This window comes from Daucus carota, chromosome 5 (genome assembly GCF_001625215.2).
Source record: "Daucus carota subsp. sativus chromosome 5, DH1 v3.0, whole genome shotgun sequence".
Classification (NCBI taxonomy): Eukaryota; Viridiplantae; Streptophyta; class Magnoliopsida; order Apiales; family Apiaceae; genus Daucus; species Daucus carota.
In genome coordinates this window covers 4,105,444-4,177,532 of record NC_030385.2, presented here as the reverse complement: position 1 = coordinate 4,177,532, position 72,089 = coordinate 4,105,444, and the positions used below count along the sequence as shown (strand labels likewise).

At 35.7% G+C, this 72,089-nt stretch overlaps 7 protein-coding genes and 1 pseudogene across 7 annotated transcripts; 1 reads left to right on the top strand and 7 right to left on the bottom strand.

Annotated features, from left to right (window-relative positions):
* The first annotated feature begins 16,584 nt into the window (after nt 1–16,584).
* Nucleotides 16,585–23,016, top strand: LOC135152592 (uncharacterized mitochondrial protein AtMg00810-like; annotated as a pseudogene).
* A 4,220-nt stretch (nt 23,017–27,236) lies between these two features.
* LOC135152644 (DUF724 domain-containing protein 2-like) lies at nt 27,237–28,323 on the bottom strand. The gene is made up of 3 exons (XM_064093155.1): nt 27,950–28,323; nt 27,557–27,636; nt 27,237–27,442 (listed from the first exon to the last, which is right to left on the bottom strand). Exons 1-3 carry the CDS (start codon nt 27,961–27,963, stop codon nt 27,237–27,239), a joined length of 300 nt encoding a protein of 99 aa, XP_063949225.1. The 5' UTR covers nt 27,964–28,323.
* Nucleotides 28,324–33,949: 5,626 nt separating this feature from the next.
* LOC108221204 (uncharacterized) lies at nt 33,950–35,871 on the bottom strand. The gene is made up of 3 exons (XM_017395100.1): nt 35,857–35,871; nt 35,414–35,575; nt 33,950–34,861 (listed from the first exon to the last, which is right to left on the bottom strand). Exons 1-3 carry the CDS (start codon nt 35,869–35,871, stop codon nt 33,950–33,952), a joined length of 1,089 nt encoding a protein of 362 aa, XP_017250589.1.
* A 6,785-nt stretch (nt 35,872–42,656) lies between these two features.
* LOC135152676 (uncharacterized) lies at nt 42,657–44,586 on the bottom strand. The gene is made up of 4 exons (XM_064093282.1): nt 44,572–44,586; nt 44,116–44,292; nt 43,646–43,732; nt 42,657–43,568 (listed from the first exon to the last, which is right to left on the bottom strand). The coding sequence occupies exons 1-4, from the start codon at nt 44,584–44,586 to the stop codon at nt 42,657–42,659; spliced, it is 1,191 nt and encodes a 396-aa protein (XP_063949352.1).
* Nucleotides 44,587–47,255: 2,669 nt separating this feature from the next.
* LOC135152675 (uncharacterized) lies at nt 47,256–49,169 on the bottom strand. Its single transcript, XM_064093240.1, has 4 exons — nt 49,155–49,169; nt 48,715–48,891; nt 48,245–48,331; nt 47,256–48,167 (listed from the first exon to the last, which is right to left on the bottom strand). The coding sequence occupies exons 1-4, from the start codon at nt 49,167–49,169 to the stop codon at nt 47,256–47,258; spliced, it is 1,191 nt and encodes a 396-aa protein (XP_063949310.1).
* A 2,670-nt stretch (nt 49,170–51,839) lies between these two features.
* Nucleotides 51,840–53,753, bottom strand: LOC108221202 (uncharacterized). The gene is made up of 4 exons (XM_064093239.1): nt 53,739–53,753; nt 53,299–53,475; nt 52,829–52,915; nt 51,840–52,751 (listed from the first exon to the last, which is right to left on the bottom strand). The coding sequence occupies exons 1-4, from the start codon at nt 53,751–53,753 to the stop codon at nt 51,840–51,842; spliced, it is 1,191 nt and encodes a 396-aa protein (XP_063949309.1).
* Nucleotides 53,754–56,096: 2,343 nt separating this feature from the next.
* On the bottom strand, nt 56,097–58,010 carry LOC108221203 (uncharacterized). Its single transcript, XM_017395099.2, has 4 exons — nt 57,996–58,010; nt 57,556–57,732; nt 57,086–57,172; nt 56,097–57,008 (listed from the first exon to the last, which is right to left on the bottom strand). Exons 1-4 carry the CDS (start codon nt 58,008–58,010, stop codon nt 56,097–56,099), a joined length of 1,191 nt encoding a protein of 396 aa, XP_017250588.2.
* A 7,090-nt stretch (nt 58,011–65,100) lies between these two features.
* Nucleotides 65,101–71,295, bottom strand: LOC108204059 (uncharacterized). The gene is made up of 4 exons (XM_064093237.1): nt 71,209–71,295; nt 66,560–66,736; nt 66,090–66,176; nt 65,101–66,012 (listed from the first exon to the last, which is right to left on the bottom strand). The coding sequence occupies exons 1-4, from the start codon at nt 71,293–71,295 to the stop codon at nt 65,101–65,103; spliced, it is 1,263 nt and encodes a 420-aa protein (XP_063949307.1).
* Between the last annotated feature and the right edge of the window lie 794 nt (nt 71,296–72,089).

Sequence of the window (72,089 nt, the reverse complement as noted above, 5' to 3'; positions counted from 1 at the left end):
AGACAAATGTCATACTTTCTTGGAGTCGAGGTGAAGCAAATCAAAGATGGAATTTTTATGTATCAGAACAAATATGCGGAGCAGATTTTAAAGAAATTCAAAATAGAAGAATGCAAGCCATTGAGCACGCCAGCAGAAGCAAGCATAAAGCTCAGAATTGATTCAACCAGGGAGTCGGTACATCCGAGATTGTTCAAAAGTTTGGTTGGAAGTTTGAGGTACCTAACGTTTACTCTTCCAGATATCATGTATGCGGTTGGACTGGTTAGTAGGTACATGGAGAAGCCGAAGCAAGATCATTTCATGGCGGCTAAAAGAATTTTGATATATATTAAGGGTACACTTAATAATGGTTTGTTTTACACGCATTCTCAGGATTCAAAATTAGTTAGCTACTCAAACTGTGATTATGGTGGAGACTTGGATGACTAAAAAAGCACATCAGGATATGCTATTTCACTAGCGAAAAATCTGGTGTCACACAGTCGAAGCAAGCACATCAATATTAAATATCATTTTCTTCGTGAACAAGTAAACGAAAAAATTGTGGAGTTAGTGCACTGCATGACGGAAGAAAATTTAGCAAATATTTTTACGAAGCCATTGAAGCCGGATGTATTTCATAAAATGAAAATGAAGCTCGGGATGGAAAGTCGAGTTTGAAGGGGAGTGTTAGAAATTAAACTCTCTCAAGACAGTAAATGAAACAGCTACAACATCCTGAAAATATGGTGGGCCGTATAAATGCTACATTATCTGCAGGCATGCAAGGAGAAAGTCAAAGACGTGTGTGTAAAAGAATATATGGGGAAAGCAATAATCTGGAAAGGTTAGAAGCAGGTGATAAGATGGTGATGCAGCAGCTTGTTTAATTTGTGGGTTGTCAACATGCAAGTCAGATTTGTATTAATAAAACCGTGTAGATGGAATGAAGAAGAGTTGCTGTCCCCGTGAATTAAGGTGGCTACATTAATTTATACAGCTGGGTAATGATGTAAGGAATGAGATAAGTTAGCATGTATGTGTGGCCTATAAATAGAGGTTCTGCTTGTGGCTTGTGTTCAATATATAGTACTGAGTTTGAAAACCAGAAAAAGAAAACAAAAGAGCCGAAGCTCTTATAATCAAGCTGTAGCTTTGAGTTTATGAAATAAAATTTCTGTTGTTTGTTTTATTATACAGGCGTGTGTATTTTGAATTTACAAAGTTGATAAAGCCTAAACCCATCACGTTTCCAACACTACTGCCAAGCCTTCACGTTCTTCTTCTATATGTTCGTACAGTGGGGCGAAGTGTGGCTTCTGTGTCATTTTCTTATAGGTTTCCATAGAATGGATATCTTCACAAAGTAGATGATTCTTAACAAATGGCAAACTCTGTTCGTTCTCCATAGCATCAATGCCTACAATGGCAGGGGTTCCAACTCCACCACCTATATCAATTGATGCAGCATGTTGATTGAGATTTTTAACAGGTAAATTTCATGGATAACATAACAAGATTCCAGATCATAATATCACAATTATAGTTCAGTCAATGAGCTTACCCGGACCATCCTTTTTCTGAAGTGGAGCGGACTCCATTGCATTCTCTTGATTAAATGGAGGAGTTTCGGAATCATCTTGTCTGTTTACAGACAGAACTACTTCAAAAAATAACAAAACTTTCTGTTACCAATACAATAGCAGTAGTAGAATTTTCATAGCCGTAAAATACAAATAGAAAAGCTGAAAATCATGAAATGAATTATTGATAATGGTTAATCTAACTGCCACAAAATAAACTGGAGCAAATAGACTATTATAGTAGTTACAGATATATTTTTCCTCAACATCTTCCAGCAATTAAAAAGCGCATAAAAAATCACATGCAAAGAATGGTCTTCAGCTAAATAATTACTTGACATATCTAATATGAAATAAGTTCCAGCACATACCTTGATAGTGTCATTCACTGTCATGAGTTTTGACTTGCACACCATTCTGCTGATGAACTTTACTTCTCTTATACACATGTCTCCCAGGTTCCTTGCTAGGTATAGTAGGCTGAAAATCACCTTTTTTGGGTATTTCAGCAACAGTTGTTACAAAGTTGTTCTCTGCACTGGATTTCACTTTCATATCCACATTACCTCTTGTGCTTCTCTTACCTACGTACAGAAAAATATTTCGTCTAAAATATCTTTAATTCTATATGTGTGTGTGCTGGTAAAATATCTTTCACCGAACCAATCTGTTTCTTGTACTTCTTAATTTGGTCTTCCCATTTTCCTTCTAACAATATTAATTGTATCCTTCAGTTGCTACTATAACAGTGATGCTTATAAATTGTTCGTCCTTCAGGGTTTTGCAATCTACCCAAAAAATGTATCCTACGAGTACACATAAACTAGACATGACCCCAAAAGTAAATTCTACATACGGTCCAGAGTTAAACAGAAAGCAAAACTATCTATACGATAAGAAATAAAGACATCATCTTCTACCAAAGGGTAGTACATTATAACACGTTACTACCAAGTTCAACCTGGGGTTAAAACTTAAATGTACCTAGAAGACAAAACTAAAGAACAATTTCTAATAAAAAGTAAGTCACTGCCGTAAAAATTCCTTTTTAATTATATGACATACTAAGAACAATATTTTTCCGCTAAAGAAGATCACTGAAAAGGTGGCAAGAAGAAACTTCATTCGCACCTCTTATATTCTTAACATGGTTAAAACCTCAAAACCTAGTTCAGGAAAGAAGTGAATGTTTAAGAGAAGATTCTCCGTAAGTGAGCTCGAATCTTAAAATGCAATTAGGAGCATTTTCTTTTGATAAAATTTCTCAGGATTCAGGCTTCAAATCCTGATCTATCAGGATAGTCTCATTCCGTAACACCTTCATAAACAAGACAACAATACCTGTTTAAGCTGTCTAGCTTTGTTGCAAGTGCTCAGATTTTAATTTCTGTTGAACTTAGATTACCTTTTGAATTACCTATGTAAAATATTTTCTAATCATCTCCAAGTCCTGTCATTGCTTAATTAGAAAGTTTCATTCAGATTTAATTATAACCTTATTAAATTTTTATATCTTCAAAGTTGAGTAGTTGTGTTATCTTAATCCTATGAATTTACTGTTTAGTTAACTTCTCCAAGCCACATATACGGTGTACCTAACTATAATATCTTAATAAATCTACACAACAAAGTATGAATACTATTAATTAAGGTACAAAGAAATATATTATTATTGTAATGTTATAACTAAAAGTTTATGTTATACTACCTGGAGAATATAATTAATTTAGAGAATACTGGAGCATTTTCTTCATTGTTTATCATCACCTATATGTGGAGAGTTGCTGCAAAAAAATAATTAGCCACGTGTATATTAAAATGTTGAAGGTGCAATATTCAAATGTAATAGCACAAAGATTCAACACAATAAAAATAAGTGAAAAATTATTAAATACACTATATATATAACACATTCATAGACTCCTTATTCACTTATGTGATCTATTTTGCTTGCATAGTGGACATAAAAATAAAAAGTTTTCACTACTATTGCAGTTTTGGATAGTGTATAATGATGCAAAGAATCATTATTCATATTCTTTTACTGATTTTTTTCATTTAAATAAGAATCAAACAAATATTTCATAATAAATTCATCAATTTATGAATATAATACATTAAAATTAAAAATCAATTAAATGAAGGTCTTATATGAAATATATGAGGAATAGAGATCACAACAAATTCATCATATATGTATAGCCTAAATATACAATCATTAATTAAGCAAAAGATACACCAAAGCTCAAATCTAGCTACTGAAATGAAAAACCACTAACAGACATGTTTACCAAGCCTGCCACCCATGAGATCAGAAGAGATCCACATCCACAGAGGGCTCACCAAAGAGATCTGGAGTAACCCATGAGATCAGAAGAGATCCAGAGAGGGCTCAGCAAAGAGATCTGGAGAGGAGAGGGCTCAGCAAAGAGATCTGGAGAGGACTCAGTGATACCTAGATTAGGGTGAGATGGAACCAAGATGATGGGAAGGGATGTGGAGAGGCGGGCTGCTACTTAGATTAGGGTTTTACTATGCACAAATCGGATACTAATGTGTTCAAGGTAATTATAAGTTCCTCACATGATGGGCTGGGCCTAGTGGCAAAAACGTTTGTACTTAGTTATATCTTTTTAGAATAAAACCCTTAATAATGTCCAATTAGATTAATTAAGTGTTGATGCAAACAACTAGCAATTTTTTTGCTTTATAAACCACCTATTTTATATAAGTGTCAAAGTACACAAACACTTCTAGATTAATTTTGATTAAATAGAGAAAAATAAAAATATTTGTTCATTATGAATAATTAATTTTTTAAAAATTAAAGATAACCTTATAGGTTAAGTTAGTTGTGGTTACTAATATTATGTTACTATTTTTGAGATACAAATAAATTATATTGTAGAAAGTTTATCATTTAAATTATAATTTATTCAATTTTTGAAAACTTTCATTTTAGAAATTAAGTTCTTATAAAATATAATAACAAGTTTCTCAATAATTACTAATACATAATGTTCACTACATAAAAAAAGTCTTTTACTAATTAAATTAAAGTATATATATGTGTGTGTGTGTGTGTGTTTGTAATACTTAACTATAAACCTTCATAAAATAAAAAACTAGAAGTTATATAAAAAAAAATTCTAAATCATATCCAAATATAGCACATATGGTATGCACATTAAAGGTTGGGAGAAGAAAAAAATAGAATAAAATCATATTTCAAAAATAAAAAATCACTGAGGGAAGGATCAAATTTGAAACACGGGGGATTATGTGTGATTTCTTAAGACATGATGGTGACTTCTAGGGATTATTATATATGTAATTTTCACTTTAATATTGGTTTGTACTTGGGCAATGCATCAATCCATCCATATATCTATCCCTATATATATATATATATATATATATATATATATATATATATATATATATAGTCAGTCTTGTTCCACTACAAACCATCTATTCTACAAACTGCAAACTGCAGCCCAACCCAAACAAATTACAACCCGACCCACTAATTTTTGAACAGCCGCCCACCTTTTCTAATTACACCCTAATATACACATCCTATACACACAAAACAAATAAACACGCACTATAGTTCATCTTCTTCATCTTCAAGGTGCCATGACATCCTGTACATCGTCACTTTCCATTCATCTCACATCACAATTAGATTATTAACATATCCGAGCTATCTCCAATAATCATCAGTAACACTAGATACAAATCTCTAACTTATTAAAAGGAATCACTAATTTTTGTAACACAAATCACAACTTTCCAAACCAAATATCACTAATTTTAACAATGTATATCATTATTTTCTAAAGCGAATATCACTAATTTGTACGGAAGAAATCATCGATTTTTATAAATATATTAACAGCTATATCAGAATTTTAACAACGTTAAAATCCATGACTGAGCTCTAATCATTCTTGAGAGAAAGATTGTTCGAAAAAGATCGAGGAAGGGGGACATAGATGAGAGAGATAGTCATGATGGGAAAAGGAAGAAGATGGTGATGGCAGGGAAAGGATGAAGATGGTGATGGCGAAGCAAGGATGAAGATGGTGATGGTGGGGAGAGGTTGGGCAGAGGTAATAATGGTGATGGTGAAGTCAGGAGCAGTAGTGAGGCAGTGGATAGTGATGGCGGATGTGCGGAGTTGAAAGAAGAGAGAGAAAAAATGGGGTTGGTGAGAGACATATGGGTAAAGTAGTGGCGACATGGAATGAGGGGAAAGATCTTAGCAGATTTGGGTGGGGGTTTGCTATGCTGGGTTGTAATTAGTGTAGATGAGTGCCTTTAGTAATTTAAGGAGTTTTAATAATGGTTTTTAGTTTTTATTTTAAGATTGGTTTGTATTTTATCATGAGCTTATATATATATATATATAAATATATATATACACACACGTATGTATGTATCTATGTATATAGGCAATTGCTCAAATAGAACCCACTAAAATAAAAACTAAAATGGAAACCAAGAGAAACTATACCTAAATGACCTCACCCAACCCTATATGTCAACACCCACCCCTATATGTCATCACCCACCTAGGCCCACCCTCACTCTAACTCAATCCACCGCGGGCCCGTTGGGGCCTCGCCAAGGATCCTCACATGCCCTGGACAAGCTCCGGGCAGTCTTAAAGAGCCAAATCTTGTCTCCACCACGGTCCCACTAGGCCCCGACCTAGCCCTATTAGGCTCCACTTAGACCCTGTTTAGGCCCATCTCGGGGTCCATCCTCATTCCGAAAACCCGCATCATTCTAGTTAATCGTATTGGTTTCTATTTAGTTTATATTTTGGTAGTTTCTTTTGGAGTAGGACCCTATGTGTGTGTGTGTGTGTGTTTTATATATAGGTCTTTCCAGTGTGTGCCCATGGGTACACACTAACAACTACTTTTTGTTGAGGTGGAGGATTTTTACTGGTCATGATTTTTGTGCATATGCAGGGGGCCATGATTATTAATGAGTTTTAGCCAATAGAAATGCTCCACCTACTTAAAAAGTGGTTGTTAGTGTGTGCCCATGGGCACACACTAGATAATCCGTGTGTGTGTGTCTATATATATATATATATATATTGTGGTGCTCAATGGAGAATAGTTTTTAGCGTAACAACAGTGAAAATCTATTGTTCTGTTGTAGAATAATAAACCATTCAAGAAGTGAAAATTTTCCAAAAGAATTATTCTGCACTTTATAAGAAGTGTTGAACAATTGTTGTCACAGTTGTCACAAACGATATATGGAGATGATCAAATACAAACCACACTTAGCATAAAAACCTAAAAACTGGTTTCAAAATTAACAAATATCTCCTCAAACTTTTAAAAACTAACAATATCCCCCCTAGTTTTGCCATCAACGTTCCAAAACTTACACTTTCTACCCCTGCCACGTCAGCACTGGAGTCCACCTCACCCTGCCATGTCAGCAGCGAGGGCCACCCCCCGCCTGCCACGTCATCTGCCACGTCAGCAAGTGCTGACGTGGCACCTGCCACGTCAACGTGTGTTCCCCCAGAAAATAAAAAAAATAAAATAAAATGAAGTGCTCATAGCAAAAATTGGAGTGGAATTATAGTGGTTTTTAGGTTTGTATGCTAACTTGGTTTGTAGTGGAATAAGCCCATATATATATATATATATATATATATATATATATATATATATATATATATATAGGGTCTTGCTCAAATGAGAACTCTTCTTATGGTGAGATATGAGATCTAATCTCAGCCACTCATTTAAATACATTATATTCATCTCTCACCATTCATTTAATATTTTAATATTTTATCATCTTCTAATTCAACTACCTATCACCTTCAACCACCGTTGACCACCACCACCACCTCCGGCGACCACCAGAAAATCACCACCGACAAAAATAAAATCATCACCGTAAAATATAAAATCACCACCGGAATACTAAAAATCACCGTCAGAAAACCAAAAATCAACACCAGAAAATTAAAATCACCACACTGCCACCATCTAAAAACCACCACCGCTACCCACAAATCTGAAAAATCACCAAATACAAAATAAAATCACCACCGTAAAAAGAAAAATCACCACATAAGCAGCCGAATACACAATCACACCGCCACTCATCACACCACCAAGAGCAGCATCTCCGGCGAACACACCACTAGTCACTAGTGGTTGGTTCACGATCTCCTTCCAAACCTCAGATCTATCCTCCTCCGTATTCTCTTCTTGCGGCTTGAGACGACGGCGAAGGAAGCCGAGCCGCGATTGGCGACGTGCGGAGACGTCGGCTGCAGCGTGATGTGACAGAGATGTCGGCGGCGACCGCCATGGCAGAGGTCGGCGGAAGGCCGCGCTACTGCAGCGCTAGAGAGAGATATGAGTAGATCTAATGTTCGGATTGGAGCTGGTGTGTGGTGTTGGTGCGTCGTGGTGGTGATGGTGGTGGGTGGTGGGTGGTGGTGGTGGTTGGGTGTGGGTGTGGTGGATGGTGGTTGGGGGTGGGTAGAGAGGTGGATGAAAGAGATGAAAGATAAAATAGAAATTTAAAATATGTGGTTCTCATTTGAGCAAGAGCCTATATATATATATATACACACACACACACACTATATATAGAGAGAGACAGTCAATGTACAGAGAATCACAATATATAGAGTCTAATGAAGAACACTTATATATACACATAAAATTCATGTATCAATCTCATTATTCATCAAATATATAGTTAGTATATGAAAAAATAACTGAAGTTTCATAATTTTTCCTCCAAAAAAATGTTGAAATTTAATCATAATATTGAAACTAGTTATTCATCCAAAGTGCCTATACAGTATAACCAAATTTAAAATCAATTATTTTACTTAGATTGTATGTGTTAAATTATTTGTGTCTGTTATTATGATTAGTATTCTAGATTAAAATTAAAATTTATGCATCTGTATGAATAATTTCAAAATTTGTGTCTGTTATTATATATATACATATATATATATATATATATATATATATATATATATATATATATATATATATATATATGGCACTGTTTTATATAGAGAACTATCTTATAAAGAGTCATGTCATTTGATTCTAATTTAGAATTTCATATATATATATATATATATATATATATATATATATATATATATATATATATATATATATATATATATATATATATATATATATATAGAAAGAGAGAGAGACTTGCTCCAATGAAAACCAATAGTAACATGAGATATGAGATCTAATCCTAATAACCACTCATTCAAAAATACCATCTACATCCATCACCTCTCATTATTGTTACCCACATCATCATCACCTACCATCATCATCTTCTTATTCCGACCATCACCTCCATCAATCGGCAACCTCCACCTCCGGCCACCAGAAGTCAAAAATCACCACTATGAGCAGAAAATCACCAGAAGAAAACCACAGCACCACCTCCTCCTTTGGTCACCACACTTCCCAACGTCACCAACCACCACTTAAAAATCACCATCTCCATGCAGAAATCACCAGATCTCAGTAGAAATCACCACAACCAAACAAAATCCCCCACAACCACCATTAATCGTCGCACCCGCCTCCCCCGCCACCACCATATTCACACAACCACCGCCACATAATCACCAGGAAGAAGTCAAACTCAACAAAAATCAATACGAATCAACAAAAAACAATAGAAAATCACCTGTTGTGTAATAAAAAATCACCACTGGCGAATTTTGCATATCTGAGCCGATATTAGAGTAATTTACAGTGGGTTGTGCGTGTGTGGGGATTAGTGCAGCGACGGTTGGTGGTGGAGTCCGCTCAAGCAGCGACACCGCATAGGGAGAGAATCAAGGGGGTTTCGATTGGAATTGAATTTAAGAAGAAAGATGGTAGGAGAATGGTGATTGGAAAAGTCAGTCATTAAAAATGACTCGTGGTTGTGGCATTTGAGATATGGCCATCTTGGATTTTTTGGCTTGAAATTATTGTCAAAGACAAAAATGGTGGACGGTTTGCCAGAAATCAACAAACCAGAAAATTTGTGTGAAGCGTGTGTAAAAGGGAAGCAACATCGGCAAAGTTTTCCCGTTGGAAAATCATGGAGGCCAGGAGGCCATTGGAGATAGTTCACACAGATATTGCTGGTCCATTTGATATCTCATCACTTGGAGGTAATAGGTATTACCTAACATTTATTGATGATTTTAGCAGGAAAAGTTGGGTGTATATCATCAAAGAAAAGTCGGAGGCTCTTCATAAATTCAAGGAGTTCAAAGCACTGGCAGAAAAGCAAAGTGGTCATTATTTGAAGGTACTCAGATCAGACAGAGGAGGCGAGTATACTTCTAATCTGTTCAGAAGTATTTGCAGAGCACATGGAATCAATCATCAGTTGACAATAGCCTATATTCCTCAACAAAATGGTGTTGCAGAAAGAAAGAATCGCACTATTCTTGACATGGCAAGGAGCATGGTGAAAGCAAAGCACTTGCCGAGAACCTTTTGGGCTGAAGCTGTTTTATGTGTAGTTTATTTGTTGAATCGCTGTCCAACAAAAAGTGTCAGAAACAAAACTCCAAATGAAGCATGGAGTGGAAGCAAACCATCTGTGGGACATCTCAGAATTTTTGGGTGTATTGCATATGCCCATGTTCCTGAACAGAAAAGAAAAAAGTTGGATGATAAAGGCGAGAAGTGCATATTTACCGGATATGAGAAAAGGAGCAAGGCGTACAGGCTCTATAATCCCCTCACGAAGAAATTAATAATTTCTCGAGATGTTGAGTTCGATGAATCAAATTATTAGAAATGGAGCGAGGAGGAAAGAAAAGTTGCTGGGTTATTTTTCAATGATGATGATGATGGCAATGACAACCCCAACATAGAAGGTGACGATGATGATGATCAAACTCCTCCACAAAGTCCGAGTCAACAAACTCCCGCATCAACACCATCGGATTCAAGTGGAAGCAGAAGTTAAGGGGGAACACCAAGAAAAATGCGGAGTCTGGATAATATCTATGAAGCAATGAGTCCGGTACGAACAACCTTTGATTATTCCTTATTTTGTCTAATGGCTGAATGTGATCCAGTTACATTTGAGGAAGCTTCTGAAGAAAGCATATGGAACAAAGCCATGGACGAAGAAATTGGTGCAATCAAGAAGAATGATACTTGGGAGCTCACAGATCTTCTAGACGGACACAGAGCAATTGGTGTCAAATGGGTCTACAAGACCAAGACGAATCAGGATGGAGAAGTAGAAAAATACAAGGCGAGGCTAGTGGCTAAAGGCTACAAGCAGCAATATGGCATTGACTATGATGAGGTGTTTGCTCCAGTTGCACGAGTTGACACCATTAGACTTCTTACATCAATTGCCGCTCAAAATGAATGGAAGATTTTTCAAATGGATGTGAAGTCAACATTTTTAAATGGTTATCTCGAAGAAGAAATTTACATCGAGCAACCTTTAGGGTATGTTCAGAAAGGCGAGGAAGATAAAGTCTACTGGCTAAAGAAGGCATTGTACGGCCTAAAACAGGCACCGAGAGCATGGAACACAAGGGTTGATGAGTATTTTCAGAAGAATGGTTTTGTGAAGAGTCCATACGAGCATGCTCTCTACACGAAAACTATTTCAAGGGGAGATATTATGATAGTTTGCTTATATGTGGACGACATGATATTTACCGGAAACAACGACCCTGGTATGTTTGATGATTTTAAGAAAGTTATGACTAGCGAATTTGAGATGACAGATATTGGACAAATGTCATACTTTCTTGGAGTCGAGGTGAAGCAAAGCAAAGATGGAATTTTTATGTCTCAGAAAAAATATGCGGAGCAGATTTTAAAGAAATTCAAAATGGAAGAATGCAAGCCATTGAGCACGCCAGCGGAAGCAAGCATAAAGCTCAGAATTGATTCAACCAGGGAGTCGGTACATCCGACATTGTTCAAAAGTTTGGTTGAAAGTTTGAGGTACCTAACTTTTACTCTTCCAGATATCATGTATGCGATTGGACTGGTTAGTAGGTACATGGAGATCCCGAAGCAAGATCATTTCATGGCGGCTAAAAGAATTTTGATATATATTAAAGGTACACTTAATAATGGTTTGTTTTACACGCATTCTCAAGATTCAAAATTAGTTGGCTACTCAAACTGTGATTATGGTGGAGACTTGGATGACTAAAAAAGCACATCAGGATATGCTTTTCATATTGGCTCGACAATATTCTCATGGTCATCAAAGAAGCAACAGACAGTCGCTCTCTCCACATGTGAGGCGGAATACATCACAGCAGCAGCAGCATGCGCGTGTAGAGCTATGTGGCTAGGCTATATTTTGGGCGAGTTAAATCTTGTCAAGAAAGAACCTGTTACAATTTACGTGGATAATAATTCTGCTATTTCACTAGGGAAAAATTTGGTGTCACACAGTCGAAGCAAGCACATCAATATTAAATATCATTTTCTTCGTGAACAAGTAAACGAAAAAATTGTGGAGTTAGTGCACTACATGACGGAAGAAAATTTAGCAAATATTTTTACGAAGCCATTGAAGCCGAATGTATTTCATAAAATGAAAAAGAAGCTCGGGATAGAAAGTCGAGTTTGAAGGGGAGTGTTAGAAATTAAACTCTCTCAAGACAGTAAATGAAACAGCTACAACATCCTGAAAATATGGTGGGCCGTATAAATGCTACATTATCTGCATGCATGCAAGGAGAAAGTCAAAGACGTGTGTGTAAAAGAATATACGGGGAAAGCAATAATCTGGAAAGGTTAGAAGCATGTGATAAGATGGTGATGCAGCAGCTTGTTTAATTTGTGGGTTGTCAACATGCAAGTCTGATTTGTATTAATAAAACCGCGTAGATGGAATGAAGAAGAGTTGCTGTCCCCGTGAATTAAGGTGGCTACATTAATTTATACAGCTGGGTAATGATGTAAGGAATGAGATCAGTTAGCATGTATGTGTGGCCTATAAATAGAGGTTCTGCTTGTGTTCAATATATAGTACTGAGTTTGAAAACCAGAAAAAAAAAAAAAAAAACAAAAGAGCCGAAGCTCTAATCAAGCTGTAGCTTTAAGTTTATGAAATAAAATTTGTGTTGTTTGTTTTATTATACAGGCGTGTGTATTTTGAATTTACAAAGTTGATAAAGCCTAAACCCATCACGTTTCCAACACTACTGCCAAGCCTTCACGTTCTTCTTCTATATGTTCGTACAGTGGAGCGAAGTGTGGCTTCTGTGTCATTTTCTTATAGGTTTCCATAGAATGGATATCTTCACAAAGTAGATGATTCTTAACAAATGGCAAACTCTGTTCGTTCTCCATAGCATCAATGCCTACAATGGCAGGGGTTCCAACTCCACCACCTATATCAATTGATGCAGCATGTTGATTGAGATTTTTAACAGGTAAATTTCATGGATAACATAACAAGATTCCAGATCATAATATCACAATTATAGTTCAGTCAATGAGCTTACCCGGACCATCCTTTTTCTGAAGTGGAGCGGACTCCATTGCATTCTCTTGATTAAATGGAGGAGTTTCGGAATCATCTTGTCTGTTTACAGACAGAACTACTTCAAAAAATAACAAAACTTTCTGTTACCAATACAATAGCAGTAGTAGAATTTTCATAGCCGTAAAATACAAATAGAAAAGCTGAAAATCATGAAATGAATTATTGATAATGGTTAATCTAACTGCCACAAAATAAACTGGAGCAAATAGACTATTATAGTAGTTACAGATATATTTTTCCTCAACATCTTCCAGCAATTAAAAAGCGCATAAAAAATCACATGCAAAGAATGGTCTTCAGCTAAATAATTACTTGACATATCTAATATGAAATAAGTTCCAGCACATACCTTGATAGTGTCATTCACTGTCATGAGTTTTGACTTGCACACCATTCTGCTGATGAACTTTACTTCTCTTATACACATGTCTCCCAGGTTCCTTGCTAGGTATAGTAGGCTGAAAATCACCTTTTTTGGGTATTTCAGCAACAGTTGTTACAAAGTTGTTCTCTGCACTGGATTTCACTTTCATATCCACATTACCTCTTGTGCTTCTCTTACCTACGTACAGAAAAATATTTCGTCTAAAATATCTTTAATTCTATATGTGTGTGTGCTGGTAAAATATCTTTCACCGAACCAATCTGTTTCTTGTACTTCTTAATTTGGTCTTCCCATTTTCCTTCTAACAATATTAATTGTATCCTTCAGTTGCTACTATAACAGTGATGCTTATAAATTGTTCGTCCTTCAGGGTTTTGCAATCTACCCAAAAAATGTATCCTACGAGTACACATAAACTAGACATGACCCCAAAAGTAAATTCTACATACGGTCCAGAGTTAAACAGAAAGCAAAACTATCTATACGATAAGAAATAAAGACATCATCTTCTACCAAAGGGTAGTACATTATAACACGTTACTACCAAGTTCAACCTGGGGTTAAAACTTAAATGTACCTAGAAGACAAAACTAAAGAACAATTTCTAATAAAAAGTAAGTCACTGCCGTAAAAATTCCTTTTTAATTATATGACATACTAAGAACAATATTTTTCCACTAAAGAAGATCACTGAACAGGTGGCATGAAGAAACTTCATTCGCACCTCTTATATTATGTCTTAACTGCATGGTTTAAACCTCAAAACCTAGTTCAGGAAAGAAGTGAATGTTTAAGAGAAGATTCTCCGTAAGTGAGCTCGAATCTTAAAATGCAACTAGGAGCATTTTCTTTTGATAAAATTTTTCAGGATTCAGGCTTCAAATCCTGATCTATCAGGATAGTCTCATTCCGTAACACCTTCATAAACAAGACAACAATACCTGTTTAAGCTGTCTAGCTTTGTTGCAAGTGCTCAGATTTTAATTTATGTTCGAACTTAGATTACCTTTTGAATTACCTATGTAAAATATTTTCTAATCATCTCCAAGTCCTGTCATTGCTTAATTAGATAGTTTCATTCAGATTTAATTATAACCTTACTAAACTTTTATATCTTCAAAGTTGAGTAGTTGTGTTATCTTAATCCTATATATTTACTGTTTAGTTAACTTCTCCGAGCCACATATACGGTGTACCTAACTATAATATCTTAATAAATCTACACAACAAAGTATGAATACTATTAATTAAGGTACGAAAAATATATTACTGTTGTAATGTTATAACTAAAAGTTTATGTTATACTACCTGGAGAATATAATTAATTTAGAGAATACTGGAGCATTTTCTTCATTGTTTATCATCACCTATATGAGGAGAGTTGCTGCAAAAAAATAATTAGCCACGTGTATATTAAAATGTTGAAGGTGCAATATTCAAATGTAATAGCACAAAGATTCAACACAATAAAAATAAGTGAAAAATTATTAAATACACTATATATATAACACATTCATAGACTACTTATTCACTTATGTGATCTATTTTGCTTGCATAGTGGACATAAAAATAAAAAGTTTTCACAACTATTGCAGTTTTGGATAGTGTATAATGATGCAAAGAATCATTATTCATATTCTTTTACTGATTTTTTTCATTTAAATGAGAATCAAACAAATATTTCATAATAAATTCATCAATTTATGAATACAATACATTAAAATCAAAATTCAATAAATTGAAGGTCTTATATGAAATATATGAGGAATAGAGATCACAAAAATTCATCATATATGTATAGCCTAAATATACAATCATTAAGCAAAAGATGCACCAAAGGTCAAATCTAGCTACCGAAATGAAAAACCACTAACAGACATGTTTACCAAGCGTGCCACCCATGAGATCAGAAGAGATCCACATCCACAGAGGGCTTACCAAAGAGATCTGGAGTAATCCATGAGATCAGAAGAGATCCAAAGAGGGCTCAGCACCAGAGAGGGCTCAACAAAGAGATCTGGAGAGGACTCAGTGATACCTAGAATAGGGTGAGATGGAACCAAGATGATGGGAAGGGATGTGGAGAGGCGGGCTGCTACTTAGATTAGGGTTTTACTATGCTCAAACCGGATACTAATGTGTTCTAGGTAATTATAAGTTCCTCGCATGATGGGTTGGGCCTAGTGGCAAAAAAGTTTGTACTTAGTTATATCTTTTTAGAATAAAACCTTTAATAATGTCCAATTAGATTAATTAAGTGTTGATGCAAACAACTAGCAATTTTTTTGCTTTATAAACCACCTATTTTATATGAGTGTCAAAGTACACAAACACTTCTAGATTAATTTTGATTAAATAGAGAAAAATAAAAATAGTTGTTCATTATGAATAATTAATTTTTTAAAAATTAAAGATGACCTTATAGGTTAAGTTATTTGTGGTTACAAATATTATGTTTCTATTTTTGAGATACAAATAAATTATATTGTAGAAAGTTTATCATTTAAATTATAATATATTCAATTTACGAAAAATTTAATTTTAAAAATTAAGTTCTTATAAAATATAATAACAAGTTTCTCAATAATTACTAATACATAATGTTCATTACATAAAAAAAGTCTTTTACTAATTAAATTAAAGTGTATGTGTGTGTGTGTGTTTGTAATACTTAACTATAATAAACCTTCATAAAATAAAAAACTAAAAGTTAAATAAAAAAAATTCTAAATCATATCCAAATATAGCACATATGGTATGCACATTAAAGGTTGGGAGAAGAAAAAAATAGAATAGAGTCATATTTCAAAAATAAAAAATCACTGATTGAGGGAAAGATCAAATTTGAAACAGGGGGATTATGTGTGATTTCTTAAGACATGATGGTGACTTCTAGGGATTATTATATATGTAATTTTAACTTTAATATTGGTTTGTACTTGTGCAATCCATCAATCCACCCATATATATATATATATATATATATATATATATATATATATATATATATATATATATATATATATAGTCTTGTAGCACTACAAACCATCTTATTCTACAAACTACAAACTGCAGCCCAACCCAAACAAATTACAACCCAGCCCACTAATTTTTGAACAGCCGCCCACCTTTTCTAATTACACCCTAATATACACATCCTATACACACAAAACAAATAAATAGTTCATCTTCTTCATCTTCAAGGTGCGATGACATCCTATACATCGTCACTTTCCATTCATCTCACATTACAATTAGATTATTAACATATTCGAGCTATCTCCAATCATCAGAAACACTAGATACAAATCTCTAACTTATTAGAAGGAATCACTAATTTTTGTAACACAAATCACTATTTTAATATCATCAAAATTGGGTATGACGAGCCCGAGGATGAAGCCATTTTTTCTGATGCGGAGAAAACAGCGTTAAAAGATCCCAAGAAAAAAGACAAAAGGGCGTTATATACAATTATTCAAGGAGTTGATGAATCAACCTTTGAAAAAATTTCAAATGCAAAAACGGCGAAAGACGCGTGGGAGATTCTGCAGAAATCATTCCAGGGTGTCGAGAAAGTCAAGAAGGTTCGGCTCCAAGTTCTATGTGGGGAGTTCGAAAATTTGAAGATGAAGAGTTCCGAAAATATTGATGAATTTGTTACGCGTTTGAAAACGGTGAAAAATGAGATGAATGGAAATGGAGAAAGTCTCGATGATGTTCGGGTCATGGAAAAATTGCTCCGTTCATTAACAAGAAAATTTGATTATGTTGTTACTTCTATCGAGGAGTCATCAAAAGACCTGTCCACAATTTCGACTGATGAGCTCATAGGTTCTCTTTAAGCCCACGAGCAGCGAATGAACCAGTATGATGATGCAAGCCATTTGGAAAAGGCGTTGCAAAGTTAGGTGTCCATTGGTGACAGTTCTAGCAGTAGTAGTTCTGCACGTGGAAGAGGTGGCTTTAGAGGTGGCTACCGTGGTGGTGGATGAGGACGAGGAAGGCAGTCCTCCAATAGAGGCCAGAATTCGGAAGGGTATCAGTGATCTGGTCGTGGTCAAAATTTCAGGGGCCGAGGAAGAGGCGGATATCAACAACGAGGTGATAAGTGTCAATATCAGTGCTATAACTGTAATAAATATGGCCATTTCAGTTATGAGTGTAGAACACCGAAGGTGAAAGAAAGAAGTCATTTTGCAGCAGCAAAAGAAGACAAAGATGTTGGCACTGCTATGTTCCTCACTTACAAAGGAGACGAGGAAAGCAAGAAGAATGTTTGGTATCTTGACTCAGGGGCCAGTAATCACATGACTGGTCACAAGGAGTTATTCACGGAGATAGATGACTCCATCACTGGAGAAGTTACTTTTGGTGACTCGTCAAAGATTCCGGTCAAAGGAAAAGGTACCGTCACGATCATGTCGGAGAAAGGCGAAAAGAAATATATAAATGATGTTTATTATATTCCTGCTTTGAAAAATAATATTATTACTCTTGGCCAACTTGTGGAGAAAGGATATAATATACATATGCAGGACAATTCCCTGATTATCAGAAATCAAGCTCGGGAATTGATTGCAAATGTGGAGATGTCAAAGAATCGTTTGTTTACGCTTGATATGACAACGAAGGTGCAAAAGTGCTTAAAGTCAATCATTAAAAATGTCATGATTGTGGCATTTGAGATATGGTCATCTTGGATTTTCTGGCTTGAAATTATTGTCAAAGACAAAAATGGTGGTCGGTTTGCCAGAAATCAACAAACTAGAAAATTTTTGTGAAGCGTGTGTAAAAGGGAAGCAACATCGGCAAAGTTTTCCGGTTGGAAAATCATGGAGAGCCAGGAGGCCATTGGAGATAGTTCACACAGATGTTGCTGGTCCATTTGATATCTCATCACTTGGAGGTAATAGGTATTACCTAACATTTATTGATGATTTTAGCATGAAAAGTTGGGTGTATATCATCAAAGAAAAGTCGGAGGCTCTTGATAAATTCAAGGAGTTCAAAGCACTAGCAAAAAAGCAAAGTGGTCATCATTTGAAGGTACTCAGATCAGACAGAGGAGGCGAGTATACTTCTAATCTGTTCAGAATTTTTGCAGAGCACATTGAATCAGTCATTAGTTGACAACAGCCTATACTCCTCAACAAAATGGTGTTGCAGAAAGAAAGAATCGCACTATTTTTGACATGGCAAGGAGCATGGTGAAAGCAAAGCACTTTCCGAGAACTTTTTGGGCTGAAGCTGTTTTATGTGCAGTTTATTTGTTGAATCGCTGTCCAACAAAAAGTGTCAGAAACAAAACTCCAAATGAAGCATGGAGTGGAAGCAAACCATCTGTGGGACATCTCAGAATTTTTGGGTGTATTGCATATGCCCATGTTCCTGAACAGAAAAGAAAGAAGTTGGATGATAAAGGCGAGAAGTCCATATTTACCGGATATGAGAAAAGGAGCAAGGCGTACAGGCTCTATAATTCCCTCACGAAGAAATTAATAATTTCTCGAGATGTTGAGTTCGATGAATCAAATTATTAAAATGGAGCGAGGAGTAAAGAAAAGTTGCTGGGTTATTTTTCAATGATGATGGTGATGGCAATGACGACCCCAACATAGAAGGTGACGATGATGATGATCAAACTCCTCCACAAAGTCCGAGTCAACAAACTCCCGCATCAACACCATCGGATTCAAGTGGAAGCAGAAGTTCAGGGGGAGCACCAAGAAAAATGCGGAGTCTGGATAATATCTATGAAGCAACGAGTCCGGTACGAACAACCTTTGATTATTCCTTATTTTGTCTGATGGCTGAATGTGATCCAGTTACATTTGAGGAAGCTTCTGAAGAAAGCATATGGAACAAAGCCATGGACGAAGAATTTGGTGCAATCAAGAAGAATGATACTTGGGAGCTCACAGATCTTCCAGAAGGACACAAAGCAATTGGTGTCAAATGGGTCTACAAGACCAAGACGAATCAGGTTGGAGAAGTAGAAAAATACAAGGCGAGGCTAGTGGCTAAAGGCTACAAGCAGCAATATGGCATTGACTATGATGAGGTGTTTGCTCCAGTTGCACGAGTTGACACCATCAGACTTCTTACAACAATTGCCGCTCAAAATGAATGGAAGATTTTTCAAATGGATTCACTACATTTTTAAATGGTTATCTCAAAGAAGAAGTTTACATCGAGCAACCTCTAGGGTATGTTCAGAAAGGCGCGGAAGATAAAGTCTACCGGCTAAAGAAGGCATTGTACGGCCTAAAACAGGCACCGAGAGCATAGAACACAAGGGTTGATGAGTATTTTCAGAAGAATGGTTTTGTGAAGAGTCCATACGAGCATGCTCTCTACACGAAAACTATTTCAGGGGGAGATATTATGATCGTTTGCTTATATGTGGACGACATGATATTTATCGGAAACAACCCTGGTATGTTTGATGATTTTAAGAAAGTTATGACTAGCGAATTTGAGATGACAGATATTGGACAAATGTCATACTTTTTTGGAGTCGAGGTGAAGCAAAGCAAAGATGGAATTTTTATGTCTCAGAAAAAATATGCGGAGCAGATTTTAAAGAAATTCAGAATGGAAGAATGCAAGCCAGAGAGCACGCCAGCAGAAGCAAGCATAAAGCTCAGAATTGATTCAACCAGGGAGTCGGTAAATCCGACATTGTTCAAAAGTTTGGTTGGAAGTTTGAGATACCTAACTTTTACTCGTCCAGATATCATGTATGCGGTTGGACTGGTTAGTAGGTACAAAGAGAAGCCGAAGCAAGATCATTTCATGGCGGCTAAAAGAATTTTGAGATATATTAAAGGTACACTTAATAATGGTTTGTTTTACACGCAATCTCAAGATTCAAAATTAGTTGGCTACTCAAACAGTGATTATGGTGGAGACTTGGATGACGAAAAAAGCACATCAAAATATGCTTTTCATATTGGCTCGGCGATCTCATGGTCATCAAAGAAGCAACTGACAGTCGCTCTCTCAACATGTGAGGCGGAATACATCGCAGCAGCAGCATGCGCGTGCCAAGCTATGTGGCTAGGCTATATTTTGGGCGAGTTAAATCTTGTCAAGGAAGAACCTGTTACAATTTACGTGGATAATAAATCTGCTATTTCACTGTACTATCGAAAAATCTGGTGTCACACAGTCGAAGCAAGCACATCAATATTAAATATCATTTTCTTCGTGAACAAGTGAACGAAAAAATTATGGAGTTAGTGCACTGCATGACGGAAGAAAATTTAGCAAATATTTTTACGAAGCCATTGAAGCCGGATGTATTTCATAAAGTGAAAAAGAAGCTCGGGATGGAAAGTCGAGTTTGAGGGGGAGTGTTAGAAATTAAACTCTCTCAAGAAAGTAAATGAAACAGCTACAACATCCTGAAAATATGGTGGGCTGTATAAATGCTATATTATCTGCATGCATGCAAGGAGAAAGTCAAAGACGTGTGTGTAAAAGAATATACGGGGAAAGCAATAATCTGGAAAGGTTAGAAGCAGGTGATAAGATGGTGATGCAGCAGCTTGTTTAATTTGTGGGTTGTCAACATGCAAGTCAGATTTGTATTAATAAAACCGCGTAGATGGAATGAAGAAGAGTTGCTGTCCCCGTGAATTAAGGTGGCTACATTAATTTATACAGCTGGGTAATGATGTAAGGAATGAGATAAGTTAGCATGTATGTGTGGCCTATAAATAGAGGTTCTGCTTGTGGCTTGTGTTCAATATATAGTACTGAGTTTGAAAACCAGAAAAAGAAAACAAATTAAAGAGCCGAAGTTCTAATCAAGCTGTAGCTTTGAGTTTATGAAATAAAATTTCTGTTGTTTGTTTTATTATACAGGCGTGTGTATTTTGAATTTACAAAGTTGATAAAGCCTAAACCCATCACGTTTCCAACACTACTGCCAAGCCTTCACGTTCTTCTTCTATATGTTCGTACAGTGGAGCGAAGTGTGGCTTCTGTGTCATTTTCTTATAGGTTTCCATAGAATGGATATCTTCCCAAAGTAGAGGATTCTTAACAAATGGCAAACTCTGTTCGTTCTCCATAGCATCAATGCCTACAATGGCAGGGGTTCCAACTCCACCACCTATATCAATTGATGCAGCATGTTGATTGAGATTTTTAACAGGTAAATTTCATGGATAACATAACAAGATTCCAGATCATAATATCACAATTATAGTTCAGTCAATGAGCTTACCCGGACCATCCTTTTTCTGAAGTGGAGCGGACTCCATTGCATTCTCTTGATTAAATGGAGGAGTTTCGGGATCATCTTGTCTGTTTACAGACAGAACTACTTCAAAAAATAACAAAACTTTCTGTTACCAATACAATAGCAGTAGTAGAATTTTCATAGCCGTAAAATACAAATAGAAAAGCTGAAAATCATGAAATGAATTATTGATAATGGTTAATCTAACTGCCACAAAATAAACTGGACCAAATAGACTATTATAGTAGTTACAGATATATTTTTCCTCAACATCTTCCAGCAATTAAAAAGCGCATAAAAAATCACATGCAAAGAATGGTCTTCAGCTAAATAATTACTTGCATGTATCTAATATGAAATAAGTTCCAGCACATACCTTGATAGTGTCATTCACTGTCAAGAATTTTGACTTGCACACCATTCTGCTGATGAACTTTACTTCTCTTATACACATGTTTCCCAGGTTCCTTGCTAGGTATAGTAGGCTGAAAATCACCTTTTTTGGGTATTTCAACAACAGTTGTTACAAAGTTGTTCTCTGCACTGGATTTCACTTTCATATCCACATTACCTCCTGTGCTTCTCTTACCTACGTACAGAAAAATATTGTTAGAATTTCAAACTCTCCAGCTAGCAATACATTAATTATAACAAATTGGTTTGAATAGTAAGCATGCAGCAGAGGTAAATGCAGCACAATAGATTCCAGGTCTTCTGGGATATAAATGGAAGCAAGCAGCAATCTAGTCAAATACAGCTAGCAGGATTAAAACAACAGATGTACATGCATGGGAAAGTTAAACCATAATATATATATACAGCTAGATAAGAATGAAGCAGGATAATATTAATAGTCTAAGCTTGTGGAAGTCAAAAAACGGCAACAAGGTCAGGTGTATATGCATTGATGCAACCCAGAAATAAGGTAGGCTGAAGTTAATATCTTTCTTGGATCTGCAGGGTGTTTATTATGTTGATGTAAGGAATTAGGTCAGCTGTGTGTATTGTATCCTATAAATACAACCTCATGCATGTACGTTAAATAGACGCAAGTAGCTTGTTGTAACAAGATAGAAAAAGAGAGCAGAAGCTCTGTGTTTGTGAAACAAGAAAGGCTGTAGCCTAAGAAGAAGCTCTGTGTTTGTGAAACAAGAAAGGCTGTAGCCTAAGTACTCTGTGTAAGGCAAAATTAAGCCATAACCTTATTTCATATATATATAATAGTGTGCTTGTGTTTAGATTTCTGTTTTATATTTCCCACCATACAGTAAACACATATTAGTTTCCAACAAATATTTCGTCTAAAATATCTTTAATTCTATATGTGTGTGTGCTGGTAGAATATCTTTCACCGAACCTATCTGTAGAGCTGTTTAACGAACCGAGTTGTTCGCGAACAAGCTCGAGCTCGGCTCGTTAAGAGCTCGTTCGGCTCGGCTCGTTAAGTTAACGAGCTCGAGCTCGAACACAAAAAATTGTTCGTTAAGAAAACGAGCTCGAGCCGAGCTTTTAGTATGTTCGGCTCGAGCTCGGCTCGAGCTCGGCTCGAACTCGTTCGGCTCGAGCTCGGCTCGTTAAAGCTCGAAAAAAAAGAATATTTTCATAATAATTTCGTAATATATATATGTTATTGAACGCCGAATTCAACATATAATATATCAAATCGATCATGAGAATATCAACTATAATATGGTACCATCAAAACATACTAAAAATTTTATTTGGCTTGTTATTTTAAGAGTAAAGTAGCGGTTTGGCCTTATTTTTCTCTAGCTCGGCTCGGCTCGACTCGACTCGACTCGGCTCGTATTTGTTCGTGAACAAGCTCGTGTTCGGCTCGTTAGTTATCGAGCTCGAGCTCGAACACACTTTTTTGTTCGATAAGAAAGCTCGACTCGGCTCGGTTCGATAAGAAAAAATTTAAAGCTCGGCTCGACTCGGTCAAAACTCGGCTCGGCTCGGTTCGTGAACAGCCCTACCTATCTGTTTCTTGGACTTCTTACTTTGGTCTTCCCCTTTTCCTTCTAACAATATTAGTTGTATCCTTCAGTTGCTACTATAACAGTGATGCTTATAATTGGTTTGTGCTTCAGGGTTTTGCAATCTACCCAAAAAATGTATCGTACGAGTACACATAAACTAGACATGACCCCAAAAGTAAATTTTACATACAGTCTAGAGTTAAACAGAAAGCACAACTATCTATACGATAAGAAATAAAGACATCATCTTCTACCAAAGGGTAGTACATTATAACACGTTACTACCAAGTTCAACCTGGGGTTAAAACTTAAATGTACCTAGAAGACAAAACTAAAGAACAATTTCTAATAAAAAGTAAGTCACTGCGTTAAAAATTCCTTTTTAATTATATGACATACTAAGAACAATATTTTTCCGCTAAAGAAGATCACTGAAAAGGTGGAAAGAAGAAACATAATTTGCACCTCTTATATTATGTCTTAACATGGTTTAAACCTCAAAACCTAGTTCAGGAAAGAAGTGAATGTTTAAGAGAAGATTCTCGGTAAGTGAGCTCGAATCTTAAAATGCAATTAGGAGCATTTTCTTTTGATAAAATTTCTCTGGATTCAGGCTTCAAATCCCGATCTATCAGGATAGTCTCATTCCGTAACACCTTCAAAAACAAGACAACAATACCTGTTTAAGCCGTCTAGCTTTGTTGCAAGTGCTCAGATTTTAATTTGGGTTGAACTTAGATTACCTTTTAAATTACCTATGTAAAATATTTTCTAATCATCTCCAAGTCCTGTAATTGCTTAATTAGATAGTTTCATTCAAATTTAATTATAAACTTACTAAATTTTTATATCTTCAAAGTTGAGTAGTTGTGTTATCTTAATCCTATGAATTTACTGTTTAGTTAACTTCTCCAAGCCACATGTACGGTGTACCTAACTATAATATCTTAATAAATCTACACAACAAAGTATGAATACTATTAATTAAGGTACAAAAAATATATTACTGTTGTAATGTTATAACAAAAAGTTTATGTTATACTACCTGGAGAATATAATTAATTTAGAGAATACTGGAGCATTTTCTTCATTGTTTATCATCACCTATATGAGGAGAGTTGCTGCAAAAAAATAATTAGCCACGTGTATATTAAAATGTTGAAGGTGCAATATTCAAATGTAATAGCACAAAAATTCAACACAATAAAAATAAGTGAAAAATTATTAAATACACTATATATATAACACATTCATAGACTCCTTATTCACTTATGTGATCTATTTTGCTTGCATAGTGGACATAAAAATAAAAAGTTTTCACTACTATTGCAGTTTTGGATAGTGTATAATGATGCAAAGAATCATTATTCATATTCTTTTAGTATTTTTTTCATTTAAATAAAAGTCTAACAAATATTTCATAATAAATTCATCAATTTATGAATATAATATATTAAAATTAAAATTCAATTAAATGAAGGTCTTATATGAAATATATGAGGAATAGAGATCACAACAAATTCATCATATATGTTTAGCCTAAATATACAATCATTAAGCAAAAGATACACCAAAGGTCAAATCTAGCTACTGAAATGAAAAACCACTAACAGACATGTTTACCACCACCCATGAGATCAGAAGAGATCCACATCCACATAGGGCTCACCAAAGAGATCTGGAGTAACCAATGAGATCAGAAGAGATCCAGAGAGGGTTCAACAAAGAGATCGGGAGAGGACTCAGTGATACCTTGATTAGGGTGAGATGGAACCAAGATGATGAGAAGGGATGTGGGGAGGCGGGCTGCTACTTAGATTAGGGTTTTACTATGCACAAACCAGATACTAATATAAGTTCCTCACATGATGGGTTGGGCCTAGTGGCAAAAAAGTTTGTTCTTAGTTATATCTTTTTGGAATAAAACCCTTAATAATGTCCAATTAGATTAATTAAGTGTTGAAGCAAACAACTAGCAATTTTTTTGCTTTATAAACCACCTATTTTATATAAGTGTCAAAGTATACAAACACTTCTAGATTAATTTTGATTAAATAGAGAAAAATAAAAAAATTTGTTCATGATGAATAATTAATTTTTTAAAAATTAAAGATAACCTTATAGGTTAAGTTAGTTGTGGTTACTAATATTATGTTACTATTTTTGAGATACAAATAAATTATATTGTAGAAAGTTTATCATTTAAATTATAATATATTCAATTTAAGAAAAATTTAATTTTAAAAATTAAGTTCTTATTAAATATAATAACAAGTTTCTCAATAATTACTAATACATAATGTTCATTACATAAAAAAAGTCTATTACTAATTAAATTAAAGTATATATGTGTGTGTGTGTTTGTAATACTTAACTATGAACCTTCATAAAATTAAAAACTAAAAGTTAAATAAAAAATAAATTCTACATCATATCCAAATATATCACATATGGTATGCACATTAAATGTTGGGAGAAGAAAAAAATAGAATAAAGTCATATTTCAAAAATAAGAAATCACTGATTGAGGGAAAGATCAAATTTGAAACACGGGGGATTATGTGTGATTTCTTAAGACATGATGGTGACTTCTGGGGATCATTATATATGTAATTTTCACTTTAATATTGGTTTGTACTTGGGCAATCCATCAATCCATCCATATATCTATCCCCAGAGTAAAGTTCTATGTAGACCATTTTATTGGAAACCGTGGAGACCACTTATGTTCTACCAGTGAAATATTGCATAAAAACATTGCAAAACGTATAGTTTTGCACATCATGTTGTACAAAATCATTATTTCACTTTAAAATCTTGAATATCATATAAGTTTCGCATGTAAAACATTACAAAATGTTATATTCTACGAAATATATTTAGTTTGCAGAACATACATTATATACTTATGAAACATAGATGATCTTCAACAATTTTAATGAATACATGATATTTGTTAAACATACTTCACAAAATAATGTATTTTATAGTGTTTTGATTGCAGAACATAATAAGTGGTCTCCACCGTCTCCAATAAAATGGTCTCCATTGAACTTTACTCATATACCCATATATATATATATATATATGTATGTATATATATATACAGTCTTCTTCCACTACAAACCATCTTATTTTATGTGTGGCCTATATATATAGAAAGAGAGAGAGAGAAAGTTTGAGAGACTTCTCCAATGAAAAGCAATAGTAACATGAGATATGAGATCTAATCCTAATAACCACTCATTCAAAAATACCATCTACATCCATCACCACTCATTAATGTTACCCACATCATTTTGCTTGTGTTCAATATATAGTACTGAGTTTGAAAACCAGAAAAAAAAAAAAAAAAAAAAGAGCCGAAGCTCTAATCAAGCTGTAGCTTTAAGTTTATGAAATAAAATTTGTGTTGTTTGTTTTATTATACAGGCGTGTGTATTTTGAATTTACAAAGTTGATAAAGCCTAAACCCATCACGTTTCCAACACTACTGCCAAGCCTTCACGTTCTTCTTCTATATGTTCGTACAGTGGAGCGAAGTGTGGCTTCTGTGTCATTTTCTTATAGGTTTCCATAGAATGGATATCTTCCCAAAGTAGAGGATTCTTAACAAATGGCAAACTCTGTTCGTTCTCCATAGCATCAATGCCTACAATGGCAGGGGTTCCAACTCCACCACCTATATCAATTGATGCAGCATGTTGATTGAGATTTTTAACAGGTAAATTTCCTGGATAACATAACAAGATTCCAGATCATAATATCACAATTATAGTTCAAACAATGAGCTTACCCGGACCATCCTTTTTCTGAAGTGGAGCGGACTCCATTGCATTCTCTTGATTAAATGGAGGAGTTTCGGAATCATCTTGCCTGTTTACAGACAGAACTACTTCAAAAAATAACAAAACTTTCTGCTACCAATACAATAGCAGTAGTAGAATTTTCATAGCCGTAAAATAAAAATAGAAAAGCTGAAAATCATGAAATGAATTATTGATAATGGTTAATCTAACTGCCACAAAATAAACTGGACCAAATATAGACTATTATAGTAGTTACAGATATATTTTTCCTCAACATCTTCCAGCAATTAAAAAGCGCATAAAAAATAACATGCAAAGAATGGTCTTCAGCTAAATAATTACTTGCATGTATCTAATATGAAATAAGTTCCAGCACATACCTTGATAGTGTCATTCACTGTCAAGAGTTTTGACTTGCACACCACTCTGCTGATGAACTTTACTTCTCTTATACACATGTTTCCCAGGTTCCTTGCTAGGTATAGTAGGCTGAAAATCACCTTTTTTGGGTATTTCAGCAACAGTTGTTACAAAGTTGTTCTCTGCACTGGATTTCACTTTCATATCCACATTACCTCCTGTACAGAAAAATATTGTTAGAATTTCAAACTCTCCAGCTAGCAATATATTAATTATAACAAATTGGTTTGAATAGTAAGCATGCAGCAGAGGTAAATGCAGCACAATAGATTCCAGGTCTTCTGGGATATAAATGGAAGCAAGCAGCAATCTAGTCAAATACAGCTAGCAGGATTAAAATAACAGATGTACGTGCATGGGAAAGTTAAACCATAATATATATATACAGCTAGATAAGAATGAAGCAGGATAATATTAATAGTCTAAGCTTGTGGAAGTCAAAAAACGGCAACAAGGTCAGGTGTATATGCATTGATGCAACCCAGAAATAAGGTAGGCTGAAGTTAATTAATATCTTTTTGATACATGAACTCCAACAAACATGCCTTATATGTGTGCCCTTATTATTAAACTAATAATTTATTTGAATTAGAATTGGAGGGAAGTGAAAAAGTAAGAGGAGAGAGATGCATTGAAATGGTGGGAAGTTAATATTTTAATGAGAAAATTAGTTTAGGACATGCTTAGAAGTGCCCCAAAAATGAGGCACTTGTTGGATGTCCTAGTGGTTTAAGGCACCACTAGAACATTGTTGGAGCTCACATTTCATCCAATTGCCTTATATTTTAACTTGGGACATCAATTTAGGACATTGTTGGACTCGCTCTAACACCTTCATAAACAAGACAACAATACCTGTTTAAGCGGTCTACCTTTGTTGCAAGTGCTCAGATTTTAATTTCTGTTGAACTTAGATTACCTTTTAAGTTACCTATGTAAAATATTTTCTAATCATCTCCAAGTCCTGTCATTGCTTAATTAGATAGTTTCATTCACATTTAATCATAACCTTACTAAATTTTTATATCTTCAAAGTTGAGTAGTTGTGTTATCTTAATCCTATGAATTTACTGTTTAGTTAACTTCTCCAAGCCACATATACGGTGTACCTGACTATAATATCTTAATAAATCTACACAGCAAAGTATGAATACTATTAATTAAGGTACAAAAAATATATTACTGTTGTAATGTTATAACTAAAAGTTTATGTTATACTACCTGGAGAATATAATTAATTTAGAGAATACTGGAGCATTTTCTTTATTGTTTATCATCACCTATATGAGGAGAGTTGCTGCAAAAAAATAATTAGCCACGTGTATATTAAAATGTTGAAGGTGCAATATTCAAATGTAATAGCACAAAGATTCAACACAATAAAAATAAGTAAAAAATTATTAAATACAATATATATATATATAACACATTCATAGACTCCTTATTCACTTATGTGATCTATTTTGCTTGCATAGTGGTCATAAAAATAAAAAGTTTTCACTACTCTTGCAGTTTTGGATAGTGTATAATGATGCAAAGAATCATTATTCATATTCTTTTACTATTTTTTTCATTTAAATAAAAGTCAAACAAATATTTCATAATAAATTCATCAATTTATGAATATAATATATTAAAATTAAAATTCAATTAAATGAAGGTCTTATATGATATATATGAGGAATAGAGATCACAACAAATTCATCATATATGTATAGCCTAAATATACAATCATTAAGCAAAAGATACACCAAAGGTCAAATCTAGCTACTGAAATGAAAAACCACTAACAGACATGTTTACCAAGCGTGCCACCCATGAGATCAGAAGAGATCCACATCCACAGAGGGCTCACCAAAGAGATCTGGAGTAACCAATGAGATCAGAAAAGATCCATAGAGGGTTCAGCAAAGAGATCGGAGAGGACTAAGTGAGATCCAGAGAGGGTTCAGCAAAGAGATCGGGAGAGGACTAAGTGATACCTAGATTAGGTTGAGATGGAACCAAGATGATGAGAAGGGATGTGGAGAGGCGGGCTGCTACTTAGATTAGGGTTTTACTATGCACAAACCGGATACTAATATAAGTTCCTCACATAATGGGTTGGGCCTAGTGGCAAAAAGGTTTGTTCATAGTTATATCTTTTTGGAATAAAACCCTGAATAATGTCCAATTAGAAAAGTGTTGATGCAAACAACTAGCAATTTTTTTGCTTTATAAACCACCTATTTTATATAAGTGTCAAAGTATACAAACACTTCTAGATTAATTTTGATTAAATAGAGAAAAATAAAAAAAAATTGTTCATGATGAATAATTAATTTTTTAAAAATTAAAGATAACCTTATAGGTTAAGTTAGTTGTGGTTACTAATATTATGTTACTATTTTTGAGATACAAATAAATTATATTGTAGAAAGCTTATCATTTAAATTATAATATATTCAATTTACAAAAAATTTAATTTTAAAAATTAAGTTCTTATAAAATATAATAACAAGTTTCTCAATAATTACTAATACATAATGTTCATTACATAAAAAAAGTCTATTACTCATTAAATTAAAGTATATGTGTGTGTGTGTGTGTGTGTTTGTAATACTTAACTATAATTAAACCTTCATAAAATTAAAAACTAAAAGTTAAATAAAAAATAAATTCTAAATCATATGGAGAAGAAAAAAATAGAATAAAGTCATATTTCAAAAATAAAAAATCACTGATTGAGGGATAGATCAAATTTGAAACACGGGGGATTATGTGTGATTTCTTAAGACATGATGGTGACTTCCAGGGATCATTATATATGTAATTTTCACTTTAATATTGGTTTGTACTTGGGCAATCCATCAATCCATCCATATATCTATCCCCATATATATATTCATGTAGAATGTGTATATATATATATATATATATATATATATATATATATATGTGTGTATATATATATATATATATTCTTTTTCAAACCTTCTTATTCTACAAACTACAAATGCAGCCCAACCCAAACAAATTACAACCCAGCCCACTAATTTTTGAACAGCCGCCCACCTTTTTCTAATTACACCCTAATATACACATCTTATACACACAAAACAAATAAACACGCAATGTAGTTCATCTTCTTCATCTTCACGATGACATCCTGTACATCGTCACTTTCCATTCATCTCACATTACAATTAGATTATTAATATATCCCAGCTATCGCCAATCATCAGTAACACTAGATACAATTCTCTAACTTATTAGAAGGAATCACTAATTTTTGTAACACAAATCACTATTTTCCAAACCAAATATCACTAATTTTTACAATGTATATCAATATTTTGTAAAGCGAATATCACTAATTTGTATGGAAGAAATCATCGATTTTTATAAATATATTAACAGCTATATTAGAATTTTAACAACGTTAAAATCCATGACTGAGCTCTAATCATTCTTGAGAGAAAGATTGTTCGAAAAAGATAGAGGAAGGGGAACATAGATGAGAGAGATAGTCATGACGGGAAAAGGAAAAAGATGGTGATGGCAGAGAAAGGCTAAGATGGTGATAGCGAAGCAAGGATGAAGATGCTGATGGTGGGGAGAGGTTGGGCAGAGGTAATAATGGTGATGGTGAAGTCAGGAGTAGTGAGGCAGTGGATAGTGACGGCGGATGTGCGGAGTTGAAAGAAGAGAGAGAAAAAATGGGGTTGGTGAGAGACATATGGGTAAAGTAATGGCGTTAATAATGGTTTTTAGTTTTTATTTTAAGATTGGTTTGTATTTTATCATGAGCCTATATATATATATGTATGTATCTATGTATATAGACAATTGCTCAAATAGAACCCACTAAAATAAAAACTAAAATGGAAACCAAAAGAAACTATACCTAAATGACCTCACCCAACCCTATATGTCAACACCCACCCCTATATGTCATCACCCACCTAGGCCCACCCTCACCCTCATTCAATCCACCGCGGGCCCATCGGGGCCTCGCCAAGGATCCTCACATGCCCTAGACAGGCTCCGGACAGTCTTAAAGAGCCAAACCTTGTCCCCACCACGATCCCACTAGGCCCCGACCTAGCCTTATTAGGCCCCACTTAGACCCCGTTTAGGCCCACCTCGGGGTCCATCCTCAGTCCGAAAACCCGCATCATTCTAGTTAATCGCATTGGTTTCTATTTAGTTTCTATTTTGGTATTTTCTTTTGGAGTAGGACCCTGTGTGTGTGTGTTTTATATATGGATCTTTCTAGTGTGTGCCCATGGGTACACACTAACAACTACGAGAAAGAGAAAAAATAGTCTTTCTCTACAGGTTCAGCGATTTAGTATATGGATTTAGTATATACATAGATAGATAGATCTTACGATATCAAATTGAATACTCATTTGCACTCTACTAAGATGTTATATGTTTTCTACCATCATTTTCTTTAATTACAGATGTCATCGGTGAAATAGAACAGTTTGACAATGTCAGGGATATCAAAACTATGTACGGAGATCAGAAGATTGTAAAATTTCGTATTACTCATGGAAGGTTATATATTATTTGGACTTACACTATTTTCTAATTTAGTAGTTTATTATAAATTTGAAGAAATTGAATAACTTCATCCATGTATTCTGATATTTAAAAGACAAATTTTACAAGGTACTCGTGGTTACTGTCTAGGGAAAACTTCCTATAATGGTCATCTTGACTTATATCAAATTGAAAACCTATAAAGGTAATGTGTCAACGAACCGAAATATATTGAGAGACAAAATTTAGATACGACCTAGCTTAACACTCTACCGGCTTCAAAAATATACCTCAATTTGAATGACGATGCTGTTAGATCAATGAGGAATAGGTTTGTGCCAGCCGAATACACCAACCTGAAAAATAAATATTTTTAGAGCATTCGTTCAGATTTTATATTTTATTTCTTTATTTCAGACTCGAGAAAGAGGGCTATACCCATGCTGCAGAATAGATTGATTTTGCACCATTGTCTTCTCCACCAACCCTTGTAATTCAAATAACATTGTCAATGCTTTATGCGAAGACCAGCATTGTCAAAGAAAAGGTATAATTTTATTTACACAAGTGACTTTAATGATTTTCCTATACTTAAAACCAAATGTTGCATGGGGATATTTTAGCTCAAATACACTCCCTCCATCCCATTTTAAGTGTCCACTTTGCAAATTCACACATCTTAAGAAACAATTAATGTAATGTTTTTATCATTATCTTCACACACCTATTCACCTTGGTTTTTATAAATATTAATTACGTATAGCACCACTCCTAGTGTGTATATGACCTTTCTTCATATTGGAACTAGTTGGTTGTATTTAATACTCTATTGGAACTAGTAAAAAATTGCATGGGTTAAAGAGTATGACACATATTTTGGGAATTTTTTTTTTTTGGCAAAGTGGACACTTAAAATGGGATGGAGGGAGTATTTGTTTCATCAAGATTACAAATATTGAAGCCGGTCAGAAATGGTGGTGTTATAGTTGTCCACAATGTCAGGGTGAGTTACATAAATCTGAAGGTGCACCTCTATCATGAACACATCTAGTTTTCCTTCTTTCTTCTCTTTAAGTCTTCTGGTCCAACTAGATTGAGTTTCCATTGTTATTGTGGTTCTGGTCCTACCATCATAATGTCTACAACATACTATTTTGGATCAGAGTTTAAACAAAATTAATATTCACCCGCCAAGAAACAAATTAATTACAATAACAAGTAATTATATGGATATTATTAGTTCACTAGATTAAATTGTGAATTCAATTTGACCGAATCAAGTTTGTGTATGAGGACAGGACAATACATTTCTTGAATATTGTCTAATATCTTTGTGTGTTATTCCCAGCCTAAGATTCGGAGATGAGCTACCAAACCACTCTTGCTCTGCTCATATTTTGTTTTTCCTTATTTCTCCCGAGTGTGGTTTCTCAGCAGAGATTTCCATCAGAAATTATGTCTCGAGTTTCTCTCTTCCGCTTCCTTTGGTATGTGTATCTGAAATGTTGCAGAGAAGAAGCTTGAGCACTTGTCCCATTACTGTTGAGATCAGGTGGCGGAGTAGGCTGGCTAACCTTGATGACGTTTTGTGTGCATACTTGAATCTTAGAACATTCCCTAAAAGGACCTTTTGGTAAAATAGGACCTTCAATAGGCTTAGCCCTTCTTCCTACTGATTTAGTAGCAGACGCTGATTCATCAGGCACACCACGACTCTCATGTACCTTTTGGAACAATCTTTCCGGAATCTTCTTGCTTGAGGCGGGTTTTTTCTTCTTGTACATGGTCTTGGTAGCACTTTTAGCAGCTTTTAGTATCAAGTCAGTAGTATGAATTTCATAGAGACAGCAAATACAATCGTCTTTGCACAGTGCTTGTGTATGCTTGGTTGGCATCTTCGCTTCAATGCAGTGTGCGCACCTACTTTTGTATAATCTGTGCTCCTTGCTTCTCTGTAGTATAGAAGGTAATTCAGGCATGGGGCCATACAAACTCCACATCTGAATTGCTTCGCTGGTGCACTTACCGAATGGGGTCCTGTGATGTGGATATAAATTTTCCTTGTCAGAACCTACCAGAGAATCTGTCGCTGATTCTAAGGGATTGCACAGACCAGACTGCAACTGTCTATTATACACCATTGCTTCTTCTGGAGGATCCTTATCATCCAACTGTTTGCCAGCGTGTTGCAGGTCCTTCGTACTCACCCTCTTATGCTCATCTTGCACACATCTCAGCTCTTCTCTGAGCTGCCTCACTATATCCTCCGCTTCCCTAACCTGTGCTTCGAGTTCTTCAATCCTCTCGTGTTGATTCCGAGATGCCATATTAGCTTCACTAATCTGTAAATATGGTACCGTGTGTCAATACACTGTGATTAAAACTACAGGATATCCATAGATAGAAAGTGAACACCAACACAAAAGGCAAAAGAATCTTGAATAACTAATGCAACATTCCTACTCATATTGTTCCGATTGTTAACAGAAGAATCTCCGAAAAAACCCTAGTTTCAAAGTCAATCACACAATCTTAAGAGAAACCTAGAGGGGCGCACATAAATAGTAGCTATCCCCAATGCCTCATAAAAAACTTACAATGTAAATTGAAGTTCGAAACCCAACAAATATTTCAAAATAATAATGTATAAATTGATATATCACAAAATGTGCCTGTGTGCCGTGAAAGAGAGACAGAGAAGCCTGGTGATCGTACACCGGTATCTTTCTACCCAAAACAATAATTTGATTGTAGTATAAAAGTTTTAAAAGCCATAATAAAAAAACAATCAATAAACGCACACACATTTGAGCAAGAAGTTATATCTCCAAAAAAACAATTTCAAGCACAGACATATAGCAATATGTAAAAACCAAATTAAAAAAAGTTTATACCTTATCATCCAACATTTTATTCAGCCTAATCATCATTTGAGCCGACTTATCTTTTGTAACTTGCAGTTCTTGCTCAAGTTGTTGAGCTTTTCTCTCTGCAGCCAGTACTTCCGCAGCTTCTTGGTTAGATGTATTCAAGAACCCATCAGCATAAGTAAGTGTCTGCAAAATAAAAAATAATAAAACAAATCAAACCATCAAAATATCAACCAAACAGGCATATACAATTATTTGAACAATAGTGCTGTTTCTAGATAGAAAATCAGATCAAACCCATTAAAGAGGTCGATTTTTTATTAAAGAATCACAAAATACCACAAAAAAAAAAAAAAAACTACAAAAACAAATCAGGTGGGGTAGTTCTTGGAGATGGTGCTTCTGGTAGTAACACAGTTTGGAAATTAGGGCAAGGCTCTAGTATTGGGGTTGCCAGTTTTCATTACCTGGTGTGAGTCCATCTGCGATTACGAAGAAAGGTCTTCTGCTTTTTTTAGGGTTAAATTTTGGGAACAGGGAAAAGTGAGATTGGTTTTGAGGAGATTTGATGTATTCTATTGATCCCTATTTAAACTATCCATAGTGTGAAATAGCATCTTAACAAAGAATTTCTTATTGCAAGAATGCTATTATTTTCTATAAAAGAGACATAACTTAAATAGTAAAATACTGATAAAAAAGAAAAATACAATAAGATACATTGTATTCTTATTTTCTATAAGTGAATTATAACTATAATAGAAAGATAAAAAAGAAATATAAACCACATATATTGCTTAAGAAGGAACCAAATTTTATATTCTCTAATTCATTGTATATATGATGAATATAATAAATTTTATCAAAATCCTTGATCTTGAAGTTATTAGTATTAGATGATGATAATAAATATTAACACTTTTATAATAAAGTCGATATATCTTTATACTTATTGTATAAATAAGCAATTATACTCCACATAGTGATTTTCTATCAAGAAAAGAAATTGTGTATTCACATATTAGCAATAACTCATAAATATTATGTGTAATTTTCAATAATTAATATTTAATTGAAATGTTGAAGTCCATACACTCGTGATGGTTGGCATTAATTTACATTTCTTATAAAGTAAATTATAGTTGTAATTTATACAAGTTAATATCTATATTATAAGACGTTTGGATAAAATATGCATATTAATTGAAAATTGTTTTAATATAATTTTGTTTTACAGTGAATTTTCTTTTATTCTTTAAAATGTTATAAAATAATATATGTACACGATTGTTTACTTTCGTATATTAGCTAATTTAATATTTTTAAATTAGAAACATATAAAAATAAATGTAAGAGATTAAAAATGAATCAAAAATAAATTTGAACAAAATATAAATTTAAGAACTTTGCATAGTCATCAAATTAATAAAATATGCATATTAATAACAAACTATATTAATATATTTTTGATTTTTAATGAATATAATTTACAATGTTTAAATTTTATAAAATAATATATGTATATGAATGTTTATTCTCATATGTTAATTTATTACTTTTTTTAATTTGGAATGTGTAAAAGCAAACGTAGACAAACATAGATAATCACATTAAATACTTGTTTCACGTGAAAAATGACTTATATTATAAACTAAACAAAAACTCTCCAAACATCTTATCTAAGGGATGAGAGGGAGTAATTTGTGATAATCGTCATCTTGACTTCTATCAAATTGAAAACCTATAAAAGTAATGTCTCAACTAACCGAAATATATATTGAGAGACAAAATTTAGATACGGCCTAGCTTAACACTCTACCCGCTTCAAAAATATACTTCAAATATACTTCAATTTGAATGGCGATGTTGTTAGATCAATGAGGAACAGGTTTGTGACAGCCGAATACACCAACCTCAAAAATAAACATTTTTAGAGCATTGGTTTCTGATTTTATATTTTATTTCTTTATTTCAGACTCGAGAAAGAGGGCTATACACATGCTGCTGAATAGATTGATTCTGCACCATTGTCTTCTCCACCAACCCCTGTACGTCAATGCTTTCTGGGAAGACCAGCTTTGTCAAAGAAAATGTATAATTTTATTTACACGAGTGACTTTAATGATTTTCCTTTACTTAAAACCAAATGTTGCATCGGGATATTTTAGCTCAAATATATTTGTTTCGTCAAGATTACATATATTGAAGCCGGCCAGAAATGGTGGTGTTATAGTTGTCCACAATGTCAAGGTGAGTTACATAATTCTGAAGGACGATTCTGCTGTACTAGTTGCCAAAAAAATTTCCCAATTGCAGAAAGAAGGTACAAATTTTTGTACTTGCTGCGGACTCGACAAAAGCATTTGATTTTGTTTTACTAGACAGAGCTGCAAAATGAATGATTGGAAAAAATGCGTCCAAACTTTTGTCAGACAATGTTAAGGTTCATCTTAACATTTGTCTATAACTTTTATACATTGTTTTTCTTAATTCTAGACACTGCTCTTATTCATACGTGCCTTGAAGCTTCAAGAATCAGGAGAATATCTCAAAAATATCAAGCAACTGATTGGTGGTGAATTTAAGTTTCAAGTTGAGATAAGTTCTGATAATGTATTGGTCAACAGCAAAATATTTAAAATTAGTAATGCTTATGACAATGAAATGGCCGGAACAAGTTCAGCAGCTACTTTTACTTGTTTTAGTGCTTCCAACTCAATGCAGTTAGTTAACCAGCTGAAATTGAAGACAAATATTACACACAACCTGTTGTATCACATAATTAAGCTATTAGTGTATTTTTACATTTTCCCAAATGTTGTGGAATTGTCTAAAGTTGAAGACAATCCAATTATAGCCAAATCAGTTTCAAAGAAGCAAAAAACGGTCTATTTTATTTATATAGTTTGCTCATCAAAACTGTTATATAAATTTTCAACCATGTGATATGCTTCTACTGTCTTGCAAATTGATTGATGTTTTGTCGTGCAAGGAATTTACGTCAAAAAATCTTTAATGTTTATCTATTTGTTTGATTAGTACTTATGGGGACGTATTATGGTATTGTAAATTGTGTTGTTTTTCCAAACAATAATTTTTGTTTTGAACATTCATCTTGTTGATATTTTACGCAAGATTAGATTTTGTCTAATTAGATACTTGAAAACAATTGTGGATGGTTTGCGTATTTTGTTTTTTGTGACTATGCTTATCAAATTTGGAGTTGATTCAGCTTTTTAATTGAATGAATATATTATTTCCTTACCCAAAAATTATATACTTATATCGTACTTCATATGAAAAGTAAACACACGTGATTATAATCGTTTGCTAACGATAAATATAATTTTATTTAAATTATATTTTGAATTAGATTATAAAATTATAGAAATAAATAAACAACTATAAAAATATAATGCATAACTTATAAACCATATCTAAGATGTCAAACAACTTGCATATTTACCGCGTATTTTTTCATAAACCTTATCTAGAAATAATATTGATACATATTACATAAGATAGAGATTTAATAATAGCCACGCTACTTTATAGATATTTCATAGATAATCGGTAGTCGAGACTACTTTTAATTAAAACCTCATCTCAAACCACTATATAAGGGGGTTGAATTTACTGCATACGATTTGACTAAGAACACAGTATAAATCAAATCAAATCAGCTTTTATTAACTCTTAGAAAAAGTGTTATAAATCAAATCAAATCAGCTTTTATTAACTCTTAGATACACGGCTACATGATATTCATTAATGAATATAATATAAATCATTATCCTAAGATATATCAATTAGAGATTATCTTCTGCAGACCTCAGCTGTCCAATCTTCTTAATGTATATCTTCCTTGTTTAATCCAGATCTTCCCCTGAAAATCAGCCGCCTTTAAACTCCGAAGAATATCCTTGTCCATTATCGATTGGTTAGCCCATTATAATGTGGATTTATACCATCTGCTGAAGGTCTCTAGGCTCACTGCCGAAAGTGGGCCACCTGTAATCGATATTCCACCAAGAAGGTGAGTCATCCGGATGACACATTTGTCCAACGTAAATTCTTTGATTGGAATGCCAAGTCAATAACTCATCTATCGTAGAAAGTACCACATAACATTGGCTCGAATGTTAACCCTTACTTTATCATCCTTCCCCAGCTTCAGCCGAGATAGACGACACTTGGGACACTCTGAAGTATTCTCATTTACGCCCCTATATAGAATACATTCATTCGCCCATGTGTGAATTTTTATATACTCGAGGCCTCAATTTGATAAATTTTTCTTTGCTTCGTATATGATCTTAAGAAAGGATGGAGCCCACAATACAAAGTAGATCACTAAAGAAGTTGTCACTAATACCAAATATCGCTTTGCAATTATGTAATTTTAACATTAAATCTAATAGAGGTTGTTGAGCATCATCCACAAACCTCTTGGCTCGTGCGAGTCTTTATCGTAATCATCAACCCCCCCCCCCGGCCCGGTTATGATATGTTGCTTCACAAACTTCAGCAGCAGCAGCTTCCGATGCAGCTTCAAATGAAGCTGCATTCGGGTCATCTTCATCGGGTGTAGTGTGTTACCCATAAATGACCTTACAGTCTGAGCTCCATGTAAATCCAATCAATATACCCCAAACTAAAACTGTCTTCATACAAATGACCCCTAATTATTTTTGTCGAGAATTTCATGAAATTTACGCATTTGGAGCAGGGGTAAGGTACTTTCTTAGGATACTTTACAATTTTATTCAGCATAATTCAACACCAATTTCATAATCCAACAAATCCCTGTCATTCAAAATTCATTCTTTATCCATATTCAGGAATAGCTACAACCTACCTAATTCTCATTTCAAATTATGACTAATCAAGTAAAATACAATCTTAAAAGCATCAAATTGAATACTCATTTGCACTCTATTAAGATGTTATATGTTTTCTACCATCATTTTCTTTAATTACAGATGTCATCGGTGCCATAGAATAGTGTGACAATGTCAGGGATATCAAAACTATGTACGGAGATCAGAAGATTGTAAAATTTCGTATTACTCATGGAAGGTTATATATTATTTGGACTTACTATATTTGCTAATTTAATAGTTTATTGTAAATTTGAAGAAATTGAATAACTTCATCCATGCATTCTGATATTTAAATACAAATTTTACAAGGTACTCTCATGTGGTTACTGTCTAGGGAGAACTTTCTATAATTGTCATCTTGACTTCTATCAAATTGAAAACCTATAAAGGTAATGTGTCAACTAACCGAAATATATTGAGAGACAAAATTTAGATACGGCCTAGCTTTACACTCTACCGGCTTCAAAAATATACCTCAATTTAAATGACGATGCTGTTAGATCAATGAGGAACAGGTTTGTGATAGCCGAATACACCAACCTGAAAAATAAATATTTTTAGAGCATTGGTTTCAGATTTTATATTTTATTTCTTTATTTCAGACTCGAGAAAGAGGGCTATACCCATGTTGCACAATAGATTGATTTTGCACCATTGTCTTCTCCACCAACCCCTGTAATTCAAACCACATAACATTGTCATGCTTTCTGGGAAGACCATCTGACTTTCTTTATAGGCCTTATGGCCTTTTAACCTAAGCCCGTATGGCTATTCAATTTAGCTCGTATGGCTTTCAACCCATTTGGTTTTCAACTTAGCCCGTATGACCCTTCTTATTTACCTATCTGGCACATCTTGTTTGCCTATCTGGCCCTTTTTTCTTACCCATCTGGCAGTTTTATTTGCCCGCCCATCTGGCCCTTTTGTTCTTGCCCATATGGCACTTTTATTTGCCCGTCCAGAACTTTTCGTGTTTGCCCGTCTCGCATGTTCACCTCCATTTGATTTCACCAGAAAATAGAGAACACAACTACCCCGTGACTTTCTCGACTTCAAAAATCATTGCATTCCAACCAAAAATATCTCTCTCGGACATTCCATCAAACACCTTTCGTGTCTCTGCTTCGACAAAGTGTTCCATCTCGTTCTACATGGCTTCCTGTCTCTCTATCTCATTTTCTGCCTTCAACGAGCTTCTTCGGCATCGCCTCGTCTTTCACAGCAGCCCCTACTACACATGCATCCCATACTAAACATGCAGCTTTGCCACCATCCTTTTGCAACGCCTACCTGAAACTACCTTGTCACACACTTATTCTGCGCCTCCACAACCAGGGACGGCTTCACCACCGCCTGGCTGCGGAATAACAAAACCTGGCTCTGATGCCATGTTGTGATTAAACTAATAATTCAAATAACAAATAAGATGAATATATATATGTACAAGAGCAAATGGACTCCAAAGACTACATTATATTTCTCCTGATATATTAAAAGAGATGACACATAATATATAAAGGCTACCCAACAAAATGATAGCAACTAACTAGTGTCCACCAAAAACTAAACTCCTCGATAAACTCTACTGCTCCATGATCCTAAAAACACTCATTACTAATCCAATACTCTCCAACAATTTCTCTAACTTATCCTCTATTAATAAAACAATTAGTGATTATACTAATTTATTTATTCCAAGTTTAGATTATAGAATATAATTCCAACAAATAATTCATAATTCATGTGAATGTTATTCATTGGTCAGTTACATAATTAGTTACAATTATCATGCTGCGGTTTGTAATCTAACATACATCCCTAACCATTTCTTTAATTTATGTCTATTAGAGTTATAGACATAAATATAGATTGGTAATAATAAAACTGTACTTTTTAAATTACATAAGCAATCAAATTTTTTAATTACCTCAAATTTTTATAAAGAGATGAACAACAGATAATAGATTCAAAAATAAAAGAAGGTGCACCTCTATCATGAACACATCTAGTTTTTCTTCTTTCTTCTTTAAGTCTTCTGGTCCAACTAGATTGAGTTTCCATTGTTATTGTGGTTCTCGTCCTACCATCATAATGTCTACAACATACTATTTTGGATCAGAATTTAACCAAAATTAATATTCACCGGCCAAGAAACAAATTAATTACAATAACAAGTAATATGGATATTATTAGTTCACTGGATTAAATTGTGAATTCAATTTGACCGAATCAAGTTTGTGTATGAGGACAGGACAATACATTTCTTGAATATTGTCTATATATCTTTGTGTGTTATTCCCAGCCTAAGATTTGGAGATGAGCTACCAAACCACTCTTGCTCTGCTCATATTTTGTTTTTCCTTATTTCTCCCGAGTATGGTTTCTCAGCAGAGATTTCCATCAGAAATTATGTCTCGAGTTTCTCTCTTCCGCTTCCTTTGGTATGTGTATCTGAAATGTTGCAGAGAAGAAGCTTGAGCACTTGTCCCATTACTGTTGAGATCAGGTGGCGGAGTAGGCTGGCTAACCTTGATGACGTTTTGTGTGCATACTTGAATCTTAGAACATTCCCTAGAAGGACCTTTTGGTAAAATAGGACCTTCAATAGGCTTAGCCCTTCCTCCTACTGATTTAGTAGCAGACTCTGATTCATCAGGTACACCACGACTCTCATGTACCTTTTGGAACAATCTTTCGGGAATCTTCTTGCTTGAGGCGGGTTTTTTCTTCTTGTACATGGTGTTGGTAGCACTTTTAGCAGCTTTTAGTATCAAGTCAGTAGTATGAATTTCATAGAGACAGCAAATACAATCGTCTTTGCACAGTGCTTGTGTATGCTTGGTTGGCATCTTCGCTTCAATGCAGTGTGCGCACCTACTTTTGTATAATCTGTGCTCCTTGCTTCTCTGTAGTATGGAAGGTAATTCAGGCATGGGGCCATACAAACTCCACATCTGAATTGCTTCGCTGGTGCACTTACCGAATGGGGTCCTGTGATGTGGATATAAATTTTCCTTGTCAGAACCTACCAGAGAATCTGTCGCTGATTCTAAGGGATTGCACAGAACAGACTGCAACTGTCTATTATACACCATTGCTTCTTCTGGAGGAGCCTTATCATCCAGCTGTTTGCCAGCGTGTTGCAGGTCCTTCGTACTCACCCTCTTATGCTGATCTCGCACACATCTCAGCTCTTCTCTGAGCTGCCTCACTATATCCTCCGCTTCCCTAACCTGTGCTTCGAGTTCTTCAATCCTCTCGTGTTGATTCCGAGATGCCATATTGGCTTCACTAATCTGTAAATATGGTACCGTGTGTCAATACACTGTGATTAAAACTATAGGATATCCACAGATAGAAAGTGAACACCAACACAAAAGGCAAAAGAATCTTGAATAACTAATGCAACATTCCTACTCATATTGTTCCCATTGTTAACAGAAGAAGCTCCCAAAAAAACCTAGTTTCAAAGTCAATCACAATCTTAAGAGAAACCTAGAGGGGCGCACATAAATAGTAGCTATCCCCAATGCCTCATAAAAAACTTACAATGTAAATTGAAAGTTCGAAACCCAACAAATATTTCAAAATAATAATGTATAAATCGATATATCACAAAATGTGCCTGTGTGCCGTGAAAGAGAGACCGAGAAACCTGGTGATTGTACACCGGTATCTTTCTACCAAAACAATAATTTGATTGTATTACAAAAGTTCTAAAATTCCATAATAAAAAACAATCAATAAACGCACACACATTTGAGCAAGAAGTTATATCTCAAAAAAAAACATTTTCAAGCACAGACATATAGCAATATGTAAAAACCAAATTAAGAAAAATACCTTATCATCCAACATTTTATTCAGCCTACTCATCATTTGAGCCGATTTATCTTTTGTAACTTGCAGTTCTTGCTCAAGTTGTTGAGCTTTTCTCTCTGCAGCCAGTACTTTCGCAGCTTCTTGGTTAGATGTATTCAAGAACCCATCAGCATAAGTGTTTTGCAAGGCCAGAAGTGTCTGCAAAATAAAAAATAAAAAGACAAATCAAACCATCAAAATATCAACCAAACAGGCATATACAATTATTTGAACAACAGTGGAGTTTCTAGATAGAAAATCAGATCAAACCCATTAAAAAGGTCGATTTTTTAATATTAAAGAATCACAAAATACACAAAAAAAAAAAACCACAAAAACAAATCAGGTGGGGTAGTTCTTGGAGATGGTGCTTCTGGTAGTAACACAGTTTCGAAATTAGGGCAAGGCTCTAGTATTGGGGTTGCCAGTTTTCATTACCTGGTCTGAGTCCATATGCGATTAAGAAGAAACGTCTGTGATTTTTTAGGTTTAAATTTTGGGAACAGGGAAAAGTGAGATTGGTTTTGAGGAGATTTGATGTATTCTATTGATCCCTATTTAAACTATCCATAGTGTGAAATAGCATCTTAACAAAGAATTTATTATTGCAAGAATGCTATTATTTTCTATAAAAGAGACATAACTTAAATAGTAAAATACTGATAAAAAAGAAAAATACAATCACATACATTGTATTCTTATTTTCTATAAGTGAATTATAACTATAATAGAAAGATAAAAAAGAAATATAAACCAAATATATTGCTAAAGAAGGAATCAAATTTTATATTCTCTACTTCATTGTATATATGATGAATATAATAAATATTAACACTTTTTTAATAAAGTCGATATATTTTTTATCTTATTGTATAAATAAGCAATTATTTATTTATGTTTTTCATACAAGATTATTTTTAGCTATTATCTTACTATATAAATTCATCTGACAAATTATACTGTATATAGTGATAATGCCTTGAAATACGTCAATGGGATCAAAATACTGTATTTAGTGATAATATGAAGTATTTTCTATAAATTTTGATAATGCCTTCAAATACGTCAATGGGATCAAAATATAATAACATTAATTATCGTTTCTTCATGTAATATATATTCATATGAGTGTTAGTATTTTAACCAAGCAATATTTTCTACCTGAGGCAAAACAAGGGTTCATTTTTTATTTCTCTGCATCATTTTATTATTGTAGATAGCTTGACCAAATATTTGATCAACCGTCTTCTATAGATACATCTCGGACAACATGGAGGATCAAGGTTCGTGTTACACGCATGTGGGCTTCAACATCTAGTCAACTTGTGAACCTGGACAGAATTTGAAAGGCTATAACCTCATTCTTTTTTATGAGAATGTAAGTTTTTTTAATTTGCAGAATCACGACATAAATTTGTTATTGATGAATTGTAGAAAATTTGTTCATTAATTTATTTTTTTCATCATGTAGAATTCTCACGTGCATTCTTTCGTATTTCCCAACAACTGAAAACCAATCGGAAAGGATATCAAAGAAGGTGGTATTTACCTAATATTCAACTTCTACACCAAAGAAGCCACTAGTACTATGAGGCGGACAAGTGCAACAATAATAATTAACTTTTAAAACTCTACTATACGGTCCAGAAGATTCTGGGTGATGACTTTATGATTGCAAATCACAAGTTTGAATTTGTTGATCTCGGTGATTTATATAATACGCGTTGCAACCCAGTACGAGCAAGAGAAAAAACAGTCTTTCTCTACAGGTTGAGCGATTTAGTATATGGATTTAGTATATAAATAGATAGATAGATTTTACAATATCAAATTGAATAATCATTTGCCCTCTATTAAGATGTTATATGTTTTCTACCATCTTTTTCTTTAATTACAGATGTCATCGGTGCCATAGAACAGTTTGAAAATGACAGGGATATCAAAACTATGTACGGAGATCAGAATATTGTAAAATTTCGTATTACTCATGGAAGGTTATATATTATTTGGACTTACAATATTTTCTAATTTAATAGTTTATTATAAATTTGAAGAAATTGAATAACATCATCCATGCATTCTGATATTTAAAAAACAAATTTTACAAGGTACTCTCATGTGGTTACTGTCTCGGCAGAACTTCCTATAATCGTCATCTTGACTTCTATCAAAATGAAAACCTATAAAGATAATGTGTCAACTAACAAAAATATATTGAGAGACAAAATTTAGATACGGCCTAACTTAACACTCTACCAGCTTCAAAAATATACCTCAATTTGAATGACGATGCTGTTAGATTAATGAGGAACAGGTTTGTGACAGCCGAATACACCAACCTGAAAAATAAATATTTTTAGAGCATTGGTTTCAAATTTTGTATTTTTATTTCTTTATTTCAAACTCAAGAAAGAGGGCTAAACCGATGTTGTAGAATAGATTGGTTCTGCACCATTGTCTTCTCCACCAACCCCTGTAATTCAAATCACATAACATTGTCAATGCTTTATAGGAAGACCAGCATTGTCAAAGAAGAGGTATCATTTTATTTACACAAGTGACTTTAATGATTTTCCTATACTTAAAACCAAATGTTGCATCGGGATATTTTAGCTCAAATATATTTGTTTCGTCAAGATTACAAATATTGAAGCCGATCAGAAATGGTGGTGTTATAGTTGTCCACAATGTCAGGGTGAGTTACATAAATCTGAAGGTGCACCTCTATGATGAACACATCTAGTTTTTCTTCTTTCTTCTCTTTAAGTCTTCTGGTCCAACTAGATTGAGTTTCCATTGTTATTGTGGTTCTCGTCCTACCATCATAATGTCTACAACATACTATTTTGGATCAGAGTTTAACCAAAATTAATATTCACCGGCCAAGAAACAAATTAATTACAATAACAAGTAATTATATGGATATTATTAGTTCACTAGATTAAATTGTGAATTCAATTTGACCGAATCAAGTTTGTGTATGAGGACAGGACAATACATTTCTTGAATATTGTCTATATATCTTTGTGTGTTATTCCCAGCCTAAGATTCGGAGATGAGCTACCAAACCACTCTTGCCTGCTCATATTTTGTTTTTCCTTATTTCTCCCGAGTATGGTTTCTCAGCAGAGATTTCCATCAGAAATTATGTCTCGAGTTTCTCTCTTCCGCTTCCTTTGGTATGTGTATCTGAAATGTTGCAGAGAAGAAGCTTGATCACTTGTCCCATTACTGTTGAGATCAGGTGGCGGAGTAGGCTGGCTAACCTTGATGACGTTTTGTGTGCATACTTGAATCTTAGAACATTCCCTAGAAGGACCTTTTGGTAAAATAGGACCTTCAATAGGCTTAGCCCTTCTTCCTACTGATTTAGTAGCAGACTCTGATTCATCAGGTACACCACGAATCTCATGTACCTTTTGGAACAATCTTTCGGGAATCTTCTTGCTTGAGGCGGGTTTTTTCTTCTTGTACATGGTGTTGGTAGCACTTTTAGCAGCTTTTAGTATCAAGTCAGTAGTATGAATTTCATAGAAACAGCAAATACAATCGTCTTTGCACAGTGCTTGTGTATGCTTGGTTGGCATCTTCGCTTCAATGCAGTGTGCGCACCTACTTTTGTATAATCTGTGCTCCTTGCTTCTCTGTAGTATGGAAGGTAATTCAGGCATGGGGCCATACAAACTCCACATCTGAATTGCTTCGCTGGTGCACTTACCGAATGGGGTCCTGTGATGTGGATATAAATTTTCCTTGTCAGAACCTACCAGAGAATCTGTCGCTGATTCTAAGGGATTGCACAGAACAGACTGCAACTGTCTATTATACACCATTGCTTCTTCTGGAGGAGCCTTATCATCCAGCTGTTTGCCAGCGTGTTGCAGGTCCTTCGTACTCACCCTCTTATGCTGATCTCGCACACATCTCAGCTCTTCTCTGAGCTGCCTCACTATATCCTCCGCTTCCCTAACCTGTGCTTCGAGTTCTTCAATCCTCTCGTGTTGATTCCGAGATGCCATATTGGCTTCACTAATCTGTAAATATGGTACCGTGTGTCAATACACTGTGATTAAAACTATAGGATATCCACAGATAGAAAGTGAACACCAACACAAAAGGCAAAAGAATCTTGAATAACTAATGCAACATTCCTACTCATATTGTTCCCATTGTTAACAGAAGAAGCTCCCAAAAAAACCTAGTTTCAAAGTCAATCACAATCTTAAGAGAAACCTAGAGGGGCGCACATAAATAGTAGCTATCCCCAATGCCTCATAAAAAACTTACAATGTAAATTGAAAGTTCGAAACCCAACAAATATTTCAAAATAATAATGTATAAATCGATATATCACAAAATGTGCCTGTGTGCCGTGAAAGAGAGACCGAGAAACCTGGTGATTGTACACCGGTATCTTTCTACCAAAACAATAATTTGATTGTATTACAAAAGTTCTAAAATTCCATAATAAAAAACAATCAATAAACGCACACACATTTGAGCAAGAAGTTATATCTCCAAAAAAAACATTTTCAAGCACAGACATATAGCAATATGTAAAAACCAAATTAAGAAAAATACCTTATCATCCAACATTTTATTCAGCCTACTCATCATTTGAGCCGATTTATCTTTTGTAACTTGCAGTTCTTGCTCAAGTTGTTGAGCTTTTCTCTCTGCAGCCAGTACTTTCGCAGCTGCTTGGTTAGATGTATTCAAGAACCCATCAGCATAAGTGTTTTGCAAGGCCAGAAGTGTCTGCAAAATAAAAAATAAAAAGACAAATCAAACCATCAAAATATCAACCAAACAGGCATATACAATTATTTGAACAACAGTGGAGTTTCTAGATAGAAAATCAGATCAAACCCATTAAAAAGGTCGATTTTTTAATATTAAAGAATCACAAAAACCACAAAAACAAATCAGGTGGGGTAGTTCTTGGAGATGGTGCTTCTGGTAGTAACACAGTTTCGAAATTAGGGCAAGGCTCTAGTATTGGGGTTGCCAGTTTTCATTACCTGGTCTGAGTCCATCTGCGATTAAGAAGAAACGTCTGTGATTTTTTAGGTTTAAATTTTGGGAACAGGGAAAAGTGAGATTGGTTTTGAGGAGATTTGATGTATTCTATTGATCCCTATTTAAACTATCCATAGTGTGAAATAGCATCTTAACAAAGAATTTATTATTGCAAGAATGCTATTATTTTCTATAAAAGAGACATAACTTAAATAGTAAAATACTGATAAAAAAGAAAAATACAATCACATACATTGTATTCTTATTTTCTATAAGTGAATTATAACTATAATAGAAAGATAAGAAAGAAATATAAACCAAATATATTGCTAAAGAAGGAATCAAATTTTATATTCTCTAATTCATTGTATATATGATGAATATAATAAATATTAACACTTTTTTAATAAAGTCGATATATTTTTATACTTATTGTATAAATAAGCAATTATTTATTTATTTTTTAAATAGAAGATTATTTTTAGCTATTATCTTACTATATAAATTCATCTGACAAATTATCCTGTATATAGTGATAATGCCTTGAAATACGTCAATGGGATCAAAATACTGTATTTAGTGATAATATGAAGTATCCTCTATAAATTTTGATAATGCCTTGAAATACGTCAATGGGATCAAAATATAATAACATTAATTATCGTTTCTTCATGTAATATATATTCATATGAGTGTTAGTATTTTAACCAAGCAATATTTTCTAACTGAGGCAAAACAAGGGTTCATTTTTTATTTCTCTGCATCATTTTATTATTGTAGATAGCTTGACCAAATATTTGATCAACGGTCTTCTATAGATACATCTCGGACAACATGGAGGATCAAGGTTCGTGTTACACGCATGTGGGCTTCAACATCTAGTCAACTTGTGAACCTGAACAGAATTTGAAAGGCCATAACCTCATTCTTTTTTATGAGAATGTAAGTTTTTTTAATTTGCAGAATCACGACATAAATTTGTTATTGATGAATTGTAGAAAATTTGTTCATTAATTTATTTTTTTCATCATGTAGAATTCTCACGTGCATGCTTTCGTATTTCCCAACAACTGAAAACCAATCGGAAAGGATATCAAAGAAGGTGGTATTTACCTAATATTCAACTTCTACACCAAAGAAGCCACTAGTACCATGAGGCAGACAAGTGCAACAATAATAATTAACTTTTAAAACTCTACTATACGGTCCAGAAGATTCTGGGTGATGACTTTATGATTGCAAATCACAAGTTTGAATTTGTTGATCTCGGTGATTTATATAATACGCGTTGCAACCCAGTACGAGGAAGAGAAAAAACAGTCTTTCTCTACAGGTTGAGCGATTTTGTATATGGATTTAGTATATAAATAGATAGATAGATTTTACAATATCAAATTGAATAATCATTTGCCCTCTATTAAGATGTTATATGTTTTCTACCATCTTTTTCTTTAATTACAGATGTCATCGGTGCCATAGAACAGTTTGAAAATGACAGGGATATCAAAACTATGTACGGAGATCAGAATATTGTAAAATTTCGTATTACTCATGGAAGGTTATATATTATTTGGACTTACAATATTTTCTAATTTAATAGTTTATTATAAATTTGAAGAAATTGAATAACATCATCCATGCATTCTGATATTTAAAAAACAAATTTTACAAGGTACTCTCATGTGGTTACTGTCTCGGCAGAACTTCCTATAATCGTCATCTTGACTTCTATCAAAATGAAAACCTATAAAGATAATGTGTCAACTAACAAAAATATATTGAGAGACAAAATTTAGATACGGCCTAACTTAACACTCTACCAGCTTCAAAAATATACCTCAATTTGAATGACGATGCTGTTAGATTAATGAGGAACAGGTTTGTGACAGCCGAATACACCAACCTGAAAAATAAATATTTTTAGAGCATTGGTTTCAAATTTTGTATTTTTATTTCTTTATTTCAAACTCAAGAAAGAGGGCTAAACCGATGTTGTAGAATAGATTGGTTCTGCACCATTGTCTTCTCCACCAACCCCTGTAATTCAAATCACATAACATTGTCAATGCTTTATAGGAAGACCAGCATTGTCAAAGAAGAGGTATAATTTTATTTACACAAGTGACTTTAATGATTTTCCTATACTTAAAACCAAATGTTGCATCGGGATATTTTAGCTCAAATATATTTGTTTCGTCAAGATTACAAATATTGAAGCCGATCAGAAATGGTGGTGTTATAGTTGTCCACAATGTCAGGGTGAGTTACATAAATCTGAAGGTGCACCTCTATGATGAACACATCTAGTTTTTCTTCTTTCTTCTCTTTAAGTCTTCTGGTCCAACTAGATTGAGTTTCCATTGTTATTGTGGTTCTCGTCCTACCATCATAATGTCTACAACATACTATTTTGGATCAGAGTTTAACCAAAATTAATATTCACCAGCCAAGAAACAAATTAATTACAATAACAAGTAATTATATGGATATTATTAGTTCACTAGATTAAATTGTGAATTCAATTTGACCGAATCAAGTTTGTGTATGAGGACAGGACAATACATTTCTTGAATATTGTCTATATATCTTTGTGTGTTATTCCCAGCCTAAGATTCGGAGATGAGCTACCAAACCACTCTTGCTCTGCTCATATTTTGTTTTTCCTTATTTCTCCCGAGTATGGTTTCTCAGCAGAGATTTCCATCAGAAATTATGTCTCGAGTTTCTCTCTTCCGCTTCCTTTGGTATGTGTATCTGAAATGTTGCAGAGAAGAAGCTTGAGCACTTGTCCCATTACTGTTGAGATCAGGTGGCGGAGTAGGCTGGCTAACCTTGATGACGTTTTGTGTGCATACTTGAATCTTAGAACATTCCCTAGAAGGACCTTTTGGTAAAATAGGACCTTCAATAGGCTTAGCCCTTCTTCCTACTGATTTAGTAGCAGACTCTGATTCATCAGGTACACCACGACTCTCATGTACCTTTTGGAACAATCTTTCGGGAATCTTCTTGCTTGAGGCGGGTTTTTTCTTCTTGTACATGGTGTTGGTAGCACTTTTAGCAGCTTTTAGTATCAAGTCAGTAGTATGAATTTCATAGAGACAGCAAATACAATCGTCTTTGCACAGTGCTTGTGTATGCTTGGTTGGCATCTTCGCTTCAATGCAGTGTGCGCACCTACTTTTGTATAATCTGTGCTCCTTGCTTCTCTGTAGTATGGAAGGTAATTCAGGCATGGGGCCATACAAACTCCACATCTGAATTGCTTCGCTGGTGCACTTACCGAATGGGGTCCTGTGATGTGGATATAAATTTTCCTTGTCAGAACCTACCAGAGAATCTGTCGCTGATTCTAAGGGATTGCACAGAACAGACTGCAACTGTCTATTATACACCATTGCTTCTTCTGGAGGAGCCTTATCATCCAGCTGTTTGCCAGCGTGTTGCAGGTCCTTCGTACTCACCCTCTTATGCTGATCTCGCACACATCTCAGCTCTTCTCTGAGCTGCCTCACTATATCCTCCGCTTCCCTAACCTGTGCTTCGAGTTCTTCAATCCTCTCGTGTTGATTCCGAGATGCCATATTGGCTTCACTAATCTGTAAATATGGTACCGTGTGTCAATACACTGTGATTAAAACTATAGGATATCCACAGATAGAAAGTGAACACCAACACAAAAGGCAAAAGAATCTTGAATAACTAATGCAACATTCCTACTCATATTGTTCCCATTGTTAACAGAAGAAGCTCCCAAAAAAACCTAGTTTCAAAGTCAATCACAATCTTAAGAGAAACCTAGAGGGGCGCACATAAATAGTAGCTATCCCCAATGCCTCATAAAAAACTTACAATGTAAATTGAAAGTTCGAAACCCAACAAATATTTCAAAATAATAATGTATAAATCGATATATCACAAAATGTGCCTGTGTGCCGTGAAAGAGAGACCGAGAAACCTGGTGATTGTACACCGGTATCTTTCTACCAAAACAATAATTTGATTGTATTACAAAAGTTCTAAAATTCCATAATAAAAAACAATCAATAAACGCACACACATTTGAGCAAGAAGTTATATCTCCAAAAAAAACATTTTCAAGCACAGACATATAGCAATATGTAAAAACCAAATTAAGAAAAATACCTTATCATCCAACATTTTATTCAGCCTACTCATCATTTGAGCCGATTTATCTTTTGTAACTTGCAGTTCTTGCTCAAGTTGTTGAGCTTTTCTCTCTGCAGCCAGTACTTTCGCAGCTGCTTGGTTAGATGTATTCAAGAACCCATCAGCATAAGTGTTTTGCAAGGCCAGAAGTGTCTGCAAAATAAAAAATAAAAAGACAAATCAAACCATCAAAATATCAACCAAACAGGCATATACAATTATTTGAACAACAGTGGAGTTTCTAGATAGAAAATCAGATCAAACCCATTAAAAAGGTCGATTTTTTAATATTAAAGAATCACAAAAACCACAAAAACAAATCAGGTGGGGTAGTTCTTGGAGATGGTGCTTCTGGTAGTAACACAGTTTCGAAATTAGGGCAAGGCTCTAGTATTGGGGTTGCCAGTTTTCATTACCTGGTCTGAGTCCATCTGCGATTAAGAAGAAACGTCTGTGATTTTTTAGGTTTAAATTTTGGGAACAGGGAAAAGTGAGATTGGTTTTGAGGAGATTTGATGTATTCTATTGATCCCTATTTAAGCTATCCATAGTTTGAAATAGCATCTTAACAAAGAATTTATTATTGCAAGAATGCTATTATTTTCTATAAAAGAGACATAACTTAAATAGTAAAATACTGATAAAAAAGAAAAATACAATCACATACATTGTATTCTTATTTTCTATAAGTGAATTATAACTATAATAGAAAGATAAAAAAGAAATATAAACCAAATATATTGCTAAAGAAGGAATCAAATTTTATATTCTCTAATTCATTGTATATATGATAAATATAATAAATATTAACACTTTTTTAATAAAGTCGATATATTTTTATACTTATTGTATAAATAAGCAATTATTTATTTATTTACTATATAAATTCATCAGACAAATTATCAATGGGATCAAAATACTGTATTTAGTGATAATATGAAGTATCCTCTATAAATTTTGATAATGCCTTGAAATACGTTAATGGGATCAAAATATAATAACATTAATTATCGTTTCTTCATGTAATATATATTCATATGAGTGTTAGTATTTTAACCAAGCAATATTTTCTACCTGAGGCAAAACAAGGGTTCATTTTTTATTTCTCTGCATCATTTTATTATTGTAGATAGCTTGACCAAATATTTGATCAACGGTCTTCTATAGATACATCTCGGACAACATGAGGATCAAGGTTCGTGTTACACGCATGTGGGCTTCAACATCTAGTCAACTTGTGAACCTGAACAGAATTTGAAAGGCTATAACCTCATTCTTTTTTATGAGAATGTAAGTTTTTTTAATTTGCAGAATCACGACATAAATTTGTTATTGATGAATTGTAGAAAATTTGTTCATTAATTTATTTTTTTCATCATGTAGAATTCTCACGTGCATGCTTTCGTGTTTCCAACCAACTGAAAACCAATCGGAAAGGATATCAGAGAAGGTGGTATTTACCTAATATTCAACTTCTACACCAAAGAAGCCACTAGTACCATGAGGCAAACAAGTGCAACAATAATAATTAACTTTTAAAACTCTACTATACGGTCCAGAAGATTCTGGGTGATGACTTTATGATTGCAAATCACAAGTTTGAATTTGTTGATCTCGGTGATTTATATAATACGCGTTGCAACCCAGTACGAGGAAGAGAAAAAACAGTCTTTCTCTACAGGTTGAGCGATTTTGTATATGGATTTAGTATATAAATAGATAGATAGATTTTACAATATCAAATTGAATAATCATTTGCCCTCTATTAAGATGTTATATGTTTTCTACCATCTTTTTCTTTAATTACAGATGTCATCGGTGCCATAGAACAGTTTGAAAATGACTAGGATATCAAAACTATGTACGGAGATCAGAATATTGTAAAATTTCGTATTACTCATGGAAGGTTATATATTATTTGGACTTACAATATTTTCTAATTTAATAGTTTATTATAAATTTGAAGAAATTAAATAACATCATCCATGCATTCTGATATTTAAAAAACAAATTTTACAAGGTACTCTCATGTGGTTACTGTCTCGGCAGAACTTCCTATAATCGTCATCTTGACTTCTATCAAAATGAAAACCTATAAAGATAATGTGTCAACTAACAAAAATATATTGAGAGACAAAATTTAGATACGGCCTAACTTAACACTCTACCAGCTTCAAAAATATACCTCAATTTGAATGACGATGCTGTTAGATTAATGAGGAACAGGTTTGTGACAGCCGAATACACCAACCTGAAAAATAAATATTTTTAGAGCATTGGTTTCAAATTTTGTATTTTTATTTCTTTATTTCAAACTCAAGAAAGAGGGCTAAACCGATGTTGTAGAATATATTGGTTCTGCACCATTGTCTTCTCCACCAACCCCTGTAATTCAAATCACATAACATTGTCAATGCTTTATAGGAAGACCAGCATTGTCAAAGAAGAGGTATAATTTTATTTACACAAGTGACTTTAATGATTTTCCTATACTTAAAACCAAATGTTGCATCGGGATATTTTAGCTCAAATATATTTGTTTCGTCAAGATTACAAATATTGAAGCCGATCAGAAATGGTGGTGTTATAGTTGTCCACAATGTCAGGGTGAGTTACATAAATCTGAAGGTGCACCTCTATGATGAACACATCTAGTTTTTCTTCTTTCTTCTCTTTAAGTCTTCTGGTCCAACTAGATTGAGTTTCCATTGTTATTGTGGTTCTCGTCCTACCATCATATTTTGTTTTTCCTTATTTCTCCCGAGTATGGTTTCTCAGCAGAGATTTCCATCAGAAATTATGTCTCGAGTTTCTCTCTTCCGCTTCCTTTGGTATGTGTATCTGAAATGTTGCAGAGAAGAAGCTTGAGCACTTGTCCCATTACTGTTGAGATCAGGTGGCGGAGTAGGCTGGCTAACCTTGATGACGTTTTGTGTGCATACTTGAATCTTAGAACATTCCCTAGAAGGACCTTTTGGTAAAATAGGACCTTCAATAGGCTTAGCCCTTCTTCCTACTGATTTAGTAGCAGACTCTGATTCATCAGGTACACCACGACTCTCATGTACCTTTTGGAACAATCTTTCGGGAATCTTCTTGCTTGAGGCGGGTTTTTTCTTCTTGTACATGGTGTTGGTAGCACTTTTAGCAGCTTTTAGTATCAAGTCAGTAGTATGAATTTCATAGAGACAGCAAATACAATCGTCTTTGCACAGTGCTTGTGTATGCTTGGTTGGCATCTTCGCTTCAATGCAGTGTGCGCACCTACTTTTGTATAATCTGTGCTCCTTGCTTCTCTGTAGTATGGAAGGTAATTCAGGCATGGGGCCATACAAACTCCACATCTGAATTGCTTCGCTGGTGCACTTACCGAATGGGGTCCTGTGATGTGGATATAAATTTTCCTTGTCAGAACCTACCAGAGAATCTGTCGCTGATTCTAAGGGATTGCACAGAACAGACTGCAACTGTCTATTATACACCATTGCTTCTTCTGGAGGAGCCTTATCATCCAGCTGTTTGCCAGCGTGTTGCAGGTCCTTCGTACTCACCCTCTTATGCTGATCTCGCACACATCTCAGCTCTTCTCTGAGCTGCCTCACTATATCCTCCGCTTCCCTAACCTGTGCTTCGAGTTCTTCAATCCTCTCGTGTTGATTCCGAGATGCCATATTGGCTTCACTAATCTGTAAATATGGTACCGTGTGTCAATACACTGTGATTAAAACTATAGGATATCCACAGATAGAAAGTGAACACCAACACAAAAGGCAAAAGAATCTTGAATAACTAATGCAACATTCCTACTCATATTGTTCCCATTGTTAACAGAAGAAGCTCCCAAAAAAACCTAGTTTCAAAGTCAATCACAATCTTAAGAGAAACCTAGAGGGGCGCACATAAATAGTAGCTATCCCCAATGCCTCATAAAAAACTTACAATGTAAATTGAAAGTTCGAAACCCAACAAATATTTCAAAATAATAATGTATAAATCGATATATCACAAAATGTGCCTGTGTGCCGTGAAAGAGAGACCGAGAAACCTGGTGATTGTACACCGGTATCTTTCTACCAAAACAATAATTTGATTGTATTACAAAAGTTCTAAAATTCCATAATAAAAAACAATCAATAAACGCACACACATTTGAGCAAGAAGTTATATCTCAAAAAAAAACATTTTCAAGCACAGACATATAGCAATATGTAAAAACCAAATTAAGAAAAATACCTTATCATCCAACATTTTATTCAGCCTACTCATCATTTGAGCCGATTTATCTTTTGTAACTTGCAGTTCTTGCTCAAGTTGTTGAGCTTTTCTCTCTGCAGCCAGTACTTTCGCAGCTGCTTGGTTAGATGTATTCAAGAACCCATCAGCATAAGTGTTTTGCAAGGCCAGAAGTGTCTGCAAAATAAAAAATAAAAAGACAAATCAAACCATCAAAATATCAACCAAACAGGCATATACAATTATTTGAACAACAGTGGAGTTTCTAGATAGAAAATCAGATCAAACCCATTAAAAAGGTCGATTTTTTAATATTAAAGAATCACAAAAACCACAAAAACAAATCAGGTGGGGTAGTTCTTGGAGATGGTGCTTCTGGTAGTAACACAGTTTCGAAATTAGGGCAAGGCTCTAGTATTGGGGTTGCCAGTTTTCATTACCTGGTCTGAGTCCATCTGCGATTAAGAAGAAACGTCTGTGATTTTTTAGGTTTAAATTTTGGGAACAGGGAAAAGTGAGATTGGTTTTGAGGAGATTTGATGTATTCTATTGATCCCTATTTAAACTATCCATAGTGTGAAATAGCATATTAACAAAGAATTTATTATTGCAAGAATGCTATTATTTTCTATAAAAGAGACATAACTTAAATAGTAAAATACTGATAAAAAAGAAAAATACAATCACATACATTGTATTCTTATTTTCTATAAGTGAATTATAACTATAATAGAAAGATAAAAAAGAAATATAAACCAAATATATTGCTAAAGAAGGAATCAAATTTTATATTCTCTAATTCATTGTATATATGATGAATATAATAAATATTAACACTTTTTTAATAAAGTCGATATATTTTTATACTTATTGTATAAATAAGCAATTATTTATTTATTTTTTTCATAGAAGATTATTTTTAGCTATTATCTTACTATATAAATTCATCTGACAAATTATCCTGTATATAGTGATAATGCCTTGAAATACGTCAATGGGATCAAAATACTGTATTTAGTGATAATATGAAGTATCCTCTATAAATTTTGATAATGCCTTGAAATACGTCAATGGGATCAAAATATAATAACATTAATTATCGTTTCTTCATGTAATATATATTCACATGAGTGTTAGTATTTTAACCAAGCAATATTTTCTAGATAGCTTGACCAAATATTTGATCAACGGTCTTCTATAGATACATCTCGGACAACATGGAGGATCAAGGTTCGTGTTACACGCATGTGGGTTTCAACATCTAGTCAACTTGTGAACCTGAACAGAATTTGAAAGGCTATAACCTCTTTCTTTTTTATGAGAATGTAGGTTTTTTTAATTTGCAGAATCACGACATAAATTTGTTATTGATGAATTGTAGAAAATTTGTTCATTAATTTATTTTTTTCATCATGTAGAATTCTCACGTGCATGCTTTCGTATTTCCCAACAACTGAAAACCAATTGGAAAGGATATCAAAGAAGGTGGTATTTACCTAATATTCAACTTCTACACCAAAGAAGCCACTAGTACCATGAGGCAGACAAGTGTGTTATGGCCAGATTTGGCCCTGGTAATCTTATAGAGGGCGCGCCCTTTTCGGAGGTAATTCCGAGGGCGCGGCCTCCTGGCAGGGGGGAGCATTTCAGTGGAGTATCTTGAATAGCCATGGGAAGAAGACCAAGGGCGCGCTCTTGGCGGGGTGATCCCGTGGGCGCGGCCTTCGGATATTAGAAGACATGTCTGACCTGTTGAGACGACTCATGGGACAAGACATCGAAGATGAAGGGCGCGCCCTCAGGGGTCGCGCCCACATGTGGACGCATTGAATGAGAGGGCGTACCCCTTGGAGGTGTAACCTCTATGAGAGGGCGTAGCCCTCGGAAGGCTTGGCCTATGTGATAGGGCGCGGCCCTCGGAGGTGTGACCTCTTTGAGAGGGCGTACCCCTTGGAGGTGTAACCTCTATGGGAGGTGTGACCTCTATGAGAGGCTTGAACTCAATGAGAGGGCGTAGCCTTTGGAGGTGTAACCTCTATGAGAGGCTTGACCATATTTGGCCACATTTGGCCACGTGAATTGGGAGAGGGCGCGCCCTCCGCGGGTAATCCGGGAGGCGCGGCCCTTTGTCTCAAGAGCACGATGTCACGTGTCTGAAGTGTGAAGAGAATGAGGAACAAGGATCAAGGGTGCGCCCTCCGTGGTTGCGCCCACAGGTGATGAATATGTGTGAGGTTGAGTGAGTCTCGACGACGACCCTTCCGAGGGATACGAAGACCTACCCTTCCGAGGGATATGAAGACTAGTGCCAGAGCTCATCTGGTAGTTATCAGGCTCATCTGGTAGTTCCCGGGTTACGTCCGGGCATGATCTATAATCCCCAGTCCTGCTATCTGCCGGGTTGTCCTCGTGCGGGGGCCTGGGGTGATCATGGTTGCAGAAGGCCCTCAGGGGTAACACGAAGGCCGATCATATGTCCGGGTCCTGTATTCTGGTGAGTTAGTCCTCATTGGGGGACTGGGACGATCGTGTAACTTGGCTCCTCAATTGTCTTATCTCTTAGTGAGAACCTTCACTAGGGGGTAAGGACGCGTCCCTACGCCTCATGGAAGTGGTCACGACTCTGTCCGATGTCTCCTCCATGTTACGAAGAGTAGCGGTTAGTGTCACCTCTCGTAGTGGAGGTGATGCCGTATCCGTGATGTACTTGGACTAGGATTCTAAGGTAGTTGTCTCAAGGCTTACTTCTAACTGGAGTAGAACTCTAAGTGATAAGTCTCCGACCCACGGTTGGTCTTATCCCCAAGAGGCCTAGTCCTGATCAAACTAGGAGTCTTGGTTCTATAGAACTACGTACGGCTTGATCCCCTATATAAAGGGGTACGTAGGCACATCAAGGGGATATATCGAGAGTTGTGAGAACGAGAGCAGAAATATATTCCCTTGATCTCAGCCACCCCCAAAACACACAACCACCACTCTCCGGCGACCAAAACCACCGTCACGGATCTTGATTCCAGCCATGAACCTCATCTTTGTTGATTACCAAATTCCTCTATCAACAAATTGGCGCTAGAAGGAGGGGCTATTCAAGATCATCATCTTAAGAGGAAGAGATGTCACACGACGGAGATTCGCACGTAGAGGAGGATCGTTTTCCGGCAGGGCGATGGCTAGAGCACAAGAGAAGATGAGACCTTCATCGGGAGTTTGAAGGAGGACGATCATCAACGAAATTCTAGGAGGTAACCTAATATGCGAACAAGGTATTCTGGACCGGGGAGTCGGTGAAGGATGCGATTTTCGGAGACCTAACACCTACGAAGAGGGTACACCTCCCCCGAACAGGGTACGCCTCCCCCGGACAGAAGAGCCTAGGTGGAGGGAGTATGGACTTTTCCAAGCTTATACGGTGGGTTGGAAGTCGAGAAATGAAGCGAAAAGAAAGAAAATCACGAGCGCCCTAGAGCGCCCTGGTAGCGCCCGGGGTCCGCCCATGTGGCGCGCCCGCGCCCTGGAGCGGCGCGCCTGCGCCCTGGGAGCGCCCGCGCCCAGCGAGCGCCCGCGCCCAGGAGCGGCGCGCCCGCGCCCTGGGTGCGCCCTGTGAGCGCCCGCGCCCTGGAGCGGCGCGCCCGCGCCCTGGGTGCGCCCTGTGAGCGCCCGCGCCCTGGAACGGCGCGCCCGCGCCCTGGGTGCGCCCTGGGAGCGCCCGCGCCCTGGAGCGGCGCGCCCGCGCCCTGGGAGCGCCCTTGGAGCGCCCGTGTCTGTCATTATGGCGCGCCTGTGCCCTGGAGCGGCGCGCCCGCGCCCTGGGAGCGCCCGCGCCCTGGGTGCGCCCTGGTAGCGCGCCCGCGCTACCCCGATTGTGGAAAGTTTCGTTTTTTAGGTCCGTTTGGATTAGCTGCTGGCCCGGTCAATTTAGGGCACTTAAATATGAATTAAAGGAAGAAAAAGCCCTAAACACCTCCCCCGGATAGAGTACACCTCCCCTGGACAGGGTACACCTCCCCCTGACAGGGTACGCCTCCAAGTGATGTGGTGCTCAATTACCACCGTGAGGAACGAATTCCCTAACACCTTCGAAGAAGGCGCACCTCCGGGTAATACGGTGTTACCTTTATGAGGAGTACACCTCTTTGCCGTGAGGAGTAGTCGCATTTTCCTCCAACAAGACAAACATACTCAGGAAGGAGCTCACTAGTCTTGAAGAGGTCACGTCCCTCCCTAGGGCGCGCCCTCTCGGAAGTACTCATCACTTGAGGAAGCGCATGAGGGCGCGCCCCCAGGATAATAAGGTTGAGAAGGGAGATGCTTCAAAGACGCGCCTCCTTCTAGTTGGACGCACCCCGAGTTCCAAAGTCATGTTTCCAGGGTTGATAATTCGGGAGGACACGCCTTCCCCCTAACAGGGCACGTCATGAGGTAACACTGACCGCCATTATTAAGTGGTATACATGATTGAGTGCAGGTCAAGTCCGACATGCTAAAGGAGCTGTCCATCTTGATGAGAGCGCGTCCTCCGTTCATCATGAACGTAGCATGATACCTACAAGGTCTTTGACCATGATACACTTAAGGCCTTTCAAAAGTTGCCTAATTATCAATGACCAGCTCTGGGTGCTATGAATTTTAACCATCCATGATATTCTCTGGGTAACGCTTTATACTACTGATTCCCCATTGAGCTATGAGCTCTGGGACCCGTGCGATGCACCGGAGTTATATAAACCATGATAAGATTCGTGATGCCCCATATGGGATGATGTATGGACTGGGGAGTGGTCCTTTTGAATTTCTTAAGCAAGTGATTCACGCGTGAAAAAGTAAGGCTGCGCCAAAGGCTGCGCCCTCTACTTAATCCTTGGAAAAGATCAAAAGAGCCCACGTTACAAGTAAGGCTGCGCCGTAGGCTGCGCCCTCTGCTTATACAGTCCTTGAAAGAAAAGAAATATTGCAAGGCAGCGCCATCAGCCGCGCCCTCTGCTTAGGCAATTCTTTAGAAAAAGATAAAAAAGGGGTCATATTATAACAAGGCGGCGCCGTTTTGTAAGTCGCGCCTTATATGTACTGTTCCTAGGTACCATGGACACACTAAGGCTGAAAAACAGCCACCAACCTTCGCACCGCGAAGGCGCGCCCTTCTTTTGTTGAAGTTCATTGGCGCGAATGTTATGGTTGAATGTGTTCTTTGGAGGGAATAAGCGAAGCTGCGCCACTGTCAACGACAGATAGGTCGCGTCCCCTGTTTTCTTTTATAAAGATTGCTCATTACTTATGAACACATCATAAAGATGCGCCAGCCTCATGTCTAGCCACTTTGCTAAAATAATCAAAGATACCGACATTATATACTTGCAAGGTCTGTGCACAACCTGCATCTTGGAATGTCGAGGAATAATAGTGGCTTATGTCGCGCCTCTATGCGCGGACGCGCTCTCGGAAGAGGATGTGTGGTATGGGGTAAAAATTTCCCTGATATCTCCAATATCAAGAAAATTTGGGGAGTACTTGTTATGGCCAGATTTGGCCCTGGTAATCTTATAGAGGGCGCGCCCTTTTCGGAGGTAATTCCGAGGGCGCGGCCTCCTGGCAGGGGGGAGCATGTCAGTGGAGTATCTTGAATAGCCATGGGAAGAAGACCAAGGGCGCGCTCTTGGCGGGGTGATCCCGTGGGCGCGGCCTTCGGATATTAGAAGACATGTCTGACCTGTTGAGACGACTCATGGGACAAGACATCGAAGATGAAGGGCGCGCCCTCATGGGTCGCGCCCACATGTGGACGCATTGAATGAGAGGGCGTACCCCTTGGAGGTGTAACCTCTATGAGAGGGCGTAGCCCTCGGAAGGCTTGGCCTATGTGATAGGGCGCGGCCCTCGGAGGTGTGACCTCTTTGAGAGGGCGTACCCCTTGGAGGTGTAACCTCTATGGGAGGTGTGACCTCTATGAGAGGCTTGAACTCAATGAGAGGGCGTAGCCTTTGGAGGTGTAACCTCTATGAGAGGCTTGACCATATTTGGCCACATTTGGCCACGTGAATTGGGAGAGGGCGCGCCCTCCGCGGGTAATCCGGGAGGCGCGGCCCTTTGTCTCAAGAGCACGATGTCACGTGTCTGAAGTGTGAAGAGAATGAGGAACAAGGATCAAGGGCGCGCCCTCCGTGGTTGCGCCCACAGGTGATGAATATGTGTGAGGTTGAGTGAGTCTCGACGACGACCCTTCCGAGGGATACGAAGACCTACCCTTCCGAGGGATATGAAGACTAGTGCCAGAGCTCATCTGGTAGTTATCAGGCTCATCTGGTAGTTCCCGGGTTACGTCCGGGCATGATCTATAATCCCCAGTCCTGCTATCTGCCGGGTTGTCCTCGTGCGGGGGCCTGGGGTGATCATGGTTGCAGAAGGCCCTCAGGGGTAACACGAAGGCCGATCATATGTCCGGGTCCTGTATTCTGGTGAGTTAGTCCTCATTGGGGGACTGGGACGATCGTGTAACTTGGCTCCTCAATTGTCTTATCTCTTAGTGAGAACCTTCACTAGGGGGTAAGGACGCGTCCCTACGCCTCATGGAAGTGGTCACGACTCTGTCCGATGTCTCCTCCATGTTACGAAGAGTAGCGGTTAGTGTCACCTCTCGTAGTGGAGGTGATGCCGTATCCGTGATGTACTTGGACTAGGATTCTAAGGTAGTTGTCTCAAGGCTTACTTCTAACTGGAGTAGAACTCTAAGTGATAAGTCTCCGACCCACGGTTGGTCTTATCCCCAAGAGGCCTAGTCCTGATCAAACTAGGAGTCTTGGTTCTATAGAACTACGTACGGCTTGATCCCCTATATAAAGGGGTACGTAGGCACATCAAGGGGATATATCGAGAGTTGTGAGAACGAGAGCAGAAATATATTCCCTTGATCTCAGCCACCCCCAAAACACACAACCACCACTCTCCGGCGACCAAAACCACCGTCACGGATCTTGATTCCGGCCATGAACCTCATCTTTGTTGATTACCAAATTCCTCTATCAACAAATTGGCGCTAGAAGGAGGGGCTATTCAAGATCATCATCTTAAGAGGAAGAGATGTCACACGACGGAGATTCGCACGTAGAGGAGATGAACAACAGATAATAGATTCAAAAATAAAAGAAGGTGCACCTCTATCATGAACACATCTAGTTTTTCTTCTTTCTTCTTTAAGTCTTCTGGTCCAACTAGATTGAGTTTCCATTGTTATTGTGGTTCTCGTCCTACCATCATAATGTCTACAACATACTATTTTGGATCAGAATTTAACCAAAATTAATATTCACCGGCCAAGAAACAAATTAATTACAATAACAAGTAATATGGATATTATTAGTTCACTGGATTAAATTGTGAATTCAATTTGACCGAATCAAGTTTGTGTATGAGGACAGGACAATACATTTCTTGAATATTGTCTATATATCTTTGTGTGTTATTCCCAGCCTAAGATTTGGAGATGAGCTACCAAACCACTCTTGCTCTGCTCATATTTTGTTTTTCCTTATTTCTCCCGAGTATGGTTTCTCAGCAGAGATTTCCATCAGAAATTATGTCTCGAGTTTCTCTCTTCCGCTTCCTTTGGTATGTGTATCTGAAATGTTGCAGAGAAGAAGCTTGAGCACTTGTCCCATTACTGTTGAGATCAGGTGGCGGAGTAGGCTGGCTAACCTTGATGACGTTTTGTGTGCATACTTGAATCTTAGAACATTCCCTAGAAGGACCTTTTGGTAAAATAGGACCTTCAATAGGCTTAGCCCTTCTTCCTACTGATTTAGTAGCAGACTCTGATTCATCAGGTACACCACGACTCTCATGTACCTTTTGGAACAATCTTTCGGGAATCTTCTTGCTTGAGGCGGGTTTTTTCTTCTTGTACATGGTGTTGGTAGCACTTTTAGCAGCTTTTAGTATCAAGTCAGTAGTATGAATTTCATAGAGACAGCAAATACAATCGTCTTTGCACAGTGCTTGTGTATGCTTGGTTGGCATCTTCGCTTCAATGCAGTGTGCGCACCTACTTTTGTATAATCTGTGCTCCTTGCTTCTCTGTAGTATGGAAGGTAATTCAGGCATGGGGCCATACAAACTCCACATCTGAATTGCTTCGCTGGTGCACTTACCGAATGGGGTCCTGTGATGTGGATATAAATTTTCCTTGTCAGAACCTACCAGAGAATCTGTCGCTGATTCTAAGGGATTGCACAGAACAGACTGCAACTGTCTATTATACACCATTGCTTCTTCTGGAGGAGCCTTATCATCCAGCTGTTTGCCAGCGTGTTGCAGGTCCTTCGTACTCACCCTCTTATGCTGATCTCGCACACATCTCAGCTCTTCTCTGAGCTGCCTCACTATATCCTCCGCTTCCCTAACCTGTGCTTCGAGTTCTTCAATCCTCTCGTGTTGATTCCGAGATGCCATATTGGCTTCACTAATCTGTAAATATGGTACCGTGTGTCAATACACTGTGATTAAAACTATAGGATATCCACAGATAGAAAGTGAACACCAACACAAAAGGCAAAAGAATCTTGAATAACTAATGCAACATTCCTACTCATATTGTTCCCATTGTTAACAGAAGAAGCTCCCAAAAAAACCTAGTTTCAAAGTCAATCACAATCTTAAGAGAAACCTAGAGGGGCGCACATAAATAGTAGCTATCCCCAATGCCTCATAAAAAACTTACAATGTAAATTGAAAGTTCGAAACCCAACAAATATTTCAAAATAATAATGTATAAATCGATATATCACAAAATGTGCCTGTGTGCCGTGAAAGAGAGACCGAGAAACCTGGTGATTGTACACCGGTATCTTTCTACCAAAACAATAATTTGATTGTATTACAAAAGTTCTAAAATTCCATAATAAAAAACAATCAATAAACGCACACACATTTGAGCAAGAAGTTATATCTCCAAAAAAAACATTTTCAAGCACAGACATATAGCAATATGTAAAAACCAAATTAAGAAAAATACCTTATCATCCAACATTTTATTCAGCCTACTCATCATTTGAGCCGATTTATCTTTTGTAACTTGCAGTTCTTGCTCAAGTTGTTGAGCTTTTCTCTCTGCAGCCAGTACTTTCGCAGCTGCTTGGTTAGATGTATTCAAGAACCCATCAGCATAAGTGTTTTGCAAGGCCAGAAGTGTCTGCAAAATAAAAAATAAAAAGACAAATCAAACCATCAAAATATCAACCAAACAGGCGTATACAATTATTTGAACAACAGTGGAGTTTCTAGATAGAAAATCAGATCAAACCCATTAAAAAGGTCGATTTTTTAATATTAAAGAATCACAAAATACACAAAAAAAAAAAAACCACAAAAACAAATCAGGTGGGGTAGTTCTTGGAGATGGTGCTTCTGGTAGTAACACAGTTTCGAAATTAGGGCAAGGCTCTAGTATTGGGGTTGCCAGTTTTTATTACCTGGTCTGAGTCCATATGCGATTAAGAAGAAACGTCTGTGATTTTTTAGGTTTAAATTTTGGGAACAGAGAAAAGTGAGATTGGTTTTGAGGAGATTTGATGTATTCTATTGATCCCTATTTAAACTATCCATAGTGTGAAATAGCATCTTAACAAAGAATTTATTATTGCAAGAATGCTATTATTTTCTATAAAAGAGACATAACTTAAATAGTAAAATACTGATAAAAAAGAAAAATACAATCACATACATTGTATTCTTATTTTCTATAAGTGAATTATAACTATAATAGAAAGATAAAAAAGAAATACAAACCAAATATATTGCTAAAGAAGGAATCAAATTTTATATTCTTTAATTCATTGTATATATGATGAATATAATAAATATTAACACTTTTTTAATAAAGTCGATATATTTTTATACTTATTGTATAAATAAGCAATTATTTATTTATTTTTTTCATACAAGATTATTTTTAGCTATTATCTTACTATATAAATTCATCTGACAAATTATATTGTATATAGTGATAATGCCTTGAAATACGTCAATGGGATCAAAATACTGTATTTAGTGATAATATGAAGTATTTTCTATAAATTTTGATAATGCCTTGAAATACGTCAATGGGATCAAAATGTAATAACATTAATTATCGTTTCTTCATGTAATATATATTCATATGAGTGTTAGTATTTTAACCAAGCAATATTTTCTACCTGAGGCAAAACAAGGGTTCATTTTTTATTTCTCTGCATCATTTTATTATTGTAGATAGCTTGACCAAATATTTGATCAACCGTCTTCTATAGATACATCTCGGACAACATGGAGGATCAAGGTTCGTGTTACACGCATGTGGGCTTCAACATCTAGTCAACTTGTGAACCTGGACAGAATTTGAAAGGCTATAACCTCATTCTTTTTTATGAGAATGTAAGTTTTTTTAATTTGCAGAATCACGACATAAATTTGTTATTGATGAATTGTAGAAAATTTGTTCATTAATTTATTTTTTTCATCATGTAGAATTCTCACGTGCATGCTTTCGTATTTCCCAACAACTGAAAACCAATCGGAAAGGATATCAAAGAAGGTGGTATTTACCTACTATTCAACTTCTACACCAAAGAAGCCACTAGTACTATGAGGCGGACAAGTGCAACAATAATAATTAACTTTTAAAACTCTACTATACGGTCTAGAAGATTCTGGGTGATGACTTTATGATTGCAAATCACAAGTTTGAATTTGTTGATCTCGGTGATTTATATAATACGCGTTGCAACCCAGTACGAGCAAGAGAAAAAACAGTCTTTCTCTACAGGTTGAGCGATTTAGTATATGGATTTAGTATATAAATAGATAGATAGATTTTACAATATCAAATTGAATACTCATTTGCCCTCTATTAAGATGTTATATGTTTTCTACCATCTTTTTCTTTAATTACAGATGTCATCGGTGCCATAGAACAGTTTGAAAAGGACAGGGATATCAAAACTATGAATGGAGATCAGAATATTGTAAAATTTCGTATTACTCATGGAAGGTTATATATTATTTGGACTTATAATATTTTCTAATTTAATAATTTATTATAAATTTGAAGAAATTGAATAACATCATCCATGCATTCTGATATTAAAAAAACAAATTTTACAAGGTACTCTCATGTGGTTACTGTCTCGGCAGACGTTCCTATAATCGTCATCTTGACTTCTATCAAAATGAAAACCTATAAAGATAATGTGTCAACTAACCGAAATATATTGAGAGACAAAATTTAGATACGGCCTAACTTAACACTCTACCGTCTTCAAAAATATACCTCAATTTGAATGACGATGCTGTTAGATCAATGAGGAACAGGTTTGTGACAGCCGAATACACCAACCTGAAAAATAAATATTTTTAGAGCATTGGTTTCAAATTTTGTATTTTTATTTCCTTATTTCAGACTCAAGAAAGAGGGCTAAACCGATGTTGTAGAATAGATTGGTTCTGCACCATTGTCTTCTCCACCAACCCCTGTAATTCAAATCACATAACATTGTCAATGCTTTATGGGAAGACCAGCATTGTCAAAGAAAAGGTATAATTTTATTTACACAAGTGACTTTAATGATTTTCCTATACTTAAAACCAAATGTTGCATCGGGATATTTTAGCTCAAATATATTTGTTTCGTCAAGATTACAAATATTGAAGCTGGTCAGAAATGGTGGTGTTATAGTTGTCCACAATGTCAGGGTGAGTTACATAAATCTGAAGGTGCACCTCTATGATGAACACATCTAGTTTTTCTTCTTTCTTCTCTTTAAGTCTTCTGGTCCAACTAGATTGAGTTTCCATTGTTATTGTGGTTCTCGTCCTACCATCATAATGTCTACAACATACTATTTTGGATCAGAGTTTAACCAAAATTAATATTCACCGGCCAAGAAACAAATTAATTACAATAACAAGTAATTATATTGATATTATTAGTTCACTAGATTAAATTGTGAATTCAATTTGACCGAATCAAGTTTGTGTATGAGGACAGGACAATACATTTCTTGAATATTGCCATTGATAAACTGAGAAAAGCTTGAAAGAAGAAGAGAACTGTATTGTATTAAGAGAAAAATATAAATATAGATAGAGAGAGAGAGAGAGAGAGAGAGAGAGAGACAGAGAGAGAGATAGAGAGAGAGAGAGAGAGAGAGAGAGAGAGAGTAACAGAGAGAGTAAGAGATGCATACATACAAAATTAACAAATCTAGAAAGATATATACATACACAGGCAGAGAGAGAGAGAGTAACAAATCAAAATTAACAAATAAAGCAAGATATACACATACACGGGCATATACATATACACATACAAGATACAAAATCGAGTAAGAATGTACCTTAAATCAAAGATGAAGATTCAATTCAGCCCTAATTGAAGAACCCTAATTAGCTCTAACCCTCCCTTCGCTTTGAGTTTGAACAACCCTAATTGAAGAACCCTAATTGAAGATTCCCTTTCTCAACTTTCCCTTTGCAGCCTTCGAACAGCATGGTAGTGGTAGCCTTCGAACAGCGCGGTAGTTCACCTCTTACAAACCCTAGTTTTCAGCTCGACTTTGAGAAAAGGGGGTCAGTAAGGTAGCTCAACTTTGAGAAATGGGGGTCGACTTTGACTTGGAGCCACAATTTTCAGACAGCGCGGGCATGTTAGAAACGAAAATTGTTAAAACTTGTCTTTTGTTTAACTAAAAATACGATATATGAATATATGTAAGTTTTGTGAAAAAATAAACAACCACATCAGTGGTGTAGTGGTTCGCACCATTCACTCTGGGTCCCTTATGGGTGACTCATATGCCACATCAGCAATAGTGGGTCCCCTATGGGTGACTCATATACGCCACATCAGTAGTAGTGGGTCTCATATGGGTGACTCATATGCCACATGAGCAATAGTGGGACACCCATGTGGGACCCGCATATATAAAAAATACTGATTTCAAATAATTTGTATTTAAAAATAATTTTTTTTGCTTATACAGCTTTTTGGCAACAGTTTATTCATACCAATGCTAACATAATTAAAAATCGTTGTAACATGCTCGATAAATAGAGAGCTACGGCAACAGCATCTACGGCAATGCTAGGGAAAATTGTTGCAGAAAGCCATTTATGGCATAGTGCAAGAAGGTGAGTCATCTGGATGACACATTTGTCCATCGTAAATTCTTTTATGGGAATGCCAAGATAATAACTCAGCTATCGTAGAAAGTACCACATAACATTGGCTGGAATGTTAACCGTTACTTTACCATCTTTCCCCAGCTTCAGCCGAGATAGACGACACTTGGAACACTCTGAAGTATTCTCATTTACGCCCCAATATAGAATACATTCATTCGCCCATGTGTGGATTTTTATATACTCGATACCTCAATTTGATAAATTTTTCTTTGCTTCGTATACATTAACAGGAAAGGCATGATCTTGAGAAAGGATGGAGCCCACAATACAAAGTAGATCACTAAAGAAGTTGTCACTAATACCAAATATCGCTTTGCAATTATGTAATTTTAACATCGAATCTAATAGAGGTTGTTGAGCATCAGCCACAAACCTCTTGCCTCGAGTCTTTATCGTAATCATCACCCCCCCCCCCCCCGCGATTATGATATGCTGCTTCACAACCTCAGCAGCTGCAGCAGCTACTTCTGATGCAGCTTCAAATGAAGCTGCATTCGGGTCATCTTCATCAGGGTGTAGTGTGTTACCCATAAATGACCTTACAGTCTGAGCTCCATGCCAAATCCAATCAATATACCCCAAACTAAAAATGTTTTCATACAAATGACCCCTAAATATTTTTGTCGAGAATTTCTTGAAATTTTACGCATTTGGAGCAGGGGTAAGGTACTTTCTTAGCATACTTACAATTTTATTCAGCATAATTCAACACCGATTTCATAATCCAACAAATCCCTAAAATTCAAAATTCATTCTTTATCCATATTCTGGAATAGCTACAACCTACCTAATTGTCATTTCAAATTATGACTAATCAAGTAACATACAATCTTAAAAGCATACAAATATATTCCCCTCAATACAACTAAATAATGAATATAATTGGAACAAACTCAATAAATAAACATAATTAAAAAAACACAAATAAAGCTACTAATTCAGTTATCATATGAATAGAAAGCAAGCATTATCAAAATTAACAGATAAATTCAAGTAGTTCCCATTATCATATTCTTACCATTAAATCATATATTAACATTCACAGTTCCCAAATAACTTCTAAGCAAATATGTAAATCAGTACAACACAAGAGATACAAAAGAATAACAATAGCCCAAAACAAGGAACCTTATATACAAGAGATACAAATTAAGAATATACATATACAAGGACCCTAGAAAATTATAAGAGATACAAATCACAAGTAGAGCCCTACGATTCAGATATCCTCATATATATATACAAGAACCCCAAAAATCAAGAATCGTCATATATATACAATAGCACAACAAGGACCCCTAAAATCATCAGAATACACCATGTGT

Excerpts from the sequence above, each read along its gene's own strand:
- LOC108221203 (XM_017395099.2), bottom strand. Across the intron at positions 57,173-57,555 it reads ATAAAATGTTGGATGATAAG|GTTTTTTTGGGAGCTTCTTC; the intron begins GTATTTTTCTTA and ends CTTTGAAACTAG. Across the intron at positions 57,009-57,085 it reads AAGATTCTTTTGCCTTTTGT|ATTAGTGAAGCCAATATGGC; the intron begins GTTGGTGTTCAC and ends CCATATTTACAG.
- LOC135152676 (XM_064093282.1), bottom strand. Across the intron at positions 43,733-44,115 it reads ATAAAATGTTGGATGATAAG|GTTTTTTTGGGAGCTTCTTC; the intron begins GTATTTTTCTTA and ends CTTTGAAACTAG. Across the intron at positions 43,569-43,645 it reads AAGATTCTTTTGCCTTTTGT|ATTAGTGAAGCCAATATGGC; the intron begins GTTGGTGTTCAC and ends CCATATTTACAG.
- LOC108221204 (XM_017395100.1), bottom strand. Across the intron at positions 34,862-35,413 it reads ATAAAATGTTGGATGATAAG|ATTAGTGAAGCTAATATGGC; the intron begins GTATAAACTTTT and ends CCATATTTACAG.
- LOC135152675 (XM_064093240.1), bottom strand. Across the intron at positions 48,332-48,714 it reads ATAAAATGTTGGATGATAAG|GTTTTTTTGGGAGCTTCTTC; the intron begins GTATTTTTCTTA and ends CTTTGAAACTAG. Across the intron at positions 48,168-48,244 it reads AAGATTCTTTTGCCTTTTGT|ATTAGTGAAGCCAATATGGC; the intron begins GTTGGTGTTCAC and ends CCATATTTACAG.
- LOC108204059 (XM_064093237.1), bottom strand. The coding sequence starts at position 71,295 with ATGGGTAACACACTACACCCTGATGAAGATGACCCGAATGCAGCTTCA. Across the intron at positions 66,177-66,559 it reads ATAAAATGTTGGATGATAAG|GTTTTTTTGGGAGCTTCTTC; the intron begins GTATTTTTCTTA and ends CTTTGAAACTAG. Across the intron at positions 66,013-66,089 it reads AAGATTCTTTTGCCTTTTGT|ATTAGTGAAGCCAATATGGC; the intron begins GTTGGTGTTCAC and ends CCATATTTACAG.
- LOC108221202 (XM_064093239.1), bottom strand. Across the intron at positions 52,916-53,298 it reads ATAAAATGTTGGATGATAAG|GTTTTTTTGGGAGCTTCTTC; the intron begins GTATTTTTCTTA and ends CTTTGAAACTAG. Across the intron at positions 52,752-52,828 it reads AAGATTCTTTTGCCTTTTGT|ATTAGTGAAGCCAATATGGC; the intron begins GTTGGTGTTCAC and ends CCATATTTACAG.
- LOC135152644 (XM_064093155.1), bottom strand. Across the intron at positions 27,443-27,556 it reads TCAGAAAAAGGATGGTCCGG|GTGGTGGAGTTGGAACCCCT; the intron begins GTAAGCTCATTG and ends CAATTGATATAG.